Source organism: Lygodium microphyllum, chromosome 19 (assembly GCF_053477565.2).
Source record: "Lygodium microphyllum isolate KBCC chromosome 19, Lygodium_microphyllum_v1.1.10, whole genome shotgun sequence".
Taxonomy (NCBI): domain Eukaryota; kingdom Viridiplantae; phylum Streptophyta; class Polypodiopsida; order Schizaeales; family Lygodiaceae; genus Lygodium; species Lygodium microphyllum.
Genome location: NC_141153.1, coordinates 76,172,725 through 76,244,813, shown reverse-complemented (window position 1 = coordinate 76,244,813; position 72,089 = coordinate 76,172,725). Strand labels below are relative to the sequence as shown.

The 72,089-nt window shown below is 41.5% G+C and overlaps 1 protein-coding gene across 2 annotated transcripts; it reads left to right on the top strand.

Moving 5' to 3' along the window:
* Window positions 1–12,267: 12,267 nt before the first annotated feature.
* Window positions 12,268–66,413, top strand: LOC148020049 (histone-lysine N-methyltransferase SUVR5-like). Of its 2 annotated transcripts, XM_087700322.1 has the most exons (11): window positions 12,268–12,955; window positions 42,829–43,131; window positions 43,226–43,336; window positions 43,441–43,551; window positions 43,776–46,823; window positions 46,928–47,089; window positions 47,173–47,289; window positions 47,400–47,503; window positions 64,957–65,088; window positions 65,185–65,272; window positions 65,628–66,413. In XM_087700322.1, exons 1-11 carry the CDS (start codon window positions 12,557–12,559, stop codon window positions 65,733–65,735), a joined length of 4,683 nt encoding a protein of 1,560 aa, XP_087556448.1. In that variant the 5' UTR covers window positions 12,268–12,556; the 3' UTR covers window positions 65,736–66,413. The 2 variants fall into 2 exon arrangements, with proteins under 2 accessions (XP_087556448.1, XP_087556450.1); XM_087700324.1 differs by lacking the exon at window positions 12,268–12,955 and having other exon boundaries at window positions 43,001–43,131; window positions 43,236–43,336; window positions 65,628–66,409.
* The last annotated feature ends 5,676 nt before the right edge of the window (window positions 66,414–72,089 follow it).

Below are 72,089 nucleotides of genomic sequence, written 5' to 3'. Positions count from 1 at the left end.
AAGCAGCCTAGTCAGTCTCTTAGATGGTTGAATATACTAGTTTACCTTATTTTTACAAAAAAATGGTCTAATCAGATATTATTTCAAGTCCTTATTATCTCTCAAGCACCCTATCAATTGAATCCTAGTTGCAATCATTGTTATTTCCCTTAAAATGATTTATCCTTGTTGTCTTTACCAAGGCCTTATAAATCCACATTGAAATCCCCTAGAAAATTGAATATCAAGCATAGAAATATAAAGCAAGGCGCAATCACTCATGGTTTTGAAAACCATACATTGTGTTTGTCAAAGGTGGCAATCCGTGTTCTTTAGTCTCCTTCACTCTCCTATTTATAACTATGGTCTCTTCTTCTTCTCCTCCCTTATTCTTATAAGCTCTTGCACTACTCAACCTTTTTTGTAAAAAGCAAACATGAAAGGCACAAACGCAAACAAGCAACCCCAAAAGTAAAAAAGCAACTCAAAAATCCAATGTTAGATCCAAGAAAAGGCAAGTACTCTATTTTTTAGCAACTCACATACTCTTTTAAGCCCCTTGCACATAGAATCCCCCCGCTTATACTTTTTTGTTGAATACAAGAGGGCTAAGAAATTTATATCTCTTAAAATTTTTCTAAGGTTTTCTTCTATATTCCTACACTTCTCATGATAAATCCAATACACAACCACAACTAAAAATACCAATACTCAAGACTAAATCAATTACCTCTCAAATTTCCTTTTCTATGCTAATTCACACAGTGTTTCAGAGTACGAACTCCCATTCTGTCTCACGGCATAGAGAGTGTGTACCTAGTTGCTTGAATCTATATTCTAACAACGAAACCAAAATATTGTTACTCTTGCGAGCTAGACCATTGGGCTTACGAACCTCTTATTATTTCAAATTTATTATTTCAATTGTTTCAAGTAATGCAGCTATGGCTACCTCTCACTTAACCATTGCACCTCTCCCAATGAGTGTAGCGAACTCATCGATTTACCTTCTCTTTTTTGTCTATTTGTGGAAGGATCGTTAATGGCTCCACAATCCTTGCAATACATCTTAAGCAAACTCCACCTTCTTTGCCTCAATTGTTGTACAACCTCCATGAAGAAGAAGAAGAAGAAGAAGAAGAAGAAGAAGAAGAAGAAGGAGGAGGAGGAGGAGGAGGAGGAGGAGGAGGAGGAGGAGGAGGAGGAGGAGGAGGAGGAGGAGGAGGAGGAGGAGGAGGAGGAGGAGGAGGAGGAGGAGGAGGAGGAGGAGGAGGAGGAGGAGGAGGAGGAGGAGGAGGAGGAGGAGGAGAAGAAAAAGAAAAAGAAAAAGAGGAGGAAGAAAGAGCTTCTCCAACCAGTCCCTCACTCTACCTCAAACATGTATACACACACATACTTTCTCTCTCTCAATCTCTCCCTCTCTCATATGAGCAAGAAACAAGAAAGAGAGCTCCCAAGTTTGCACACCACTAGAATAAGCTTATCTATTTACTTTTCAATTTTTATATGTGGCCTCACTTTTTGGGCACCCTCCTTTTACATTCACTTAGACTAGCCTTCTCTCACTTGCATGCATCATGTACATTCTGCTACTTATTTACCAACTAACTTGATCGAGATTAGTTGTTATAATTTACATGGGAACAACCTTGGTGCTCTTGTACAAAAATAATTCAAAGTAAGTTTTGAGTTCAAAATTGCAGCATTAAAGTTGTTTTTCTATTCCGCTTTTGTGCCTCTATAAATTTTCATTCTTTCTTTTATCGTCTTTTGCATGATCCTTGCTTGCACATTCATAAAAGATGTTAACATCCTCAAAGTTTGAAAACTTGGGAAAATTTACAATGAAAATTCAAATGATAACTTGTTGAGATGTAGATCCATGCTAAAGTAAAAGTTCTCATGTTGAAGAATATCCCTTCAATTAGTGAAACATAAGTCTTTAGATAATGAATTTACTAAGAGATATAAGCATTTTATTGGTTAAAATGGTAGTTTTTTATTATAATTAGTGATCATTTAAAAATTAAGGATAAATTGAGGATGAAATATTAAAAATGAGTTTAAAGATGATTTGGGGGATTTATCTATGAATTTTAAAGCACTATGGATCTCTAGATTTGAAGGTATATAATTTCCAAGGGTTGAAACTGTAGTTTTTTTTTTTAGTGCATAATTAGTGAATATTAAAAGGAGATAATGTTATTTACTTATGAGAACTAGTTTTCAAGTTGCATTTGTTATGGAGAATCTCTCGTTAAGAAGGTTTGAAATTTTGTATCTAGGAGTAATTAATATAAATATTTTTATTTTTCTATACAAAAATTTAAAAGTTTTAACAAGTTGAGATAGGTAATGAATTTATCAAAAGTTTGAAAGGATACTATAGTATATAATTTGTTAGAGTATATTGTTAAAATTTTGTGACTAATGGAATTTATTAAAGGGTACTTGCTTTGTAAAATAATGTTTAGGATAAAAATAGTAATTAGTAAATATTAAGCATTCTATCATAGTGTTAATAAATTTTGAGGATACATTCAAAGTTTTATGATATAAGTCTTCTCTAATTTGAATATGGAGAAAATTGGACCTGAATTGTTAATAGTTTTAGTTCAAAATGGAAGAGTTACTACATGAAACTATAGAATCTTGAGAGATTAAAGTGGATATGTTGAGCTTAATTAGGATTGGACTATATATATGAAATTAGGCTATCATTTATATGATCAATTAGAGATTAGTAGGACCTCTTTAGTCCACCTTTTATTCTTAATTAGCATAATGGCTTTATACATAACCACTTTGTCTATTTATCTAGGGGTCTCTTAAGGGGCTGTCGTTTTGGTACATTTGTCGAGAAGGGCAAGTGTGTTAACTAATGAGAAGAGGGGGTGGTCTATGATATTTTTATTAATTTAAACATCATTAAATTCAATTAAATTGTTAATAGCAAAGAAGATACATTAAGAGGGAATAGAAATGGAGAAAGTCTATAAGATCTTCCAATTATCTTATCTAAACACATTCCAAAGTTCAATACCCTTGAAAGGGAACATGTAATAAACCGCCAAAAGAATGATGGGAGTAATATATGAGGAGTCTCCCTTGAGAGATGGGGAGAAGTTATAGAGCCTAAGATTAGAATCCTACACCTATTTGACCTACCTATAAGACTTTAGTTACTCTGGGAATTTGCAAAAAAAAAAAACCATCAATATAATACTTATATAATTTAACGGGAGAGAATTTGATGAGCCATTACAACGTAGATTTACTATTATCGTAAAATATCACTACAACTAGTTTTATAGAGAATCATACAAGCCTTTTAGGAGAATAGATCGGGTCCATGTGTCTCCCTTGGTGGTAGTGTCTAAGGCATGAAATTAATGTTTGATATACGAAGGAACCAAGGGAAGTGGCTGAAATATTAGGTTTAGTAGAAAAACTAGGTGATGATATACCCTATAGGACTAAAGATAAGGAACTACCTAACATTCTCTGAAAGTTGAGTTTACATAAACAGGAGCTCTTGTTGTAGAGGAAGATGGGGGATGTGCAAGATAGAGAAAGTTGCAAAGTATGAGAGTGAATGAGTGAAAGCTAGAAACTTGCACGGGGTAGGAGAGTAAGAAGAAGATTGGAAAAGAAAGCTAAAAGGATAGTGGAGGAGTTAGAGAGATTGAATGTTGAGTTGCAAGATACCTTTTAAGCTGGGGTTGGATTTGTCATTGGAAACCAAAAAAGTCACTAGAGAGACATCTTTTGTTGGGACTGAGTCAAATTATGATTGGGAGAGGCAAGCATGGAGCTTTCAGGGAACGAGTGTGGTACCAACAAGGGTAGCTCGAAGAAGGGGTCAACTACGAGAGAGAAAAAAAAGATATAAAAGAAAAGGATCAAAACAATGACAATTTTGTGTATTCTAATAATGCTTCCACTTAAACTATGGGACATCAAATAGAAAAACCCTCCACTGATCATACAACAAAGGATAACAACATAGATACCTTTATAGAGTATGGGGTGGGTTCTAATCTTTGAAGATTTAGAGGAAGTACTAAGAGTGTCATATATGGATGTGAGAGCACCTGTGTAACTTAGAGATCTCACATAGTATTCTAGTCATCAAGATGACGATCCCAATATGCCTATCCAATAGTTTGAAGTGACATGCATAGCAAATGAGATTATTGATGATGATAAAAAACTTTACATATTTTCAGCAAGTTTGAAGGATGAAGTAGCCTTATGGTATGGGAATCTTCGTGTTGTCAAAAGGGTGACTTATGTAGTGTTAAGATAGGCATTCTTAACTAAGTTTTGGCAGCAATGGTTTCATGACCATTTAGGATTGGAGTTCGACTATCTAGCACAAAACCCAAGAGAAACCATGGAACATTACATTGAAAAGATGGAGATACTAAATAGGAAGTGGGTGTCACTTTTGAGGATATGCAAAAATGCAATTTCATTGAGGGATTACACGAAACTATTAGGGAACATGTAAACCTTAAGCAACTAGTAAATTTGGCAAATGCAAAAACAGAAGCACAATGGTGGGAAGAAGCTCAATTAGGACAATTGAAGAGGAAGGGGTTATACATTAACCCTAGATTAGTTTCCTCAAGTATGTTGCCATCTATGGCGGCTAGCACGCCATATGTAAGGGCTCTACTAGCTCCTTAGGCTACGTACATGACAAGTGCAGGTGTAACACCATCATCAATGCCATACTTAGAATTAAATCTGTATCTGGTAGCCCCTATGTGTCCAACCACCATCAACATTTACTATATCCATAGGACGGAGTCTAGATGAGTTTAAGGTGGCCAAGCTAATAGCAAAATCTTTTCTAGTTATGAAGAAATAGATTTTAGCTTAGGTAAACCCCAATGTGAAGGGAGTTTATTATGTTAGCTAGCCTACTAATGCAATGGGACCAATCTCAATATCTAGTCAAAGAAATCCCACACCACCAAGGTCCAATACTTGGTGCGGAAAATGTCATTGTTTCAGTCATTTAGCAATAGAATTCCCCACACCAAGTAAAGTGGTTCGTGATTAGTCGTCGGTGAATTTGTTTTGTAGGTATTACTTAAGAAACAATCATGTGGAGGATCAATGCTGGGTTAAGCAAACTCATCTATGATAGCAAGCAACCTAAATGGAAATAAATTATAATTATATAGATAGTCAAAACGTGACTTATCCGATAGGACCTCCTAACAAGCCATTTATGCCAAGAGGTATGCTGACCCAGGGGACACCTCCAATGCCAAGGAATCAAGGACAAGGAGGATATTTTGGAAACAAGAGGCCTTCGCTATATAGAAACCCTAATTTTAGAAGCAATAATAATGAAAGAATAAGTGTAGTTTGTTGGAGGTGTGAGCAACCTAGACATGTGGCTAGATTTTTCCCGAATGAGCAAAAGAGATAGGATTTTGTCCCTTTGTGTGCCAAGGGTGGTTGTGAAGGCAATTATAACAAGGATTGTCCAGGGGTAGGTACATCTTCACAAAGCTAGGATATGGGTAAAGGCATTGCTAATTTTGCAACAAACTTAGTACAAATAGTAGAGGACTTGGAGGTAAAATAATTAAGAAAAAACATGTCATCTTCAACTCAGATGTAATGATTGGGGCAATCACACATTCACAATCAAATCCAACAATCATTTTAGAGAAGAAATAGGGTCCAAGCCTGAATGAACCTAACAATTCCAAGATTGGGACTCCAAAGCGAGAGAGACCCTTACCAAAACACTTGAAAGATCATGATATAGAAAAAGAAGCGCAATAGATTCACCACCTAATTCGAAAGATCTGTCCATTTTGCCATTCCTTTAAATTCTCTAAAGATTAAGGAGGGAGTGGCTCCATTTTCTCAAAGATTGAGAGGATAAAAAGCAGTAAAGATAATGACAATGTTAAAGGGAAAAATTTTGATGCAAGGAATGAATTGGAAAGTTGCCAATTATCTTTAATTTGTGACAGCTATTAGAAATTACCCCGACTTGTTATAGAAGAGAGTTATATCGTAGACTAGTGCGACAAAGGGCTAAAAGGAGCATAACTACGACTGTCTTACTAAATATAAAATTTGATCATATGAATAAAGGTGTCCAATCTATAAGAATCATTGATTTATTCTTAGATCTAGGGGCTCTAGTTGTATAATGGAAGTGATGAAGTACATGATATTTGGGGCTCATCTGGATGGCAAAGCAACATTGAATTTAATGACGAAAGAAACAATGCTTAAACTTGGGTTGGGTGATAAAAAGGAGATTACAATTATTGTTTTACGTTTAGTTGATCAAAGGAGAGTGACACTCTTAGGTCTCTTACGTCACATTCCAACTGTGATTACATGGTTAAACTTAAACATTAACTTTTTAAAGGTGCGACCTATTCACGAGCTTGATGTGATCAAAGATGGCACAAAACAATCATAAAAATAGGATCAAATGCACTTGGGATGGAGGATGAGTTCGATGAGAGCTCAAAGACTAAGCAAAACTATCATTGCGAGAACTTCTTCTTTGAGTTTATTTTTTGAGAGAGTATACAAGAAGAAGAATCAGAAGGAGAAATAGATGAGATGGAAAATAAAATGCACAATTAAAATTTACTATTAGTTTCGAAGGTTAGTGAAGTAGCAATATAGAATTTAGTTACCATAGCCATTCCTCTAGAAATGTGAGAATTTTCATTTGGATTTGATCAATTACCTTCTTTTGTTAAGAAGCTTTACTTCCATTATTGGAAAGAGAGAATACGAGAACACCACAGTAATAGTGGTTGTAGGTCTTCCCAATTTCTATCTCGTAGAAAAGATAAAGATGATCCTTCTAATGGTGGGGTTATCTCTTGCTATGTTACAATGATAGATCAGGAAGAGAAATGGGTGGACAAGCTTAGTTGCAAGAATGGAACCATGGAGATGCCTCAACACAATATATCTTACTCATTGGACACATTGGAGGATGCAATTTTACATAATAAAGATGAGATAGTCCATGAAAATGATCTCATTTACCCATTGCTAAATAAAATCACTAAACTTAAAATAGATAAAGTTGTTGTAGAGTGTGAAGCATTACAAAAAAAAGAAGTTAGCTCAATCTTTAAAATTATACTATAGTGAGGAGATGACTCATTTGGAAGATATTGTAAGTCAAAGTAAGGCCTTTGCTGAGCAAGTGTTACAGGAGAAGTGAAAACGAGTACAACTTTTTCTAAGATCTAGAATGGGAAATTCATCCATGTAATGTAGTGATGCGCATGGTAAGAAAAATGTCTTACCACATCCCGCTAAGAAAATTATAGATTTTACAATTTACGGCAATGGGGTGGAACTTTCATGGCATAAGCCAATGGATCCAACAAATCTTACAAAGCTTAAGTGAGTTATTCATTATTTCAATTGTTGCATACAAGAAGAATAAAATAAAAACCTTCACTTGTTAATACTTAAGCTAAAGTGTAAGAGATGGAAGTGAACTTCTCAAGATTAGCAATGCCTTGAGTGTCATAATCCAATTTTGAGACATTATCATTGAGACTTGCATGATCAAAACAAGAATAAGGACAGAGGTGAAGCACATTGTTTGAAGGAATCGCAAGCATAATTGGTAGAGCAAGATGTGTTAGATCATTATAAAGTTAAGATCACCAAGTTTTCTCCACCAAAAGAGTCTTTTAGTGCACTAATTGTATATCAAACATCTTGTAAGCCTCCACCTCAAGATCCACAATCTAAGATTAATGATGGGCAACCTACGGGATTGGATAATCTGTTATATCATGTACCCATGATGAAATCTATGGATGTGCAAGTTATTAAGCCTAATAGGGTTTAGATAGCTTATGTGTGTAACTCGAAAATTGAGACAACATGTTTTGAAGTGGTGCCTAATAAGTTTTTTATTATTAGGTAATCAATTACAAGGTGTTGCTTTGGAGAAGTTATAGAATGTTCTCATCTATTTGCATGGAGCTATGCATATTTGAAAGGCATGAAACCTGAATTGTGTTAGCATTACATTAATATTGAACTTGGTATCAAATCTATATGCCAGCATAAATGCCACACAAATCCCGATTATGTAGAAATACTAAAATTACTAAGATATTGGATGTGGGTTTTACCTGTCCCATTGCGTACAATGAATGGTATAGTTATTTTTCGTAAGATGAATTTTAATAAAATTTGTATATGTGTGGATTATCGAGCATTGAATTAGCATACTTGCAAATATCGTTTTTACTTGCTTTTCTCAAATTAACTATTAGATAGGGTGGCAAGACACTAATTATATTCTTTTATGGATGGATTTAGCAGCCATAATCAAATCCTAATAGATCCAAATGATCATTCAAAAATCAATTTTATCACAGAGTGGGAAACCTTTGCCCACAAGGTAATGCTATTTAGGTTATGTAATGCACCAGCCACTTTTCAAAGAGAAATTTTAAGATTTTCTAATTAAATGGATGGAGATATTCTTGGATGACTTCTGTGTGCATGGTGACGATGATAATATGGCCAATGATTTAGAAGAGTTGTTCCAATGTTGTGGAAATACATGGGTTTTATTAAATCCTAAGAACTATATATTTGGAGTACCACATGGTATATTATTAGGGCATGTAGTTTCTAGTGATGGCATTGCAATAGATATGGCCAAAGTTTAAAAAATTGTGGATCTTCCTCCACCCCAAACCTTGAAGCAATTACGCGGGTTTCTTGGTATTCTAAATTTTTATCAATGCTTTATTGAATCATTTGCAGTAGTAGCTTCACCTTTAATAGCCCTACTAAAAAAGAACCAAGCTTATGATTGGGATTCAACATATCAAATTGCATTTGAGAAACTGAAAGCCAAGTTGGTTGAAGGACCAATTTTGATTTCACCTGATTGGATTAAAGAGTTTCATATTCATGCCAATGCTTCAATGGATAATTAGGTGTTGTTCTATGCCAAGCAAATGATAAGAACATAGATCATACAATTTATTATGCTAGTCAAAATCTAAGTGATGCAGAGAAAAATTACACCACAATTGACAAAGAGTGCTTATCGATGGTGTTTGCAATGACTAAGTTTCAACATTATTTATTAGGCAACAAGTGTACATTCTATGTGATCATGAAGCGTTAAAGTACTTGTTAAATAAACTAAAACTTAATGGCCGAGTTATGAAATAAATGGTACTTTTTTAACAGTTTGATTTTGAAGTAATTACTGATGCTAGCCAATCGTATGTTCCTGCATATTATATATCTCGATTAATCACCGACACGATATAGAGAGGCTTGTAAATGATGAATTACTTGATGCTCAACTGTTTGAAGTTTCTATCATAATGCCATGGTACGCTAATGTTGCTAATTTTCTTAGTACAACTAAATACTCACCAACTACAAATAAGCATGAATGCCATCATATTTTATTGCAATCATGATCATATACTTTGATGTCAAGATATCTATATAAGTTTTTTCCTCGTAAGGATATTTATTGAAGGTGTGTTTGAGAAGATGAGGTACCACGAATCTTAATTGCTTTACATGATGAACCATGTGTGGCCATTTTGCAGGAGAATTGATAGCAAAGAAAGTTTTTTTTGTTGGTTATTGGTGACCTATGTTTATATAAGTATGCATATGAACATTGTAGGAAGCGTGATAAATTTCAATGTACTGTGAGACCAACTAAACACTCTAGAATGCCATTAACCCTTGTATTAATGCTTGTACCTTTTGAGAAGTGGGGTATACATCCACGTACACGATATCATTCTAATAAATACATTTTGGTTCTAACTAGATGGGTGAAGGCTAAAGCACTTAAGAGTGATTAGGGAAAATATGTTACTCTACTTCTTTATGAGAATATTATTACTCGCTTTGGCTCTCCATTGGAATTGGTTAGTGATTGTGGATCTTGTTTTTTGAATAATTTGATTTTGGATTTGATGGATCTCTAAAAGATTAAACAGTGAAAGTTTACATCCTATTATTTTGAGCAAACGATGTTATAGGAGTTACCAGTCATATTGTGGCCATTTTAACTAAAACAATACTAGAGAATAGGTGTGATTGGGATGAATGATTACCAGAGGCATTCTGGGCCTATCAAACCTCCTATAAGGTGATGACTAATAATACACCTTTTAATTTAGTGTATGGGACTAAGGCCATATTTCCTATTGAGTTGGAAGTTCTTACTTTGTGCATTGCATTATCTAATTGCCTCAGAGAGCAAGAATCTCTTGCTACTCGATTACGTAAACTAGTTAAACTTGACGAAGATAATACATTTGCCTTACAGCGTATAGAAGCATGTTATAAATGACAAAAAGCTTAGTATGATAGATGCTTGAAGTGTAGGGACTTCCAAAAGAATGATTTAGTTTTGTTGTATGATAGTCATTATTATGAATTCCAGGGAAACTTTGTATTCGATGGTTAGGTCCATTTCAAGTTAAAGAAGTTTACGATAATGGTTCATTGGATATTCAAGACTTAGAGGCAACACATGAAACCTTTCAAGTTAATGGTCTTCACTTGAAACCTTTTGTGACTTAATTGAGAAGTATGAGTCAAATAGTATAGGTAAATAGCTAGTATGTTTCTTTTTCTTGCTCATTTTGGTGTTTTATTTTGTTTTATTGGGGGGGGGGGGGATTCTTAATTGGATGAAAGTATGGAGATTCTACGAATGGATGCTCTTACCCCTCGCTAGACGTTGATAGTTCTAATCCTGCTCATGCCAAACCTTACAGTGTTCCACGATTTCAGATGCATGTCAAGTTTTTATATGCTCGGAGGGGTGAGGCATGTTGTGGTTCTTCTTTTATAGTCATTTCTTGTTTGCAGTACCATCCCCATCTTAGTTGTAGACCCTCTTAGCAACATCTTTATGTGTGCACACAATTGCTATGTTGGTAGTGCCATATTTATTTTCAATGTTATGGTAACACTACCATGCAACAAACTATTGGGTACACTTATTAGCACCATGACTATGATAGTGTATTTTTTCTTGATTGTGGCATTGCCCAGTATAGAATGGATTGAAAGCAGTAGGAGTTTGCTCAGTAATGGACACTCAACAAGATATAAAAGGTACTACTTTTTGAAGACAAAAAACTTATTTGACTAGTAGGGAAAAGATTGTACTTGCTCTATGGCACTCTTTTTGCGTTCATTTGCCAATTCAAGGACTAACAACAGTTAAAGTGCTATCCACACCCACGCATGAGAAAAACCATGAATATGTAATGCACCTAAATTGCTTGATAATATGATATAACTCTCTTTCATGAAGAATACAACTTAGGCCCATTACACACCTATCTAAATGGGTCAGCCTTTCCTAATAAAAATGAGCTATTTGGCTTTCATACTGTCTCGATAGCTACAAAATTTATTAAAAACATCATGCCAACATATCTATTAGTGATTGGTGAGATAATAATGCAACAATCTGCTACCATGAAGGTCTTGAGTTCAACCATTGGCTGAGGTAATTATTGCTTTTTTTTTTCAAGGTGGGGAGGTCAAGTCAAGTGAAAATAACTAATGTGGACAACATTCTTCTTTCTCTTGCAATCAAGTCAACATGATGCCCCTATGCCATTTGCCCGTTCGGGCGTGTGTGTAACTTGCCTTAATTAGACTTAATTGCATGTCTCCTAGGTGTATACAAACACTTAATTGCATTGCTTTGTGAAACCTCTCACATGGAACCACTCTTAGGCTGGTTACACACCAAATGGCAGACGCCCACTTTGTAACTATTAACCAATCAAAGTACTTCTTTAGGGGTTGGGCATCCATAATCCTTTACATATCGGAAAGTACATGACCTATTGTTTACCTCTTGAACAAGCGAACTCCGTGCCCCTTTGTAAAGTGATGGACAAGGGTGCACTTTTTGCATTTACAACCAATCAAAAAAACTATAAACATATTATATTTAACTCTTTTACACAGTGTGTCCTTTTGGTGCGTAAAGACTTTGTTCCCATGTCTGCACCCAATTTCAAAAATTGCGTGCCCACACTCTGGGGGCAAGGGTTGGACGTCCGTCATTGGTGTGTAACCAACCTTAGAAAGTGCAATGTGAATTTGTTTGGGAGGCTGCAAGTACGTTCACATGTGAAAAGGATGCGTTTTGGCTATGGTAGAAAACTAAATAGAAATATGCATATTTAATTACTTTAAGATTATTGGGAGAATTGGCTTAGGTACCGTCCCTAACCTTTGCGTCCATCGTTCACCATAGCCAAAGAAGCAGGACACCCCCCCTTAATGAGAGGCCATCTCCCCTTAATGAGAGGCCATCATCAATCCATCGTCTGAGAGAGGAAGTGAGTGATTCAATGTCTGCTTTACTCCAATTGATGATGACGGCAAAACCTCTCTCTAGGTAGGAAAGGGGTCTCTCTCTCTCTCTCTCTCTCTCTCTCTCTCATCCAAATTGCCATCTGCCATGCATTAATGCAAGTCATGCACCTTGAGCTTTCCTAAGGAGAAGTCCCCGCCTCACGTGTGGGCCATGGCAACAGACGCAGAGGAACATGCAGGGGAAGGAGGGGCCAAACAGGGGACTACCTTCTTGCCAGAATCAAAGGCGATCTCATCTAAGGAGGATTTGGGCACATCAAGGATTCATAGCAGGGACATGGGCTCTGAAGACAAGGCCCCGGATCAAGACCTTTTGGCGGCAAACAGAGCATGCTGGGAGAACAGAGCAGAACACCTAGTAAAGAAAGAAGAAGATGAAGGGACAGATGCAGAGGCAGGGGATGGTGATGGGGTGAAGAGCATCAGCCCTTCTCTCCCATTAATTAAGACAGAAGAAGGCCAGCTCTCAGGGAATTCCTCCTTTGCTGCTGATGGGTCGCCCTCCTCCTCACGTGCCATGGACGTTGGTCAAGTGCCTCTTTGGATCAAGGTATCGTCGTTTCTCTTTTGCTTGTTGGTTGCATAATCTGGCAAATGATCCAGGATTCCCTCAATTAAATTTCATGCCTTAATGTGTGAAATCTTTTAAATATATACAAAGGGGGTCCCTACCTGGAATATATTACAAAGTCCATGCGTCCCTGAAATAATTTGATTAGGGCATGGGTTGGTAGGTTAACAAGTGAATCCTTCATGAACGACCCAAAGAATCTTGTAAATCCTTTTGCAAAGCAAAACAAGCTTCAAAAGCCTAAAATTTCTCTGATAATGCATGATCGATATCATTGCTAGTAAATTGCATGGTATCGTTGATAGCTTTTAAGAACTAGGTCCTTCATTCCCTAGATTGCAACTCCAGTATGCCAAGAGCATTCCGTTAGTACCTTTATCTGTAACTTTTCATTGGTTTTCATGATGACTTGTAAGTACTATTCTCAATATTTTCAATGAAATGTTGGTGTCAAGCAGTAGGCATCTCTTTTCATCACCTAAAGTACACTACTTAATTAAATATTGAGGAAAGTTTAGTGAATGCATTAGCGTGCTTTCACTTTAATTATTTACTTTTCTTACATTACTTCGTTTGCCATCGCCACAAACTTTTTTCTAGCAGTGCCTTGTCCAGGTTCCTCTTATCCTCCTGCCACACTTGACATTTTGTTGGCAGATGGACATTGTTCATAATGTCCCACTCTTGTAGTAAGCTGGTCAAAAGAGTGCCATTTCATAAATACCTTATATGAGATGCAGTGCGGCTCATTAAGAATTATGATTGATTGCAAGCTGCCTAGAACATGCTGTAGGGTTTTATGTGCAAACCGTAGCATTACCCTGCCATAAAGCTTTGAAACCCCTTTTTTATTCCCTCCCTTGGGTTCTCCAGCGGAAAGTCACTCTTGTGCGCGTCTATGTAAGCATGCATGTGAAACTTGCCATGCTGGAAGCATATGCAATACAAGCCTTCAAACATTGTTGGCAAATTACCAATGATCATAAACACAAAGAACTAATGCAAAGTGCGAATACCAGCAAATTTAATGGAATCTTTGGGCAAACTGCAACATCTATAGCCAGTTTGATCACAATTGCAGATGGTTCTGATGTTTCTTTAGGTGTTATGATATGTGCCACATCAAATACCTAGATGGAGAATGCTCTAGAGAAGCTAATTCTGTGACATCAGACGAGGCATGCACATGCTGGAGGCTGTCATCATTTTAGGCTTTGGATTCTAACTCAGTAACTTAAAAAATCCTCCCTAAGTAGTCACGAACCATTGGTGTAATGCAATATGATGAGAGATGGAGACTGGTTTGTGCACTCTGGCAGAGACATCTTCATGAAAGCAGCTGTTCTTGTGAGAGTGCGCAATGGAAGAAGAAAATGAACATGGAGAGAGAAGGGAAGAGAGAGACTGAAATAAATGCAAAGATGGAAGGCAAAAACTGCATTTATCTGAAAATGGAACGTTGACCGTGTAAGTTTAGGGTTAAGGTTTGGGGTCATCCGTAGGTCTATAAAATAAGGCCCTAACTTGAAGTTCGCATATCACTCATCATTATCAATTTACACTCTGTTTTGTGTATGTGCAAGAATTCTTTTTTTTTGGTAATGTGATTGGTTTATTAAGATGCCAAGACCCCCTTTATGGGTGAGACAAGTCAAGATTGAGCTGTCCTAGGGAATCAAACTCAGGTTGAATGCATCCCCCCCCCCCTCCGAAAAAAAAAAAAAACCCTCCTTGGAGTTCCATTTGCCATAGCTTGCTGGTCTTCTTTCGAGCTCCTTATACCCAACATGATTGAAACACAATGAACACAGACACTAACTAAAAAACATAAACTTCAAGAACGAAGACAATTGAATGAATGAAACATACTGAATAATGAATGAATGTGTATAAAATACGCAAGAGGTAAGAGCTGTCCGACAGTTGTTGGCTCTTGTGGGAGCGGGTTGAGGGAGGTGTCGGAGTGTGTCATCCATTGGAGACTGATCACCACTAGTCACAGCTGAATCTGATGCAGCGGTGGGCAGGCAGCAAAAACACAACCTATTGGACTGTAGTTGGAGCAGGATGGCCATTAGGAGCAAGACAACAATAGTGAGACCTAAGCTGAACCAAGATGCAGCTGTCCTCCAAGTGGATATCAGCAGGGTGGTAGCTGGAGAGGATAGATTAGGTGCTGAAGATGTTGTTTGACAGATGCAATGAGCGACTAGAAATCAGCCGCTAGCTGGAACAGCAGAAACACAGACATAAAGTGGTTGTGATGATACTTGAACTGATGATGTTACACACTAGGAGTGCGTAAGGTAAATATCCCCAAGTTGACTTTGGCACAACATAACACGTCACGTCACAACTCGTCACAGCACGACACGGCGCGGCACGGCGCGGCACGGCACGGCACGGCACGGCACAACACGTCACGTCACGACATAACACATTTGCAAGAAAAGAGAGTGAGAGAGTTTTGAGAATGAAAGTGAGAAGATGTTTTAGATTGAGAAAGATTTACAAAGGAACGGGCAATTCGAAGATGGCGCAACACGCTACCAATATTCGTCTCAAAACCGTTTGGTAAGGAAGCAAGAGGATGCTCCCTTATACACTCCCCCCCAACGAGAAAGCTCAATGTCCTCATTGGGCGAGAGAGGGACTGGATTTTTGACTCAAAAAGATCGGGGGTCTTAATCCACTCCTAGAGAGCAGATCAGTGTCTTAGCCCGCTATTTACAATAGGTGTATGTACAAGCCATGTCTTATCCACGGAATTTTTACGTGTGAGATAAGACGGATAGTTAAAGACTGGAAGTAGTATGCCTTGCCCACTGACTCAATTACACTTGTGGAACAAAGGACTTTGCCAAAAAGATGAAGTAGATTTGTTCTGCCCACTTCTCACTGTACAATTCGTGAGACAGAAAATCACTCAGGAGGTAAAGATGGATGATAAAGATCGGGATTTTCTCTTTCATTGTAGAACTGAAGGAGTAAGTCACGGGCATGGTCGATGACTAAGGGTTCAATCACCCATGAAGCTTCTTTGATTGGGCGATTCTTCCATTTGATATGGAATTCGGGATGTTTGCCGGTGAAGCGAGTTGCTAGAATGATTTCAGGTTCGAAGGGTAGATGTTTAAGTTGATCTGGCAAAGGACGTTGGCGACCGAATCTGGTGTCGGCGTGGAATCTCCGAAGTAGTTGTACATGAAAGGCATCATGAATTAAAACATTGGGTGGCAACTGTAGTTTGTAGGTCACATCATTAATACTGGTCACCACCTTGTAGGGGCCATAATATCTGTTGTTGAACTTCGGAGTTAGGTTTTTGGGCAAATCTATATTTTTGGAACTGACCAACACCAAATCACCTGGAAAGAACTGTACATGTTTGCGGCGATTGATGTTGTATCTCTTGGCTACGAGAATCTTGTTTTGACGAAGAGTATCTTGAGCGACTTGCATGCGTTGTTTCCAATTGAGCAGAAACTCTTCAGCATCTGGATCTGAGATAAATTGCTTTCCTGTTGCTAAAGCCATGGGAGTTATGACTTCTTTACCAGTTGCCACCTCAAAAGGAGTAAACCCGGTAGAACTATGGAGTGTGGCGTTGTAATGGAATTCAAGGATATCAAGAAATTGAGCCCAATCTTTCTGATCTGCTCGAACATAGCTTCGAATGTAGTCTTGAATACCTTGATTGAGTCTCTCTGTCTGCCCATCGGTTTGCGGATGATATGCTGAAGAAAACCTTAATTGAGTATCCAATAACTTGAATAACTCCCTCCACATGTTGCTTAGAAATCGGGGATCCCGATCTGAGATGATAGCCAAAGGTAGACCATGATATTTGAAAACTCTTGAAAAGAACAATTTTGCCACCCTGGGAGCTGTAATGGGAGGTTCTGTTGGAATGAAATGAGCTTGCTTTGAAAAATAATCAACTACCACAAAGATCGCTGTACAACCATGAGACTTTGGAAGATCTGTGATGAAGTCCATACTGACCACGTCCCAAGGACGGGAAGGTACGGGCATCTCTTGCAGCTCTCCTGGTGGCTTCATGCGCTGTGCTTTGACCATTTGACAGGTAGGACATGTGTGAACATATTGTGTAACATCATCCCGCATCTTCGGCCAGTAGAAAAATCTTTTAAGCCGATCAAAGGTTCGGATCTGACCGGAATGGCCCCCAATAGGACTATCGTGACACTCCCAGAGTATTTGGTTGCGGAGAGCTGCCACCTTCGGAACATATAGTGCTGACTGATAATGAATGAGTCCATCTTTGATTTCATACATGCCCCATGGTGTGTTACCTAATTCTATGTCTTTGATTAGCTGCTCAGCTTCTTCATTTCCCCGCATGTGCTCTCTAACTTGAGCACCAAATCTACTTTCAGCCACTGTGATAGCTTGTAACTCAACTCTTCGACTAAGAGCATCTGGCATTTTATTAGAAGACCCAGGCTTGTGTAAAATCTCTATATCAAACTCTGCTAGGAAATCCTGCCATCTAGCTTGCTTGGGAGAGAGCTTCGGTTGGGTTTGGAAATATTTAAGAGATATTATCTGTGTAGACCTTTGTGGGTTTGTCTTGAACATAGTGTCTCCACTTCCTTAAGCAGTAGACCACTGCGAACATCTCTTGCTCATGGGTTGCCCACCTCCTTTCTGTAGCATCCAATTTCTTAGATTCATAACACACTGGGTGTCCATCTTGCATAAGGACGCCCCCAATGGCGTATGCTGAGGCATCAGTATGGACTTCGAATGGGCGGGAAAAATCTGCCATCTTGAGTACTGGTGCCTGTATCATCATCTGCTTGAGTTGGTCAAACACCTGCTGTTGCTTATCTGTCCACTGAAAAGTAGTTGCGGGGGATGTCAAATTTGTTAAGGGCGCTGTGAGCTTGCTGTAATCTTGAATAAAACGGCGACAGAACACTGTAAAACCCAAAAATTCTCTGAGTTGTGAAAGCTTAGTAGGGGGTTGCCACTTCATGACGGCTTGCACCTTCTTAGGGTCAATTGCAATACCATCCGGCTTGATCAAGAAGCCCAGAAAATCTACCTGCTCAACTGCAAACTCGCACTTCTCGGGCTTAACATATAGTTGATGGTGGCGGAGCCGGGAGAAAACTTTGTGCAAGTGCTCCAAATGCTCCTCCAGAGTTTTGCTGTAAATCAACACATCATCAATATAGATGATTACAAAATCATCTAGGAAATCAATAAAAACTTTATCCATTAGTTCACAAAAGGTTGCTGGTGCATTAGTGAGTCCCTTAGGCATCACCAGCCATTCATAACTGCCATAACGACTCCTAAAAGCTGTCTTTTCTTCATCCCCTTCTGCTATTCTGATCTGATGATATCCCGACCTCAAGTCGAGACGCGTGAAAAACCTGGCACCTTGAAGCCGATCCAATAAATCATCAACGACCGGTACGGGATATCGATTTCTAACTGTAAATTTGTTGAGGGCCCGGTAATCTGTACATAACCGGAGTGAGCCATCCTCCTTCTTAACAAAAAGTACTGGAGCTCCATAGGGGGATCTACTTGGCCGCATGTGCCCAGAGGCTTCCATTTGACCTATCTGCTTCTTGAGCTCCACTAGTTCCGTGCTTGTCATCCTGTAAATCGGCCCAGCTGGAGGTTGAGCTCCTGGCAAAAGATTAATCTTATGATCGACACTTCTGCGGGGCGGCAACCCCTGAGGCAAACTGTCAGGCATGACGTCTTGAAACTGATTAAGGAGCTCTTGCACCTTGTCATTGCCTATGGTCCAGATGATCTGCTGAATCACTGGCTCTTCTTCAATTACGTGGGTAATGCAGAGACGTAATTGCCCCCCATGTTTCAACTCTTTTTCTAGCTGCTTAGCCGTAATTTCTGAAATAGCTGAGATTTGAGTTTGATCCTGTTGATACTGATTGTGAGCAGACGTATCCCCTGTGAAGACTGGGATGGGAACGGGTTTGGGTTGAGGGCTGGATTGCTGATGTTGTTGAGAAACCGTATTCACTTTAAGATCTGGGAGCTGCACTGTTGCGTGAAGAACTTTTGATGAAGCTTGCTTAACTGGTGTGGGATGTTGCGGTGACTGTTTGGGAACCCATTTCTGTGTATAGTTAGTATGAAGAGCGAAGAAGGGGTCACTCACCGGCTTATTGTCGATATGAGTAGTCAGTGGATTTGGCGATGAAGATACAGCATGATCCTAAGATTTACTGCGAAAGTATGGAACCCAGACCACTGTGGTTGGGGTTTGAAGATAAATCTTGTTTCTTTGCATCCCCAAAATTTGCACCACATGATGATCTACCCAATCCATTCCTAAGATACCCTCAAACCCATCCATGGGCACAACAATGAAGTTTAACTTTGCTTGCCAGTGCCCTATTTGCACTAGAACATCCTTTGCCAATTCACAAGCTTTGTATTTTCCCTGCACGAATGAAACTTCGACAGCTGTTGCCTTCGAGGGCCTGACACCCAGTCGCGCTGCTACCTTCGGTGAAAGAAAATTATGTGTGGCACCAGTGTCCACCATTAAACTTTGCGAAATGTCTTCCACTGCTGCCTGCACATACATATTGTTGATGCTAGGAATAAAAGCAGGCATAGTAGGAGGGGTGTTAGCCCCAACAGCACCGACTTTGGCTTGATGGTCCCAATTCTTACTGTCTTCTTCAATTTCTGTGATATGAACTGCGGATGGGGGCAACGCGGTACCAGCTTGAACATAAGCTGCCCTAGACCCACCTGTTGATGACGTTGCCCCTTTGGAACAATCTCGAGCGAAGTGGGGGCCTCCACATAAATTACATGCTATGGGCCCTCCCCTTCCTCTATATCCACTAGAATAACCCCCTCGCGATGAAAAATTACTTCGACCGGCTCCTGCACCTGTAGATCTAAAGGTTGTAGATGTACTGGCAGGGCTTGAGTCGGTGCGTGTGCCTTCAGTATACTCAATGCGAAGGGGTTGTTGATTTGACCATCCAGTTTCTGCACTAGCATTGGTTTGATTGAACCCTTGACTTGTTCTTGGAGTCCATGAGGTACCACCCGAAGACGTATTGCGCATGGATCCGACCTGCCTACCTTCAAAATCCATGAGCCTTTCGGCCATATTCATAGCATCTGCAACTGTGGCTGGCTCCTGTTTTTCTATTTCTTGACGAGCCCAGCGTTGCAGACCATATAGAAAACCATGTAGTTTTGTCGTCGGATCCATGTCGTGAAGCTGAAGCATAAGAGATCGGTATTTTTGAATGTAATCCCTCATTCTTCCAGTATACTGCTTGAGAAAACGCCATTCGTCTCTGACTTTGAAGGGCTCATTCTTGGGAACAAAATAATCTATCATTGCTTTCTGTAGATCCTCCCAAGAAAGTTTGCCCCCCTGCTGTTCCTCCTCAAACATAAGCCACTTAGCCGCGTCTCCATCTAATAACTGAGCTGCTGCGAGACCTTTGCGGCGGCTTGAAATTTTCATTAATTTTAGGTACCCGTCCACCTCACGGATCCATCTATTTAAGCTGACGGAGTCTCTTTCTCCTTTGTATTTGTTGGGTGGTTGCGGTTTAAATTTTCCCATTTCATCCGAAGAAGAATCATCCCGATCTCTTCTGTCTTTCTTTCTGCGTCTTCTATGTGGTTCAACTTCATTATCTGTTTCAGCCTGAATTTTTCCCATAGCTTTGGGCAACATTGTGGCCAAAAGATCTTGCATCATACCCCGCATGGCATCAATAGAGTTGGGCTCCCTACGAAGCGCCACTCTTTCCTTCAGTGCTGCATCCAAATCATCCTCATGTTCCGTTGGGTACTCTTCCCCAACCTCCATTTGAGGTTTACTAGCCCCAATTCCGAGGGCTACCGAGATTTCATCTCGTTCCTCTCTAGCTGCACTTTTATTTTTGTTGCGTCCACCCATTTTTGATGACACAACTAGCTTTCCACTATGATCACTCCCACGCCCGTTGAAGGTCCTGCCTTCGCGTGAGGAGAGGCTCTGATACCAAGTGTTACACACTAGGAGTGCGTAAGGTAAATATCCCCAAGTTGACTTTGGCACAACATAACACGTCACGTCACAACTCGTCACAGCACGACACGGCGCGGCACGGCGCGGCACGGCACGGCACAACACGTCACGTCACGACATAACACATTTGCAAGAAAAGAGAGAGAGAGAGTTTTGAGAATGAAAGTGAGAAGATGTTTTAGATTGAGAAAGATTTACAAAGGAACGGGCAATTCGAAGATGGCGCAACACGCTACCAATATTCGTCTCAAAACCGTTTGGTAAGGAAGCAAGAGGATGCTCCCTTATAGATGATGACAGTAGCTAAGGCAAAACACAGCTAGTAGGCCCTTTAGAATGGCAGGTGATAGCTGAGGATGGCCATTGCAAGATCTGGAAACTGGTGATAGCTGGCTGATGAGGCATGTAATCCAGTAGCGTCGAAAGGGCAGCCGAAGGATGTGCATGGCAACAATTGAATATTATGAGGAATGAGTGGGCAGCAGCACATGGACATTGAAACACAGTGAGTACATTTGAGTTTTGGGGCTGTTTAATGAGCTAATGAAGGTCCAATGTGTAATGTAGCTTTTTTAGTTTAATGCCCCCATTGAGGCCCAAAACTGGAACCAAGAGGGACTACCAAGCAAAGCTCACCCCATTTTACCCCAAGAGGTCTTGTCTCAAAGCAGCCAGGGCATTGGTCAATGGGTAGATGTTGTTAGCAATCTAGTTAGCTCATGTGTGAGTGTGGGATGTGCCAGGGATTTTTGTATTATTTGTGTAATTTTTAGTGGTCTTTTAGGTGATTATTTTGGCATTTTATGCTGGCCGACCAGCATTAAATGCTGGCCAACCCGATCATATTTATAGCTCTATTTTGTCTTATTTAGTCTTGCTCCTCCTCCATACTCATTCATCCATCACTTGTAGATCTAGTGCATGCCTTGTGGAGAGAGGGAGTTGGTGCGAGTACCCATGTAGCCAATGACTCATTGTTGTACATGATTGTCTTGTATTTGGTATATGGATTCCATTTCCTGAGTGCATCTTCGAGTTCTCCTTTGCAGTTTTTGTGTGTTTTCTCTTTTCTCTCTCTTCTGTTTTTTGTTCAGCAGTCTATTTCAGCTTTTTTTCATACTTCCATTGCTGCATCCACTTTTGACATGGTATTAGATTTCAGGATTGATGCTCTTGTTGCTGTTTTTTGCTTTGTTACAAGTCTTCCATCACTGTTCTTTGCTGATCCTTGGTCTCTTTTTGTTTGCTGCTGATTGGGTGACTTAATACTACTCCAAATCGGCCTGCTTTCAACCATCTACAGCTTGCGTTTTGTTTCAAGCAATCTATGTTAGTATTTTCTGTATTATTTTATTCTGGTATTGCTGCATTTAATGCGTGTTTTGTCTGCTTTTTGGCTCCTATAGGCTGGTCAACTGTATTTTCAGGTTTTGCTGGCTGTAATCTTCACCTTTAGACTGTGTTTGATCAGCTTTTGTCCTTTTGCAGCCATTATTTTGTGATCAGCTCTCTCTACATGGTTGTAGTGTCTCTTTCCGCTTCTTTTCTTTATTTTCTCTTCTTATCCTCTCTAGATGGCTCCCCCTTGCTGTTCTATTGATGACAAATTTCATGCCCCTGATCACCTACACGGAGTGTTGTTATGAAACCATGGTTTGTGTAGAAGCGGTTATAGTGCATTGTTTCTGGAGCTTTTGAGTGACTTGAGTGCCCCACTCCCCTTCTAGTTGGTTTCAATGAAGACAGCTATGTATAAGTTGTGCTCACATGATATAATGATGAGGCATGCACATATTCTACTATTTTTCGATGGTCACCTCTTGTAGGATAGCTTTAGCGATATGGGTGAAGCTTCAGATGTTGTATAAGGCTCCCTTGACCATGCATGCAGTCATCATTTATGGACAGCTCTAGCAGATAAAGTTTGAGCCAAAGGATACTATCCATTCATTCTTGCTTCGTGTTACACAAGTACAAAACTAGCTTTGACACATGCAGTTCGCCCTTCCAAAGGGAGCTTGATGAAGTCATGAGTGGTCAATGCTTTGCGGTCCCAGGTGTCAATGAGCTTTATCCATATGACCTTAATGTTGCTTAAGCATGAGGCGTCTTTGCAGTTACAGGAGAGGCTTCCATCTCAGTATGGTGGCTCTAGTGAGACCTTTGTAGCTTTCAAGAGAGGTGACAAGAAAAAGAAGTCAAAGGTGCAGTGCTATCACTATGTTAAAAAGGGATATTTGTGTCAGGATTGCTGTTGGTTAGTAGCTTTGAGGAAGGAGGAGGAGAAGAAGAAGTAGGATATGGAGGACTCCGTCGAGTCATCCGCCTCCTTTGATTCCAACTCAGATTCTCTAGCCAAGGCAAAGGCCAAGGCACAGAAAGGGTCATCTTCTTCAAAGTGTAGGAAGGGCTTGGTATCCCCCCCTTCTTCTCCTTTCTAGTGTAGGTGATGCGGTCATCCTCGTGACTTTCGAGTGCCAAAGAGGGAGTGTGAGAGGGTGGTGAGGTGGGCTTGGTGAGCCTCATCTATATAGGTGTATGTGAGAGGTGAGAGGATACACAGAGATCGAAGCTTAGCTGAGAGTACAGTTGATAGTCAAGAGTGTATAAGAGTGAAGACACGACTCCCAATGTAATAATTAAAGAGTGTAATGTACAAGTACAAAGTACAATCCTTAAACCTTGGGGTTGCTAAAGTGTGTTTACACCCAAAAGGTGTAAAACATGATAAGTGCCCAAACTGTGTAACATAGACATATAAAATAAAAGAGAATAAATATGGGAAAAAAAACCTCTCGTAAAGGAGAGTAAAAAGTGACCCAGTGTCCTACTGAGGATCACATACACTCCTATGAGTGTAAGCGTGAGTCAAAGCCAACAACCCCCCCTAGAGTGAAGAAAGATCAATATACAAGGATTATCCACCAAAGGAGATCAAATCTATAGTATTGTAGAATGCTTCAAATTTGTCACGAGGAAGAGCTTTGGTGAAGATGTTTGTCACATTATTGGTGGTAGGACAATATGTCAGAAGTGGTGCAGCAATGGAAGCGTGAAGAATATGCTGAAATAAATGCTGAAACACAAGACAGAAGAAAGAATGAACACAGTAGACAGATGAGAACTCAGATGTATGCTCGGGAAATGGAATCCATATCGAACACGAAACAGCAGCATACAACGGTGAGTCACTGGCTGCGTGGGCTCCTCAGCACCGGCTCCTCTCTCCCAGAAGGATCTCCACTGATGGCTGAAGTACCGAAGACTGTGGAGGAGGAGCCCTATAAATAGCCACAAAAGTGGGGAGCATAAAATGTAGGTCGGCCAGCATTTAATGCTGGTCGGCCAGCAATAAATGCTACAAATACATCATAAATGGCCACAAAAATGTGCCATAAAATACTGCATAAAATGCTACATAAAATGCCCAGCCTCTGCACACAGACTCACACCATGAGCTGACTAATATCTGCTAACACCCTCTCTCAGATCATGTGTGATCGGATACAATAAAATAGTACAATGATGGAGAGTCATAAACTACACAACAAAGAAACACCAGAAGGACCATGGATGTCCAAGCGGTGAGTGGCCAGCTCACCACCAAGAAGCCTCGGAGAGTATCTGATGTCGATGTCGATCGTACCAACAACACCTGAAAATAGAGAAGAATCATAGCAGCTCTCTGTGTAATGTCACCTATGTCACTCAGGACATACAAAGCCAATCTGCCAAACATGTCTCTGAACATGTGACCATGGAGTTCCCTCCTTTGGCCAAACCACCAAAGTGTCCCCTCATGTGAGCTCCAGACGAAAGCCTCTCGCTCTCTGTCAAGAAGAACAGCTCATCATGAACCCAGAAATCAACTCCAGTCTCTAGGATTTCACTGCCAGATACCGTCGATGCGTCAGGGACGTCCCTCTCTGGAACCTGTGCACCTGTATCAAAATATAGATGAGGCACTGTAGCCCCACCAACACCCGCTCACACTCCCTCTCTGGCACAAGAGAGTCGTGAGGGATGACCTCATCACCACCACTAGAAAGCAGCCGAGGAAGGGGCCACCAAGCCCTTCCCACGATCCGAAGAAGAGGATCCCTTCCGCGCCTTGGACTTCTCCTTGGTCGGAGGATCGGAGTCGGAGTCTGATGAAGGAGAGGACTCATCGGTAGAGTCACCATCCCGCTTCGTCTTCTGCTCCTCCTTCCTGGAAGCCGCTAACTTCTTGCAGTCCTTCCGCAAATGTCCCTTCTTGCCACAGTGGTAACACTGGGCCTTTGACTTCTTCTTCCCATCACCCCTCTCTGAAGCTACATAAGCCTCACCTCCATAATGTGCCGGAAGCCGCCCCTGTAATCTCAAGGATGCCTCATGCTCAAGAAGCATCGAGGGCATATGTGTAAAACTGACAGGAGTCGATGATGTTTGCGCCCGCAAAGCATTGGCCACTCCATCAAACTCCGGGGGGAGCTTGTAGGAAGTGCACGGAGGAGCCATATGGAGAGGATAAGAAGAGAAGTAGAAGAAAAGAAGGTCGTTTGGAGAGTGAGCACAGCCAAAACGCAACCAAAAACACCAAAAATAGTGAGTTCACATGCAATATAACCCAAAGGCTGACCAAAATAAGCCAAAAGCTGCTGCACAAAGTCAAAAAAACAGTCAAAAACTGCCAAAAACAGCAAAAACGGCCTGAATAATCAGAAAAACAGACAAAAATAATGCTGTAAACAGCAAAACGCAGGCTGCAAACTGAAGAAACAGGGGCTAAAGACTGTTGCCAGCAGGTTGATGAAGGAAACACGGGCAGCAAAGAGTGGAACAGCAGTAAACGCAAATCTGTCCAGAAAAACGCAAAACGCAAATGCTGAAACACTGTCGCCAGCAGCAAATCAGCAGTCGCCAACAGGAAGGACAGCTGGCTGATCAGCAAGAAGGGTGGAAATCCTGAAATCAGCAAGAAAACACAGCACAAATAGGTTGCAGCCTGAAATCTGATACCATGTCAGAAGTGGTGCAGCAATGGAAGCGTGAAGAATATGCTGAAATAAATGCTGAAACACAAGACAGAAGAAAGAATGAACACAGTAGACAGATGAGAACTCAGATGTATGCTCGGGAAATGGAATCCATATCGAACACGAAACAGCAGCATACAACGGTGAGTCACTGGCTGCGTGGGCTCCTCAGCACCGGCTCCTCTCTCCCAGAAGGATCTCCACTGATGGCTGAAGTACCGAAGACTGTGGAGGAGGAGCCCTATAAATAGCCACAAAAGTGGGGAGCATAAAATGTAGGTCGGCCAGCAATAAATGCTACAAATACATCATAAATGGCCACAAAAATGTGCCATAAAATACTGCATAAAATGCCCAGCCTCTGCACACAGACTCACACCATGAGTTGACTAATATCTGCTAACACAATAGACAAGGTTGATGTCTCTTGTGGCCTCTCTTTGACAAAGTAATAGTGGATCTCTATGTGTTTTGTACGTACGTGAAACACTGGGTTCCGTGCCATTGCAATGGCACTCTAATTGTCAGTAAACAAAGAAGTAGGCTCCATGACAGATAATCTAAATTAGCCAACAAACATCGTAGCCATACATATTCAATTGTGGTAGTGATGGCTGCCTTGTATTCAGCTTCACATGACGATGTAGCAATAGTGGATTGTTTCTTGCTAAGCGAAGAGATACAAGATGAGCCAAGAAAGAAACAATTACCACTCGTAGAATGACATGAATCAAAATCACCACCCCAATTTGAATCACTGTAAGCATGTAGTTGCAGTGGTCCTCCTTTTTGCATAAAGCAATCCAAGAGTCCTAGTACCTTGCAAGTAACGAAAAACACACTTCACATCTTGCCAATGTGACATACGTGGCTAGTGCATATATTTGCTTAGGGTTGAATGAAACCAGCCTTCCTTCCGTGAGATGGGTGGTAATTCCCTAATTACAACTTAGTTACAGCAGTAACATTTATTACAAAACTAAGAAATGCAAATTAACTTACAATCTTGGACAATGGACACCCTGTTGGTCCCAAAACTGGGGCCCCTTTCAGTATTTATTTAACTTAATTGAAGAAGTTGATGTACAATGGGATTCTCCCAATCCCTTTTGGTATTCCAACTCCTCTTGCTGTCCAAAATGACTAGCAAGTCTTTAATCTGATTTGCCCCTTGATTCGAGCAGGCAATTGGCCTTTACTTGCTATGATAGAGATGGAAAATGCCCCAAATTCATTGATTTGCTAGTTCCTCCACTTGAATTTGACTAAAAAAGGCTTTAGCCTTGTTGAATCCAAGTCTTGGAGCTTCCATTTTTTTGCATGCTTCTTGAGGCTACTACTAAACCTTGATTTCAAATGCAGATTAGGGTTTACAACAGAGAAATCTGAAATTTTTTAGCCTTTCGTGATCTCAATGCTGTAATCTTCGGAGCAAGGTTGTAGAAAGGTTGGGAGATGAGAGAGAATGCTGAGGAGAGAGAAAATTCAGACTTTCTTTGCAAAGAACTGAAGAAAATCAGTCATTTACTGCCGTTCCCTATCTCAATAGCTTGTAGATGCAAAGAACTGAAGAAAACTAGTCATTTATTGCTGCTGCCATGTCTCAACAACGTGTAGATGTTGTCGCTTGCTTGTGATTGGTCTTCTCCTACCCCTGGCTACCTTAGAAGGTCCTCCAATGGCTAGGAATCAGAACAGTAGCATCTCTTCCCTCTCTCTTGCAGGCTCAATATACTAAAATGTCTCTCTCAAGCCTCTAAAGACGTTTTTCAGCTTGCATGGGCATTTTTGACAAGTGGCAACCTTCCCAAATGGTTTTTCTAGTATTATCCATAATTAAATATTAATTTTCAGTCTTTAAATAAAAAAATGCTCCACTGCCTTAACCGTAGCATCAATACCTTTGTGTCTTGCATAGGAAGGAGCATGACTTTCAGTGATAACTCTAGGCCGTAACTGCTTTGTGACACATATAATTGTCCACGCATCATTAGAAATCCATCTCTTAGCATAAAGTATTCATGCCTTTGGCCATTGCAAAGCTGATCATAAACATTAGCAAAGTCCGAATCAGCAACATATTGCTCTTTCATGGCATGCAACTCAATGTGATAAACTTTTTAGAGATCATAGCCAGGCTGGGCAGGAGTGCAGTGTGCAGTCGGACAGGCAGTCGGAGTGCACAGTCGGACTGTCACGTGGCAGTTCGACCAGTGCAGTCAGTCGGCTGCATTTAATGCAGCCGACAGGATATTTTTCTGCGCCCTGTTTTTTGGCAGATTCTGGCTATAAATAGCCGACATCTCCAGCAGTCTCCTACACTTCTCTGCACGCAGATTACAGACCGGTGACACACGCAGATTCCGTCTCTGTTCGTAGATTTCAGACAGGAGGTAGTGCAGACTGCAGCGGACTTCAAGGTGAACAGCAGGTTGCATCGTCGAGGTGGAGACACGCAGTCCAGCGCACTGCGCCCGTGTACATATCTGCATATCTTTGTATTCAGCACACTTTATACAGCAGATCTTCATCTTCCACTGTCTCTTTCTCTCTCTTCTCTCTCTGCGTTCTCTCTCTCTCTCTCAGTCCTACGCTTCCGCACCGCTGCACTCTGACATGGTATTAGAGCAGTGTTAGAGGGCTGACTGAGCGTAGAATCAACCTGAAGAGGAGTTTCCATCGCGACACAAATTTGCGTTTTTTGCGTTTGAGGGCAGACAGGAGGGCTGCGCCTTGGAACAAGGCTGAAGCGAGTGCGGGCGCGCAGGAAAGGAGTCCAGGTGGTGGATTTGCTGCTGTTTACTGTTGTTTGACGCAGAGGAAGGTTGAGTTTTCAGCCTACAAGTGCAAGTTTTGCTTTTTCATCGCCTCCGGCGGGTGAAGAAGGTTCAGGACGCGGAAGAGCCTTAGCAGGCTGAGTTTTCACAGTCAGAGGGGGCTGCTTTTGGGTTCGTGAAGGCATTACAGGTGAAGATGTCTACAGAGATTGACTTGGAGTTCCAGTCGATTATGGACCGAAAGGTGCCTGTCTTACCGGCTCTTCCTGCAGATCAGAAGCTCGACCGCGACAACTACCGCATTTGGCGCGTCATGATGTTGGCCATCCTTGAGTCCTATGATTTGACGGAGCTGGTACAGGAGGAGATCGACCGGCCCTCGGTAAGAGATGAGTCCAAACTCTCTTCCGATACTCGTGCGGAGTTGGCCAAGGCTCAGTCTCATTGGGACAAACTGAATGCCAGGATTCGTTCCTTTCTCTTTCTATCATGTACTATAGCCGTGATCGCTCACATCGAGCACTTGACATTGGCTCGGGAGATATGGCTGGAGCTTGATCAGATGTACAATCGGATGACCCTTATGAAGCGGGTTTCTTTGGAGGTACAGATGCGGACCTTGTCCGTAAACAAGTTTTCTTCGCTGCAGGAGCACATTAACAAGCTAAGGCAGCTTCAGATGCAGGTTCAGAATGCGGGGAAGCCGATTTCCTCCGAAGACATGGCGATCACACTATTGTCCCAGTTGCCGCCACGATTTGGTATATTTTACTCTGCCCTTATTGCTTCAGGGCGAGAGTCTACTCTTCGGTGGGAAGAGTTGGTTTCTATGGTCTTGGACCAAGAGAAATAGTTAAAGGGACAGAATGCTTCCAAGTCGGAGGCGCTGACAGGTCAAGCCTCTCAGAAGAAGGGGAAGGACCAAAAGAAGAAGAAGGGGGATAACAAGTCCAAGAAGGACAAGGAGAAGGACAAGGACAAAGACTCCACATGCCATATTTGTGGAAAGACTGGCCATTGGAAGAAGGATTGCCCTGACAAAGACAAAAAGGATACCAACAAGAAGGATACAAAGGATTCTGGAGCGGTGGCTGCACCCTCATCAGCTGCATTTCTTCATCTAGCTGTCATTGAGGACGCTTCACCGAATGCTTCTGATGCTGCGATGACGGCTCCCCAGGCTCGAGAGTGGATCGTTGATAGTGGTGCCTCCTAGCACATGACTCCTTCATCAGATGGTGTTGCCTAGTTACGACCCTCGCGTGGGCGGATTCTCATTGGAGACAGCTCTTCAGTATCTATTGCAGGTTGGGGTAAGATGCAGCTTATTCCAGATGGACGAGGTGGTACCCATACCTCAGAGGTTTTGCATGTACCAGGCTTAGGGTACCATCTCCTGTCAGTTCATAAGATTTGCTCCCTTGGCCTTTTGGTGGAGTTTGACAGTACTACGGTGCGAGTCCTTGATCGTGGATCGAGGAAGGTTCTATCATCCGGATATGAGGAGAACGACATTTATAAATTGAAGTCTTCCACCGCCCTCTCTACTCTTCTTCTTATCTCTCAGTCACAGTCAGAGTTATGGCATGCTCGGTTTGGTCACCTGAACTATGATTATCTTCGGAGGGCGTCACGTGGACAGCTTGTTCGAGGGTTGCCGGATATAGTGGTGAGCCAGCAGCCATGTGTCTCCTGCATTCGGGGGAAGCAGCAGCATAGGGATGCCATTCCCCACACAGCTTTGCGGCGGTCTACTTCACCGATGGAGCTTGTATCTACGGATCTATGTGGCCCTATGAGGAATGAGTCCTTACGTGGGAGCTCATACTTCATGATGATCGTGGATGACTACAGCAGGATGACATGGGCCTACTTTTTGGCATTAAAGTCAGAAGCTTTCTCCCACTTCAAGGATTGGCTTCTCTTTGAGGAGAACCGATCGGGCCGGAAGTTGAAGACCTTGCGATCCGACAAGGGCGGTGAATTTGTTTCTAATGAGTTTGCTCGGTTTTGTGCAGGTAAAGGAATTCACTAGGAGTTTGCCAATACCAACACTCCTTAAGTAAATGGCATTCTTGAACGGAAGAACCGCAGTGTGATCGAGATGGCGCGCACCATGATGGAGCACCGACAAGACCCCTCAGGTTCTGTGGGCCGAGGCTGTGGCTACTGCAGTCCACATCCTTAATCGATCCCCTACTTCGGCCGTGGAAGGGATGACCCCGTTTGAGGCTTACTTTGGGACAAAGCCAGATGTTTCTTACTTTCGGGTCTTTGGGTGTGATGCCTATGTTCACATTCCCAAGGCTCACCGTGATAAATTTGAAGCAGCTTCCCGCAGACAGGTATTTGTTGGCTACAGCTCCCATTCCCAAGGCTATCGACTGTATGATCCCGTCAAGCGGGATGTGTACACTAGCCGCGATGTGCGGTTTGTGGAGGTTCCGGCTATCTCAACGGGTGAGGAGCATCCCGTTCCTGGAGATCCAGGGGAGAGTTGGGCTCCTTCTACAGTTCCACTGGAGCCCGTGCCTTTTGATTATGATTCTGTTTCTGACACAGAGTCTACTGTTCCACCGGTCGCCCTTGAGGAGTTACCACCGGTGGATATTCCAGAGTCTTCGGCTGATGGAGAGAGACGAGGGGAGGTTCGACCTCCTCCTCGCTAGGCCCGTGACACACTCCGTGATTCAGGGATCGAGGGGGTTCCTGAGGAGTGGGGACCGCAGGATGGTCCGCGGCGGTCACGGCGGCACCAGGCACATTCTACGGAGCTTGTTTGCTCTAACTATTGTTTGATGACCCGTGTTATGCAGGATCGAGAGCCCACCTCTGTGCAGGAGGCTTTACAGTCCGCACTATGGAAGAAAGCTATGGAAGCCAAGTTGGAAGCTATTGAGAGGAATGGCACTTGGTCACTCGTGCCCCGCCCCCCGAATAAGAAGGTGATTGGCGTCAAGTGGGTCTTCAAGACCAAATACCTTAGCGATGGTTCTTTGGATAAGCACAAGGCTCGCCTTGTTGCTAAAGGTTTTGCACAGCGCCCAGGGATTGATTGTCATGATACTTTTGCCCCCACAGCTCGTATGGTGACCATTAGAGCTGTTCTTGCCTTGGCTGGCCATAGGAGATGGCCTGTTTACCAGTTGGATGTGAAGTCAGCCTTCCTCAATGGTGATTTGAAGGAGGAGATCTATGTTGAGCAGCCTCCTGGCTTTGGATCTTCAAATGGGAAAGTCTACAGGTTGAAGAAGGCCTTGTATGGCCTCAAGCAGGCTCCACGTGCATGGAACGAGAAGATTGATTGTGCCTCCAGTCTCAGTTGGGATATCGGCGTTCCAAGGCCGATCCGCAGCTTTATGTTCACACTTCCGAGGATGGTTGTGTGCTTTTTGTATTATATGTTGATGATTTGATTGTCACAGGTGATGATGCACAGCAGGTCCAAGAGACGAAGTCAGCTTTACATCGGACATTCGAGATGACGGACTTGGGTCTACTCCATTTCTTTTTGGGCCATGAGATTTATCAGTCTCAGAGGGGGATCTTCATCTCTCAACAGAGATATGTACAGGAGCTCTTGGTGTCTTTTGAGATGGAGGATTGTCGGGCCCTTTCTACTCCTATGGATCCAAACTGGAAGGCCACTTCCCATTCAGCTTCTCCTTTGGCGGATGCTTCCCGCTATCGTCAGTTGATTGGGTCCTTGATTTGGCTTCTCAACACTAGGGTTGATCTTTGTTTTGCTGTTGGGCTCTTGGCAGGGTTCATGAGTGAACCTAAGACGGTGCATTGGCAGGCTGCTCGGAGGATACTTCGGTATTTAAGGGGGATGTCTGATTTAGGGATTCATTACCCCGCAGGGACAGATGGTTCAGATCTTGTACTTGCAGGTTGGAGTGACTCGGATTGGACCGGTGATGTGGACCACAGGCGGTCTACTACAGGTTACTGTTTTACCTTGGGTGCAGGTGTTATCTCATGGAGTAGCAAGAAGCAGCCCACGGTAGCCCTTTCGTCTACTGAGGCGGAGTATCGGGCCGCATCTTCCACCACATGTGAGGCTGTGTGGCTTCAGAGATTATTGGAGGAGCTTGGGTGCCCCCAGACTCGTCCTACTTTGCTGCAATGTGACAATGAGAGTTGCATTGCCTTGGCACGGAACCCTGTTTTTCATGCCCGGACGAAGCACATAGAGATCCAGTACCACTTCATCAGAGAGAAGCTTCTGGATGAGACCATCACTGTGGAGTACTGCAAGACGGAGGACAATCTTGCGGATTTGTTTACGAAGGCACTTCCCCAAGCTCTACTTCGGAGACATTCCAGATCCCTCAGGCTTCTGCCCTGCCTCGGCTCTGAGAGGGGGTGTTAGAGATCATAGCCAGGCTGGGCAGGAGTGCAGTGTGCAGTCGGACAGGCAGTCGGACTGCACAGTAGGACTGCCACGTGGTAGTCCGACCAGTGCAGTCAGTCGGCTGCATTTAATGCAACCGACAGGATATTTTTCTGCGCCCTGTTTTTTGGCAGATTCTGGCTATAAATAGCCGACATCCCCAGCAGTCTCCTACACTTCTCTGCTCGCAGATTACAAACCGGTGACACACGCAGATTCCGTCTCTGCTCGCAGATTTCAGACAGGAGACAGTGCAGACTGCAGGGACTTCGAGGTGAACAGCAGGTTGCATCGTCGAGGTGGAGACACGCAGTCCAGCGCACTGCGCCCGTGTACATATCTGCATATCTTTGTATTCAGCACACTTTATACAGCAGATCTTCATCTTCCACTGTCTCTTTCTCTCTCTTCTCTCTCTGCGTTCTCTCTCTCTCAGTCCTACGCTTCTGCACCGCTGCACTCTGACAAATTTATACTGATGGTTGAAATTTGTGGCTTACGTGACAGTGTATCAGCCACAACATTCTTTTTACCATCAATATGTACAATCTGAAAATGAAACATAGAGAGAAAATTTGTCCATCTCATATGCTTCTCTGACAACTTTGTCTGCGTCAAAAAGTATCTCAAAGTTTGATGGTCTGTTTGCACTGTAAAATCAGCCCCCAACAAATAATGTTTCCACGTAGATAGTGCATGAATTACAGCCAAGAGCTCTTTCTCATAGACTTGCAAATTCTTTTTTGCACCATGGCGAATTTGGCTCTCATAAGCCACAACTCGGCCATCCTGCATAAGAACAGCCCCAATGCTGTTACCACATTCATCACATTGAACTATGAATGACTTCTTTAGATCGGGAAACACAAGCACTGGATTTGAAGTCATCTTTTTCTTCAACTTTTCAAATGCTGAAATTTCCATTGCTGCCCATCTAAATGACACATCCTTCTTACATTCCTTAGCATTCAGCTTATACCAAGCTGTCCTTGTCAATCAATTTGATGCAAACATTTGCTTGAATTGTATCCATGTTGCTCTACCTTGCATCAAAAGAGTGGACCACCACTGTAATGTATTCCATTTCAAGAAAGTGGCTGCCTTTCAAATCTTTGAGGACTTTGTGAAGTTCCCCACTGAATAGGTTGCATCAAATTATTGAATGAATGTCAAAGCCTTCAGCCTATCTTGTACACCACTGAAGGACTCAAACTTCACTACTTTTCCACCCTTATTATAGTCTTTTGTTACCCCTTTGGATGTCACACTAGCTGCTGCAAAAAGGGTGCATTTGCTGAATTTACATCAAAACCAATCCTAAACGGAGCATTTACATGACCAACATTTATTCCTTGAGCCCCATAAGCATTCGGGGGTGCAGATGTAGTACCAAACATGTTACTTTGTGTCCGAGGTATCATGCCAATGTTGCTTTACATAGGGTTTTGCATATTTTTAGCCATACCCGAATACATTGGGCCTTGCACACCATGCATTGGTTGCTGCATATCATAGGGATTTGTGCCATACATTTCCGTATGCGGTCCTTGTCCAACCATAAAATGAAAAATCATGCTTCCACCAAAATATCCTGGTTGTCCCATCATAGCATGCATGCTTGGCTGTCCAAAATCCATTGGATTGGCACTTTTGTGATGGCGTTGCATTTGCATTCCTTGCGTTGTAGGAACCAACTCTTTTATTTCATTAGCATATTTGGGAGTTTCAAATGCATGGTTTGGCATTATCTTCTATGCATCATGCTGTCCGAAAGGTGTAAAAGATGTCTTCTTTTTCTTGCCTTTGCTTTCCTTCTTTGGAGCATTCAAAAATTGGGTAAATTGAGATCCTTTGTCAATTTAGCAAAGAGATTTGCTGCTGTCCTCATCGGATTCTTGAATTGGCCATCAAATTCCTCTTTGCTTTGCTGGTCATCAGCCTCCTTATGCCTTGAAATCCGTGCATCTTACCCAACAGCAACATTTTCAGCTTGGTGTCTATGGTTTGAGCCTTGTCCAAGGTCAGGCAGTGCATTTCCTTCATTGAAGAGGAGGAACACTTACGGAAGGCAGAAGAATCCAAAGGATGGAGGAAGAATGAAGGAAGAAGCGACAAGAGGAGGAGAAAAGGCTAAGGAGAGAAGAGGATGATCCAGAAGGAGCCTAGATAATGCGCATAGAACGAGCTCTGCAGAAGCAAAAGTGGCCAGAGGACGCATGGTAGAAGGCAAAGGGAAGGCCCCATTGGAACCTCCCTCGCCCATCATGGTCGCCACTGCTACTATCATCCAAGAAACCATGGATGCCACAGTGGACCAAAGCAAAGATGACGGCTCTGATGCAATGCCTAGTCAACATGGTGCAACATCTTGGGCCAGTACCTAGTGGAGGAGCCCCCATACTAGGAACCAAGAGGCTTACCGCTGTGGATGCTGAGTCTAAGAGACCTCGAGGAGGCCAAGGTGGAAGCCTCAACCATATCGTACCCTTGGCCATGCCAATGTTGGTGTAGTACGATGAGTACGTCAAGGAACTACTAGGCTAGTTGGAAAGAATAAAAGAAGAGAGGAAGTCGGCACTGGCTGAGTTGGAAACAAAAAAGGAAACGTTCTCAGCTTGCCAACTTGAAAAAACACGCCAAATAGCCATCTGATAAAGACAAATAAGTGACTTGAGGAAAGAGTTGGAAGCCAGATAGGCAATAGAAGGGAAAACGGAGGAGAAAGTTGCAAAAGAGCCCCATGGCGAGGAAGAAGGAGAATAGGTGATTTTGGAGGGGGACTTCTTGGTCCTCTTGCAGCAGAACGAGTAGATACAAGAGTACCTCGACTAGCTAAAGAGAATTGAAGACGAGCTCACTGAGAAGTTAGAAAGCGTTAGGACCCAAGCCCTATGCAAAGTGGAGAAAGGAGAAACAACAAAAGGAAGAGTTGCTCAAGGAATTGCATGAGGCGAAGGCACAAAGAGACAAAGTGGCAGCCAAAAAACTAATAGAGATGGAAAACCAACTTCAGGTGGCCCTCTTAAAACGAGAACGGCTGGCAGAGCAGCTGAACCACCTCAAACAACAGAAAGAGGAAATGCTCGGAATCTGGAAGGAGCAAGAGCAGACGGTCATGATGTTGTCTTAGTACCAGAATTAGGGTGTAGAGAGGACGAACGAAAAGGCCAAGGCGTGGGAGTAACAGATCATTGGAAGACTTAGAGATCTCGCTGAATGCCTCGCCTTGGCAAAAAGCGAACGAATCATGGCGCTGGCAAGGGTAGAAGCAGTGGAGGCAGGTCTTGAGATCCAATAGCAAGCCTTTCTGAACACAATCTTGCATGTGACCCAAGCCAAGGGTGAAGATACCATGGAAGAGCTGTGGAGAAAGCTAGAACTTACAAGACGAGCCCTAAGATACAACCTCCATGAAAGAATAGTGAAAGAGAGCACCGGCCTAAGCTTGGAGCAACAACGACAATACCTGAAGTAGGCTGGGCTCTTGATGAAGGAGCTAGAGGAGTTAGGGTTTGGAGAACTAGAACAACCAGCTCAACCACCCATTGCAGCTCCAACGGAACCACGAAGAGAAGAAGGTCTAGATTTCGAACAAGGCCAAGACGAATAAGAAGAACCGCAAGTGCCAAGCCCAGCATAACAGGTGCAAGTACACACGGAAGAGCAAGGTGAGGAAGTTGCCCCTGGGAGGATTGTGGAAAGAAAGCGCAGGTAGAAAGAGCAAGTAGAGCTGGCACAAAGGAGACTCCAAGAAGCAAGGCCGCAACAAGTTCTTGAGGTCCAAGTCCCACAAAGAGACGAATGCTACCTTGTAAACTGGGCCCAAGAAGTGGCTGTTTGGGAGTAATGGGAAAGCCAAAGCCGACTCTTTTGAGTTCTCCTTCCACTACCCTCATTCTTTAGACAGAGTTCTCTTTAAGGGTGGTGGAGCAGGTGATCAGGCCCGTGCAACGGTTGGACAGAGGAGAAGAAGACACGCCACAAGGTGGCTGTCATGAGGACATGTATTTTTGAAACCTCACTTAACGTGTGGATTAATTTTTAATCACATGATTAAGTAAATGTTGCACATGTAAGGTGCAATTGGGATTAGAGTAAATTTACGAGCCTAGGACCCGAGGAAATCATGGAATGTCAAAGGCAAAAGTTGTTATAAGTTATGCTGCAAGGGTATTTGGTGGTATCTGGTGCCAGTTGTTGACCTAGGTCATTTATTTGGCCATAAGTGTCAGTTTGGCGACACTAGAGAAGTGGCGTTTAATGGTACCTAACGCTAATCTAATGGTCAAAGATGGTGCAGAGACACTCTGAAATGGAAGTCAATTTAATTATTGGCCAGTCAGATTATTTTTCAAGGCACCAAAATAATTATTAGATTAGTTTTCAGTATTTAAAGATTGAAAATTAATATTTAATCATGGATAATGCTGGAAAAACCATTTGGAAAGGTTGCCACTTGTCAAATGCCCATGCAAGACCGAAAAACGACTTTAGAGATTGGAGAGAGGCATTTTTAGTGTATTCAGCTTGCTAGAGAGAGGGAGGAGAGGTTGCTGGTCTGATTTGCAGCGATTGGAGGATCTTCTGAGGCATAATGTAAATAGAATGGGAATAGGAAAAGAGGACCTAGGCTAAAATGGCTTGGCATGTAAAAAAGAGATGGGTGTCCAAAGGGGATCAGGGTTTTGTATAAAAGGCAAAAAGTGAACAAAGAAGCTCATTCTTGTGGGTGGCCAAAAAACTAGCTCTCTTCTTTTCTTCTGCTTCTTGTTCTTGCTTGCTTGAGCTCGAGCTTGAGTGTGTGTGTGTGAGGGAGTGAAAAAGTGAGTGTGTGAGGGTGAGGGACTGTGGTGGAGAAGCTCTCTATCTTTTTCTCTTTTCTTTTTCTTTTTTTTCTCTTCTCTTGTCTCGCGTGTGGCAATGGAGTGTGGAGTTTGAGGATCGAGCTTGCTTAAGCTTGCAACTTGGATTGTGGAGCTATTGGAGTGCTTGAGGGAGGAGGCAACTCTATCGAGCATGGAGGTAAGCTCACCACACTCGTAGGTATAAGAGCGCGTATGGCTATGTGAGAGGTAGCCATTGCACTTGGCTTGAAATGATTGAAACAATAAGTGGTCCATGGGTCTTGGCAGTTGAGTGAGAAGCTTCCACAATGTGGATGAAAATGATGAAACATCAAGGATAGAAGTCATTGCCATGATAGCATCAAGAGAGATGCTGCATGATCCTCTGCGGGAGGGGAAGCCTCCATGCTAGTAGAAGAGCAAAACTCCAAGTAGATGGAACCATGAAAGGAATGGCGCGCATCTCTTGTCTCCAGCTCGGAAAGGACTGGTGTAAGCTTGCATGTTAGCCCTATACTAATATACAAAACCTTGCAAAAGAGATCAAAATCTACAAGTACAAATGTGAGTAGTGAGATGTTTCAAAACATAAAACTCAAAATAAAATAAAAGAAAGCAAAGCTAAGTGCAATGCAATGAGTATATAAGTATGCAGCAGAAGTCTAAAAAGAGAAAGGCTAAGTGTGTGGCTACCATCACGTATGGCGAGGTGGGAAAATAGTTGTAGAAGGTGCAGTGGATGTCCTAGAAATGGATGTGTAAAGTGCAATAGGTGAGTTACTAGTAGACCAATTGGCCAATCCTTCAAAAGTAGTGAGGGAGATAAGTTGTTGAGGTTGTGCGCATGGCACAAATTCAGTAGCCGCTAGGGCAGATGGAGTAGATGATGCAACAGCGGGAGGTGTAGCTCCACTGGACTGGCCAGTTGGAGTGGAGGCAGTTGTATCAGTTTGTTGTGGTTTTCTAGGAGGAAGACCTTGGACCTTGGTACGACACTCCTCGTCCACATGGCTCGACCTCTGGCAGTGTATGCAAAACTTATATTTCTTAGGAATTTGCTATCAAAGGGATCATGTTTCTTTGTTTCTGTTGGAGGAAGTGGTCTCACCCTTGTTTTGGCTTGCCTTCGCATCTTGCGAGTTCTTGCCATTGTTGATTTTCCCTCCCGAAGAAGAGGCAACCAACCCTCGTCCCTCTGAATGGATGTGTGTGGAGTTCTTGTGGACTTGATCATGTAGCCTTGGGTAGTGCAAGAACTGACACTCAAACTCGTAGAAGGTTGGTAATCTTGATAGCGGGATAATTTGCTGGGTAAAATAGAAGTATTTGTCGAGCAACTTGTTCAAGAAGAACGTGACGTGATCGTCGTCTGACTTTGGGGAGCCAGTAGTAGTAAACTCAGCGAGTTACTGTTGATATTCAGCCAACTTGACTTTTAAATCATCCCCTTCCTTAATGGAAAACTCCTGAAGCTCAAAATCGAGATTGATACGTTGAGTGCGATCTCAAGCCGCATAGTGGTTAATGAGATGACTCCAACACTCAGATGTGAGGTAAAAATGTTGTACTTGAGAGTGAAACTCAGGAAGCAGCCCTTGCATTAACTCAACATTGGCTCTAGCATGGCAAACTCTCCATTGATGGATGTGATGTGAGTGAGCTAATCGAGGATTTCAGTACCAACGATGAGGTCCCAAAGTCCTTGAGATTCGAGCACTTGTTGCATGAAGTGGTGAATTTTGACCCATTAAAATGAGTCTTATTTGTGAAGGCATTCTTGGCTGTTGCAAAAGGAGTGGTAGTGCTAGAAGATGGAGGTGTGTAATGGGGGTAGGATGGATAGGGAGATGGAGTGGAGTACTCTTGGGAAGAAATTCTAGGGTGTGCACCATGCATACGAGAAGTGTGCATAGCAGATCCACATGTAGGCAAGGGCGGATTGGGTATGGGCATGGTAACCACGTGTGGAGATTGTGTGGGGGTTTGTGTGTGTCTGGGGGTAGTGAGGGGAATGCCCATCACAGCCATCCTAGAGTGAAAGGATGGAGTAAAGTGGGGGTAGGTGGAAGGTACAGTGCTAAAGAATGGTGTTTCCCCTAATGATACACCAAGAGGTGTAGTGAATGGCGGATAGGTAGATGGTGGGATGGAGAAAGAGAAACTGCTAGGAGTGGAGATGGAAGTACCAACCCCTAGTGTGCTGAGCTGAAGTGGAATGTAATGCCAAATTTTGGAATGAAGATGTGAGTAGATCAGAATGTGGAGAAGATAGTGATGGGATGGGAGGGAGTTGAGAAGTGTGGTTTACTTGCTCAAATGAAATAGATGGTAGAGATATACTTGATGAAGGGTATTTGCTTCGAGAGCCTCCTCTATTTAAGTTAACATACTGAAAATCATCCAGCCCTTACACACCAAAAGGAGAAACAAGAGAGGGTTTTGGCTCATATGACTCAAAAGAGTTATATGAACTTGACATAAGGCTTGGTTGAGATAAAGGAGATGGATCGTGAGATGCACCAAATGTCGTAGTCCCTCCAAGATCAGAGAAATGGCTAGTCTCACTAGTTGGTCTAGACAGAGTAGTAGCACTCATTGGAGGAGTGTAAACCGAACTATACATGATGCATAAGTACTCCTCAAACTCTTCATTTATAAGATGACCAAAACAAGAAGAAGAAGATGGTAAAGGTGTGTCTATCTTCTCCTTAAGACCATAATGTCTTCTCAGAGCCTCCAAGGATGGAGAAGCTTGACAGGGCATTGTAGGATTTGAAGAAGAAGGTGCCTGAGACATTATGAGTCAAAATTGAGTCGTGTGTGTCTCTTGCACAAAGAATAGCCTCGACAATCACCGTAGGATACTCTTTAGAAGAGCACCGGCTTTGATACCATGTGAAGATATGCTAGGGTTTGCACTGAGAAAACACAACATGTACGACCAAGATTGAAACACAAAGACTCAGACAAAGTAAAACTCAAACCTTAAATGCAAAACGCAAAACTCAAATACAAAGACAAACATAGAGAGAAGAAACTCTAAAGTGAATGAATGCTGTAAACAAATGTAAGACTGTATAGAATGCCCAAGGGCAGAGCAATGCAATGTTGGAGAGCGACATCCACAGAAGACGGATCCCAAGTGTAGTGACCACCAGTCGAAGTGTCGGAGTGCGGGAAACACCAAATGCTGATCACTAGAGTGTCAAGGAACGGAGGCAACAATAGGAGAGGTGTTTGCTGAAGTAGACGGCTTATAAGGATGCAAAAACGCTGGTATTGTAGTAGTTGCCTGGTGGGAGAGATGGCAACAGCCTATCACCTAGCACTAGATGCTGAAAACGTAGGTTGATCAGGTGCTATAATGACGTAGTAGATGGAGACCTCCAAACAGCAAGGTGATGGCTGAAAACAGGCCACCTAGGGCTGGATAGTGATGGGCTGCAGTCAATGATGGCTGGACAGCAAATGGTAGGTGGCTGACAGCTGAAATCTGCATGGTAGAGTGGGAAATCTGCACAAAGGATGAGGCTGAATGGTGGGCAGCCTGTCTATTTATAGATGTTGAAGGGTGTCCCAAAAAATTAGGGTTTTTGGGGGATTATTGAAACTCTCTTGAACTGCACACCAAATTTGCATTTTTTATTAATTAAGCTCGTTTTGGGGCTGTTTAAGAATGCCAATCGGCTGTAAAGCGTGTTTTAGCTCAACATTGATCACACACTTGGGTGGTGTGGGCTGGTAGTAAGATACGCTAGCCTTTGCAATGTGAACTTGGCTATTATGTTATTGATCCCGCAATTTGCGGGTAGGTCTACTCCAATTTTGAATAGGTTATGGATATTACTAGCAAGAGAACTAGGCACAGGGGACACATGTAAATAGGAGGTTAGTATGGTGAGTCATGGTAGTTGAGTGGGTTGTGCGCCAAAGCCTCTCAGTTGCGTGTGAAGGTGGCTTTGGGGAGTCGTTGCTTGAATGCCATTGGCAAATTCTTCACCTGATTTGATATGCAGCAGCATGCACTAATAGGACCATTTTTGTTTGTCTTTGTTCTCACACCCCTTTGTGTGCAGATTGCTAGTGGGAGGAGGAGGAAGGGGTCTATGAGACTTCTATAGAAATGGCATTCTTTGGCTTGTGGGATCTTCTTGGAGATTATTCTCCCAGATTTTGCTCCAAATTAGGGCTTTGTGCTCAGATTTGAGAGGGATAGTATATCCTGAGTACTTATCTTCAGCCCGTGAGCACCATGCTGAGCTAACGGAGGACGTAGGGCTTAGGATAGTTTTGGGTTTGCCACTTTGTGCCCACTGCCTCTATAAGTTGTGCATGTGTGTCCTACTTATAGCTATGTACAGGCAGTGGTAGTGCCAAGACATCTTAGCTGTCGTTCCTCTTGGATGAGTTTCTCTCTCTCATTACCCTCATCCTTGTGCCATTGCCCTCATAATTCGTTACTGTATGGATTCATTCATTGCCTTCAGAGCTTTCCCATCACAGGACCCACACATTTTTACACATGCCATTGTTCTTATGATTCATATCCATGTGGATGCATTTATTATCTTCAGAGCTTTCCCTTCATTACATACTTCCGGATGCACACATTTTGACACATACTTACTGCTCATTATTCCAAGTTATCTGATTAATGTTTCCATGTTCAATTCAATGGCAAGAGGGAGGGAGATGCTTTGGAATTTTTCATTCATTGTTTATTGATTTCTTAAGATGTTTACTTTCTTGAAATTGCTGCAGTGGCGTGGAAAGTGGCAGGCAGGTCTCCAGTGTAGCCTGGAAGACTGTCCTGCTGCAACTATCAAAGCTATGCCAACTTATGGTAAAAAGATGTATATTGTGGTATTTTTCCCAAGCAATCGCTCCTTTGCATGGACAGATTGGCAATTGGTTTGTTCCATATCAGAAACTCCAGAGCCATTGGCATTTGGCTCTCATGAGAGTGGTCAGAATTCTGTGGCTGACTTAAATGCTGCGAGACATTATATGTTGAAAAGAATCTCTACAGCTATGCTTGATATAAGTGATCGACTTCCTGTTCAGGTTTGAAAACTTTCAAACATAACTTGCTTTGCTGCTCTTTTCACGACTGGAACAATTTGATAACTTAAGAATTAGTATGCAATCACTTGTTTAGGCTGTTGTAGAGTGTGCTCGAGATGTGGGGTTCTGGAAGGAGTTTGCCAAGGAAGCAGCAAAAGCTTCCAAATATAGTGAACTTGGAACCATGCTTGTGACACTGAAAAATGTAAGCGTATTGTTACTTGAGTGCTTTAAATGTTCAGGGAAAATTCTTGACTTCTCTATGAACTTGAATGTTTTATCATTTTTAATAACTTTACTTGCGTGCAGATGATTGTTTCTGATTTCCTTCATGCAACTTGGATGCAAAGTCGCTTTAATGAGTGGAAGCATCAATGTGAGACTGCTGAGAAAGCTGGCTCGATGGAGAAGCTTGTCAAGGTAGTATCTAGTGTGGTCCTTACAATTACTTAGTGATTTTAGTTTTCTTACTCATACTTTTACAAGTTGATTATTGGCCTTGTTTTAGTTCGTCAAGTCATATCTGCTGTGGATTGTGATATCTCGATGCTCAAGTGCAATATGCAGATGCAGATAGAACTCAATAAATTTTCTTTTGCACTAACAACGAGTTTGATGGGATGATACCCTGTTTATATCAATAGGAGTTAAGGAATGCAGTATTGTGGGATGAAGTAGGCAAACTCTGGGATCAACTGGAGCAAATGAATCTGGACTCTGAGTGGAAAACTTGGAAGGAATCTGGTCATTCTGACAGCTCCAAATCCCAGGCCTCAATGTTACGTACTAAATGTTCCCCTGTGAGTGTTACTGGTCGCCGGAGGACATTTGAGGCAATGGATCGTGAGTGGGATGGGACTGCAGGGTCCTTTGATGCAGGCGATTTGGACTCTGAGCAAGCTTCTAAACGTCTTAAAGGTGAGGAGCAAGACAAATTGATGGACTTATGTGATGGGAGCTCTGCTGATCAGACCAGAATTAAGCATACCAACACTCAATCTGCGGTCAAACCAAATGGCTCCCTGTCAACACAAAAGCTTCCAGCAAAACATGGGGAAGCAAGGTTTAATAGCACTATTGTCCGCTGCTCTGCCTTTTCTGTAAAGAAGGGGAGGCAATGCAACAAGTATGCTAGTGGTGGGTCAACATTCTGCTTCAAGCATGAGCCGGGCAGTCACACTGATCTGCCAAAAAAGGCCAAAGTGTTAGTTTCTCATACTATTACAGATGATTCAAATACAGTAATCTGTAGTGGAACAACCATTTATGGAAGGAGGTGCACTCATAAAGCAAAAGATGGTTCTCAATTCTGTTTAAAGCACATGCTGCAAGATGCTGCTGATCCAAACAAAAGGACTGCTGTAGAAACCTCTGCATCAAGGGCCTCATTAAGTGGTGTGGATTCCAGATCACGTTTACACAGTTCAATGTCTAGCCGCAAGAGAAAACGTGATCGGATGAATGCAGGTCCATCTACTTCAAGAGATTCACGGTTATTAAAAGCTTCACTGCAGGCAAGGTCTCTCGCGAGGATGGCATCTCGAAATGTAGCATGGAAACGTTGCATTGGGTTATGTAGGGGTAGTGGTGGTCAATGCTCTCACCGTGCAAAACCAGGGTACTCACATTGTGAGAAACACTTACCAAGTCCTCGCCCAGATAAAAATTCTGCAGGAACATCCAAAACTTTGAATGGTGAAGTTGAGAAGGTTGTCATGAGATTGAAAAGGTTGGTTGATGAGTATTTGAAGGCGCGCTTGCTTAATGAAGCAGCTCAAGATGGTCAGTGCCAAACAAGCTGGCAAAAGCTCAAAGACCGCATTTTGTCAGAAGCTGCCAAGGATTTGGTGGTCTCAGAGTCACTGTATGATGTGCTAACAGCAGACATGGAAAGTTTAAAAAAGGTTTTCGATGAAAATAATGATTCAGAAGCTATGAGAGCTCTGGTTCCTTTTGTTCCTGGTCCTATAGTCAGTTCAGAAGCTACTGGGTCCTCCATCACTGGTGCAGAAACTCTTAAGTGCTCCATGGTTTCAGCAGATCCTGCTAGGTCCTTGAACACTGCAGTGGATGTTGCTGGGCCTTCTAAGCTTGTTGCAGATGCTACTGGGTCCTCTCTTGTTGGGGCAGATGCCACTGGGTCCTCTCTTGTTGTGGCAGATGCTACTGTATCACCTATTGCTTTTGGAATGAAATCAATGGAACAACCCACATCCAATCTTGAACTATTGAAACAGGTAATTTCAACAGCTAGTGCACAGATTCCAAGGTTTAAATGTAAGCTTTGTGCCCAAGAATTTGTTGAACTAGTAGTTCTAGGTCAACACTGGCGAGCTTGTCACAAAAAGGAGTCACAACAATACTTCAGAGGTTATATATGCCATCACTGCAGTCTTCCTTTCACAAATAAGAAGGGCCTTTACAGGCATCGCAATGCCCACCATCCAGGCACTGCATCTCAGTCGAAAACACCACTAATAGCTTTGTGTATTAGCTGTAGTGGACAATTTCCAACTTTTGAAGACCTCTGGCAGCACATAGTGCATTCTCATCCTGCACAGTTATGTGCTATCTGGCCCGTCATAGATCAAGGTGCAGCCACGGGGGCTCCTCCTGATCTCTTTTACCCAGGGAGTGGAGTGGATGAATCAAATAAATGCTCCCATTGTGAGCGTAGGTTTGTATCACCCTCAGAACTCCAGAGACATGTTGCTGTTTCCCATAGCACTCACCTGAGCTCTGCCATGACTTTGACTTTGGAAACCACAAAGAAACCAGTTGACAATACAAGTGAGTATAGGTACAAATGCAAAATTTGTGGTCTTCCATTTCGACTTCTGCCAGACTTGGGACGACATCATCAAGCTCAACACAAGCCTGTCCAGGCTATGCGAATAAAGAATGCAAAGGAGGATGTATCAGGGCAGGTTCAGGAGCTAGGAATCCAGAAGGAGAGAAAAAAACTTCAGAAGCTTGATGTGCGACGGGCTCCATCTGGACAGATGAAGGAGGAAATACGCTATGGGGATCAGATTGCTACTCTTGCACTTCGAGATCCAGCTATTGCAGAGATAGAGAGTTACAGGGGACCAAAAGTTGCAGGTTTCCCAAGTAATAAAGACATTCTTGCTGCTGCAAGGATTTCCTGCTGCAAGAATAAGCTTAATATCATCTTACAGAGCAAATATTCTTCATTGCCTGATCGCTTGGCAGTAAAAGCTGCGAAGCTTTGTAGTGAAGCAAATGTTCGTATTCAGTTTCACCGTGAAGGTTATATATGCCCTAATGGGTGCAAGGAGTTGCCTTCTTCATTTGATATAAAGCCTAGCCTTGAAGTATCATCTACGAGTGGTAGTTTTGGTGGACTTCAGGTGCAAAATCCAACAAATCCTTGTAAAGAGAACTACTCAAACAAGGACATTGTTATAGATGATAACCATGTGGTGCTTACCTCTTTCTCTCGTATAGATGATAATAAACAAAGCAATAAAACCGTGCTTTGTGAGGATCTAAGCTTTGGGAAAGAAACTATTCCAATTCCATGTGTGATTGACAAAGATACCATGGGTCCATGCAGCTGTTCAACGTGTACTGATAATCAAAGCAATGACTCTGACATGCTCACACCTTGGGTCAATTTTTGCTACGTTACAAAAAGAATGCTGGATCCTTCTCTGGGGCTTGACACTGAGGTATGTTGCATTTTTCTGAAATTCGGTTTGGACTTTTTGGGCAATGATGATTGAAGAGTGCTCTGTGTTTTTTAGTTATTCATGCTTTGGCTTGATGCACGCAGAGCTCACAATTGGGGTGCAGCTGTCAAGGTGCATGCTGTTCTGCTGAGAAATGTGAACATGTATATCTGTTCGACAATGATAATACTGATGCACGGGATATTTATGGAAAGCCGATGACTGGAAGGTTCCCCTATGACAGTCATGGCTGCATTATTCTGGAGGTGAGGTCTGGATGCTTGTTGCTTGTGTTGATTGCAAGTTACTCATCATTTACACTTCTCTAAGGCCTTTATTTATTCGACAGGAAGGCTATCTAGTATACGAGTGTAATTCTAGCTGCCGTTGCCATGAGGATTGCCAGAATCGAGTATTACAGAAGGGTGTGCAAGTAAAACTGGAGGTTTATAAGACTCAACATAAGGTATATGAAGTGGTGAATGATGTTGCTGTGCTATTTTTCTGTGAGGATAGATGGGAATTCAGTAGAGCATTGGGATGCATATTGAATATGCTATTTAAAAATGATTTCAGGGTTGGGCAGTTAGAGCTGCACAGAAAATAGCTCGTGGAACTTTTGTTTGTGAGTACATAGGTGAGGTCCTTGATGATTGCGAGGCAAACAGACGTGGTGAAAGGTAATTTTTTTAAAGAAAAAGTTGTAACACTTTAGATATTTTACAAGATTGAAATGTTTCAAAGGCCCTTTTATTTACATTATTGCAATATTAATCCTTATTGTGGAATTGTGAGGAGCTACATGAGTAAACATGTTATCGATGGTGGGACTGTTTATCAAGGGAACAAGTTTTGACCCCTTCTTGCCTCTTAAGAAAGGATAAGAGCCAAGTATTGGGTAACAAGAAGCAATTCTGGACCTAGCAGTATTGGCTAACCATTACTTCCAATTGAGGGATGTGATAAGGCTCCCTTTTAGAATTTGAAGGAACATCTAGTATAAAGGATCTGGTGAATGAAAATGAATGAATGAGAATATGGATGATACAATCAGGGGTTCTTGAACCTTGGTGTCTTTGGGACCAGGCAGAGGTGTGAGAATGATGTTGGACTGTTGTCCTCGAGACGGATCTGGAAACAGAGCAGCAGGATTCCACAAGGATTCGGATGATGATTATGGTAGCAATGTACACAGATCTAGGAGGCTGAAAGCGCAGATGTGGCTGAGTTGATGATCATAACAGTCCTCCAAAAGGTGGCAGCATACTAGCAACTGCAGGGTGGCCTGCCAGATGGTCAAAACACAGTGTAAACTGATGTTGCCTGTTGTAGAAGACCACAAATCAGCAAAATAAAGATGTTGTATGTAGATGACAGGCTAAATGGGTTTGAGAACAGTTGGGAGGCCACCGGAATGTCAAGACACAGCAGCCAGAGTGATGGAGACTAGGTTGCTTGCTGGTAGATAGTTCATCAGGCTGTTAAAGAGCTCCAGAACAGGTTGTGGACGTGTGACTGTTAGCAAATATGTCAGTTCATGGCTCAATCTGTGCATGTCAGTGGGCTAGGGCACCAGGATATTATCCTGATTATTTAGGCATTTTTCTTGGCATTTTATGATGGCCATTTTAGCATTTATTGCCGGCCAACCAGCATTAAATGCTAGCCGACCTTACATGATTTATGGCATTATTTTTGCCTATTTATTCAGGCTTCTCCTCCACATTCATCATTATGATCATTCATCACTTGAGTGGTTCTGGTGGAGGGAGAGGAGCAGGTGCCAATGCCTTCACAGCCAATGACTCACATTGGTTATTTATTGTCTCATGTCTTGGTATATGGATTCCATTTCCCAAGTATCTCTTTGCTTTTGGGTTTCTTGTGCAGTGTTCTTTTCTTTTGTAGTATTTCTCTTTCACTTTCCTTGGTCTCTTGTGTACAACCCTACCTTCTTGTCTGCCATAGCCAGCTTGCACCTATCCTACTTGGAGCTCTCATATCTCTCTCTATAGGAAAAATCTCCCCGAGCTTCCTTTTGGAGACTTCTTACTGGACTCGTGGCGCACCATCCTACCACCTTACAACTCGACATTGCGTGCTGTAGGAGCTGGCATTATAGAAATTCATCATCGCTGCCTGTTTTGCGTGTGCGTCCATTCATACGGCTTGCTCTCCCTACATGTGAAACTACCTTGCAATCATAGGGACCAATCAGCCTGTCAACCCTAAAACATGGCAGCCATAACCATTGACCTTCAAGCTCATAGTACACTTTATTTTCTCATTCCTCTTAGCTCACTCAAGTGTTTGTCACTCTAATCTAGTGCTCCACTTAGTTCCTAGCACTTCAAATTAGTAAGGAGGGGAGAAATCATCCAACAACATCAAGCTCAACATCAAGTTTTTCAAAGCATAGTATCCTTTGATACTCATTTTAGTGCTTCTTGGCACTTGTGTTTCTTGATACATCCAAGAACAACTCAGTTGATGGTTTTACTTCAGTTATTGCAATGAAAAACATGAAGCTTTTTAATGTGGAATATCCAATTGATTAAATCCCTTATCTCATTGTAAAAGGGTAGACACTGCTCGAGTATTCTCGTGGTAAGACCTCCTTCAAAATGTCTGAACTTGAGCAAATAGCCAAATTCAATGGTGAAGGCTTTCACGCCTGGAAAGAAAAGACAATGTACCATCTCATGAGAAAATACCTCTGGATCTATTTGAGGATGATACATGAGATGCAGATGGCAAGAAGGAAGATGATGAAGATGGGTTCATTGAAGAAGTCTCGCTCAAGACAAAAGAGTGGAAAAAGATTAACAACAAGGCTCTAGGTATCATTGCATGGGGACTATTTGATGATGTATTGCACCATTCTTTGGCATCAAAGATGCAAAAAAGGCATGGGATGAGCTTGACAGGATCTTTGGAACTCAAGCTAAAAACTCAAAAGTAAAATTACTCATGCAGTTCTATAAGCTAGATGTAAAAGATAGTTCTTCTATGACCATGCATATTAACAAGTTTAAGAGCCTAAAAAATCAACTTGCAACTTTAATGAAGAACATAGATGAGGATGAAGCCATAGCAGTGCTACTAGCAAATGTAAATCAAGAGCCATATGAGAACCTTGTGTTTACCCTAAGTAATGTTCCTAATCTCTCACTCAAAGACATTGAGCATTCTCTACTTGATGGAGAAAGTAAACTTCAAAATAAGGATGCAAAAGAAATCATCTCAAAGGACAACCCCTTGTACACGAAGGAAACTTATGGAGCAAAAGGACGTGGACAAGGATTCAACACCAACACCAAGGATCGGGTCACATGTCATTATTGTGGTAAGATTGGATACATGGCCAGTGAATGTTTCCATAGGAAAAGAGCACAACAGGTACAGAATGGTAACCATCAAAATCAGTTTATGAATGAAGAAGATGCTTTCGCTATTGACAACAACTCTGACAGATTGTTTTGAAGAAATTTTCATTGTATCTTTCCCATAGTGGATCTTGTGTTTTCCCATAGTGGAATTTGTTTCTCGTAATGAATTTGCTTTGTAAAAAACCCTTGTCAAAGATGTAAAGTTTTAAGCTTTAACTTGACTAGGCTGCCTATGAGCTAGTCTCCCAGGCCATGTTATCATGTAGGGGGGGCAAAAGCTAGCAAGTGTAGAAACTCATAATTTGAGGGGGGGCGTTGAAAGATATGACAAATGATGTATGCTTTAGGAAGAGATATTCTGTATCCCATAAGCATAGTGAGGAGAGTGGAACAACCCAAAGGCTACATAAGTATGTATTTGGTTCTTATTTCAATGCAATGCTATTGTACTTTGTACTTCCAATATGTGTCCTTGTCATGTCCTACTCAAGATTGTGTTTATGAGTCCAAGCACTTAATCTTGGAACCTAATTCACTTAAGTAACAATCATTGTCTCTTGTTTATGTCATCATGGTTTTAGTCTTGCCTTTCGACCTCCATAACCAACCATGCTCAAGATCCATGTTTTTCAACAGTGTTTTGATCTTGGTTAGTGTGACCAAACCATCTTCTAGAACTTGTCTGATAAAGTGGTACCACACGTCAATATGTTTGGTGCGGAAATGAAAGATGGTATTCTTAGCTAGGTACACAACACTTTGGCTATCACATCCCAACACTAGAGTACTCATAGACATGCTGAAATCTTTGGCAAGTTTGCTCAACCAAATAGTTTCCTTGAAAGCTTCAATAGCTGAAATATATTCAACTTTAGTAGTACTCAATGCTACGATTTTCTGCAATTTGGAGCATCAAGAAATTGCTCCTCCGGCGATTGTAAAGACATATCCTCTAGTGGACTTGCGAGTATCCAAGTCACCTGCCATGTTTGCATCACAATATCCCTACAAACTCAATGCACCCTGCCAATAGGATATACACTTTCTTTGTGTACCCTTAAGATATCTGAAGATACACTTGGTAGCCTCCCAATGTGCTTTGCAAGGATTAGACATATAGCAACTAACAACTCCCACCGCATGAGAAATATCTGGACGAGTAGCAACCATAGCATACATAAGAGAGCCACAAACTAACGCATAAGGACCTTCCTTCATTGTACTTGCTTCCATCTCATCCTTGGGGCAGTCTACTTTGTTTAGTTTAACGTATGAAGGCAAAGGGACTGCAAGAGACTTAGCTTCAACCATGTTAAACCTGTCAAGTACCTTTTCAATGTACTTTTCTTGTGATAAGAACAACGATTTTTGCTTTGTATCTTTGCTGATCCTCATGCCCAAAATGTGCTCTGCATTTCTCAAATCCTTCATAGAGAAGGCTGATTTCAGCTAATCCTTGAAATCATCAAGACTAGTTTTTGTCTTCCTAGCTAGCAACATATCATCTACATAGAGAACAAGTATAATAGGGCTGCCATCAGTATCCTTCTTCGTATACAAACAGTGCTTTGCATGGCTGCGATTAAACCCATGAAAGAGCATAAAGGTATCAAACTTCTTGTACCATTGTCGTGGTGCTTGCTTTAGTCCATATAGGCTGTGTTCCAGTTTGCATACCGACTGCTCTTTGTTAGGAACTACAAAGCCCTTAGGTTGTTTCATGTAGATCTCTTCATTTATATCACCATGCAGAAAAGCTATCTTCACATCCATCTGGTACAGCTCCAAGTCAAGCACTGTAGTGAGAGCAAATAGCACATGTAGAGTGGTCATCTTCACAACAGGAGAGAAGACCTCTTGGAAGTCAATACCTTCCTTCTATGCATAACCCTTGGCAACTAATCTTGCCTTGTACTTGGGCTTCCCATAAACTATTTTTTACCTAATGCATCCACTTATTTGGAAGAGCTTTCTTTCCTTTGGGTAGAGGCACAAGATCCCAAGTATCATTTGCATACATAGATTTCATTTCTTCCTACATTGCAAGCTCCCACTTACTACTGAATTTACATGACTTTGCCTCTCTATAAGCAAGAGGCTCACCCTCATTTGACAGCATAACATAATGCAAAGAGGGGTCAAATCTTAGTGGTTGCCTTCTAAGGCAAGTGGACCTGCATATCCAATGATTTACATTCTCTAGCACTGGCTCTACATTAGGAGGCACATAAAATTCAGAATTTTTTGGCTGTTGCAAACCATGTTCAGCATGCTGTTCATGTTGTTCAGTACCTCATCTTGTGGAGCAGCACCTACATCTTGCTGTCCAGCACCCTCATAAGCATCTCTTTGCTGTCCAACTTCCTCTGGCTCAAAGATAACCGGCTGATCATCAATTTTAGCCTGTAGTAAAGCATCATGAGGCTCCTTTTCTGACACAGTGGGTGGATGTACATGCTAAAATTTGACTCTCTTAAGAGTCTTCATTAGAGGCCAAAGCATTTTCAGCAACTTTGCTTCATTAAACACTACATCTTGGCTGCGAACAATTTTCTTGGATTGAGGTAACCATATCCTATAGCCCATTTCACCTTCATCACCATAGCCCATAAAGGTACCCTTGGTGGACTTAGCATCAAGCTTACTTATCAGTTCATTCCTGACATGTACAAATGCATCACAACCGAAGACACGTAGATGGTCATATGAGGTCGGTTTGCCAGACCAAACCTCCTTAGGGATGCCATTCTTTAAGGACTTGTTAGGAGAACTGTTGCAAATGTGTACCGCGGTTTCTAATACCTCTCCCCAAAATTCACAAGGGAGATTAGCAGTGGATAGCATGCACCGCACTCTCTCACACAATGTTTTGTTATATCTTTTTGCCACACCATTCGAAGAAGGGCTGTATGGAGCTGTAAGCTCCCTTTTGATACCATGGAAATCACAAAAGGACTTAAATTCAGCAAATGTGAACTCACCCCCATTATTTGTTCTGTGGCATTTTATCTTTTCTCTGTTTGAGTGGTCACAAATGTATGAAATGACTTCAATGCAACGAATACATCACTTTTCTTTTTCAACAAAATACACCCAAATCTTTTTGGAACAGCCATCAATGAATAAAACAAAATATGCAACACCTCCCATAGATTTTACAGGCATGCAACACATTAGAATGCACCAAATCCAAAACATTTTGTTTGTGAGAGATACCAGAATAATAAGAATTTCTCACTTGCTTACCAAATTGACAATCATTATAAAAGTTGAGCTTTGAGCCCTTAGCATAAAGTCTTTTCAAAGAGGAAAGAACTTCAAGTTCTTTTTGGCTCATGTGACTCAATCTCTTATGCCAAAGCTCTAAATGAGAGCCAATTTCAGCAATAGAAAGGATTTTTCCAGGTAAGGCTTTGTACTGTAAGCAACATAGTGTGCCCTTTTTGCAACCCTTTACAACAAGCATAGAGTCCTTCTTAAGTTTCCATAAACCACCACCAAACATTGTGGTGTAACTATGTAGATTTTTTTGTCCCACAAATAGCAAAATTTTCTTGATGCCAGGTACATATCTAACATCTTGGAGCACAAGCTCTTGACTATTTTCCAAAGACAAATGTATGGTGCCAATCCCAACAATACTGCAAGCATGATTATTACCAAGTAAACCTTGCCATAGCTGTCTGCATCAAAGGTAGCAAAGCACCCCAAGCATGGAGTCGCATGAAATGAAGCACTAGAGTCTACTATCCGTATGTGTGTTAGTCCATCATTGACTGTTGGTAATGCATCAATAACATCTACTTTGGTAATGTGCATGTCTGGAACATGGAGTGCAAGGGCATCATTGATAGCACAAAGTACATCACCATCTCTATTAGACAGTTCTTCAATGATAACATTGGAGGTCACATTGACCTTCTCTTTGTCCTTCGAAGCCTCAAATGCATCAGCCTTGTTCTCTTTCTTTGTCTCTTGCACTCTTCTTTCTTTCCTATTCCTTCTTAAAGTACCTACAAGTAGGCTCCTTGTGACCTTTACGGCCACATTGATAACATGTGACATCTTGCTGCTTTTCTTTCCCTCTACTCTTACGCTTCTTTGTCTTGCATTTGCATTCTTCTTATCAACTCTGCCTTTGACATTGTATGCTGAACTATTGCCTTCCCCATTGGATTTTAGTCTAATCTCTTCATCCAGAATAGATTCTCTCACACCATCATATGTGAGGCTAGGATTGTTGCTCAAAGAAACCACAAGTGTTTCCCATGAGTTTGGCAGTGTCATGATCAAGAAAATAGTTCTCAGCTTATCATCAAAATCAAGATTTGCATCCTTCAACTGATTCAGAATACCTGTAAATGCACTCAAGTGCTCAGAAGCCGGCTTGGACTCATCTAGCCACATATTCACCAACTTTCGCATCAGATGCACTTGCTTGACAGGTGTGGTGATCTCATATGTGGTCTTCAACTTGTGCCATATAGAATAACCTGTATTCAAGACTTTGATATCTGTAAGGATATCATCAGTGACACCCATTTTGATATAGGCCACGACTTTCTTGTTCACCTTGGCCCAATCTTCATCAGACATCGGTACATGCTTGTTTTGTTGCAAAGCATCTTCACAATCTTTCAAGAAAAGAATACCCTGCATACAATCTTTCCAAAGATTGAAACCCCGACCATCTAATCGTTTGATTTCCATCAAACCTTCTGTGTCAGAATTGGAAGAAGTTGTAACCATTTTGCCAAAATCACAGATATCAGCCAAAGTAATTGCAAATACCCAAGCTTAACCCCCAAATACACTTGCTGTCCTTGCTCTATCAGCAATAAACCAGTGCTGGTTATGCACAACCACCCAATACAAAGGCTGAACCAGCAAGTACACAGCTGTAGCTACCAAATACACAGCTGTAAACAGCAATACACAGCTGTAGCCGATCAGTGTGCTCAGTCAGAGTACCCAAAACTCAAGAAATTATTGTATTCCAGACAGTGTATAGCTTGGGAAGAAAAATTTCTGTGACTTGCCTGTCATTTGAGTTTGGTGGGCCACTGGTGATGAATTCAGCAAGTAAATGCCAATACTTAGCCAACTTGATCGTGAAGTCTTCCTTCTTAGTGATTCTGTACTCTTGGAATTCATAGTTGAGTTTGACATGTCAAGTAGGATCATGAGTGCGGTTGACTAAATGTGCCGAACCCTTAAAATGCAAGGTTGGATTGTTGTAATTGTGAGTAAAACTCAGATATGGGTTTTTGCATTAGCTCAACAATAGCTATGGGATCTTTGATCTTCCAACAACAGACTTCTTTATATGGGGATCCAACGAAGTTCAAGAATGAAATGGTATTGTATCTCAATGTGCTTTGACCGAGTATGGAATACGGGATTTTGTGCCAAAGCAATGCAACTCACTGTCGCAATGTAGTATAGTAGGACCTGTCTTAGGACAACCAAGCTCTTCTATCAACTGCCGAAGCCACACTGTCTCACATGTGGTAGAAGATGTCACTCGATACTTTGCCTTTGTAGATGATAGGGCAATAGTGGGCTGCTTGGGCTGCTTGGGCTGCTTCTTACTACTCCAAGAGACAGCACTTGCACTCAAAGTGAAGCAATATCATGTTGTTGATCTATTGTGGTCAACATCTCCAGTCTAATTGAAATCTGTCCAGCCCTACAGAACCAAGGTTGAATCTCGTGAACCTGTTGGATAATAAATACCTAGGTCAAGGCTTCCCCTGAGGAACCACAAAATCCTCATAGTAGCCTACGAATGGATCGGCTTGGGTTTAGGAGTGAATCTTGCAAGTAAACCTATAGGAAAACATAAAACAACTCGAGTATTAACAAGCCATATCAACGACCCAATCTATTGCCTATAGCGGGTAATATCCGTTGTTGGTGAATTTGTATGGGCCATAGCCTTCCAATTTAGGTCCATGGGAGTAGAAATAGCCTCACACCCCTCCATCTCAAAAGTCATTAAAAGATCTTGCACATATTGTTGGGAGATGAAAATTGCCCTTGGAGTTTGCCAAATCTCATGACCTAGAAAAAAGTAAAGAAGGACCATATTTGTCATCTTGAACATCTCGTATAGTGTCTTGTTGTCTGCTTGACCTTCTTGATATTGTACCTGCCAAAATGAGATCATCAACATAAAGTAAGAATAATGTGTGCCTTCCAGCTGAGGTGTGGACATACAACCGGGGATCGGCAAAAGAATGTAGATACCCTAAATTCCCTTTGGAGGAACAAGTCTATCTTCTCATTACAAGCATGAGAAGCTTGTTTGAGGCCGTAAAAGGGCCTTCTTCAACTTGTACACTTTGCCATTGGGATGAGGGAAAGCCAGGAAGTTGCTCAACCTAGATCTTCTCCTTCAAATCTCCATTAATAACTGTAGACTTCACATCAAGCTGATAAACTAGACGTCTCCTATCGTTGGCTAAGGTAAGAATAGCCTTAATGGTAGCCATCCAAACTGTAGGTGTAAATGTATTATGGAAATCCACCCTTGGTTGTTGTGTGAATCCTTTAGTAATGAGTCATGCCTTGTGCTTATTTAGAGTGCCATGACTATGGTATTGGATCTTAAAAAGCCACCTGCCTCCAATTACCTTGATCACAATGCGATTCTTTTGCTTCAATATGTCATTCTCACGAGGTTGGTTTGTGTTGACAAACTCTTGGTGAGTGCCATAATCTACACAATATTTGGCTAGCTTGTTGGAGACAAACTCCCCTCCTTTTTGGAACGTAGGGTCTTGAGTTTCTTGCCAAATCTATTCTTCTCGAAGACCAACCAATCCTTCAAGTGTGAGAATGCTTTAGACTTAAGCTCCAAGAAATATGCCCAAGTCATTGGTGTGAAAATCAACAATAATTAGCATAAAGTATAAACTTTGTTGAAGGGACTTTGTCCTTATCGATCCACGTAAGTCGGATCGAAACAACTCCAAGGGCACTTTAGCCCTACGCGAAGCCGTGTTGGGAATTACATTTGTATGCTGCTTGCTACGAATGCAAGACACACATGGCGGGTAGGCCATCCCAATCTTCGGTAATCCATGCACAGGTTGACTGCAAGCTGCCTTCTTAAGGTACTTGTGGTTGAGGTGGCCAAACCGAGCATGCCATAGCTCGCGTGAAGAAAGAAGAGGAGAAGTAAAGGTTGATGAAGATCACATATTGTAGACTCCATTTTCCTTGTGACTTGCACAAAGAACCTATTGAGAATTGCCATAAAAAACTCAACTTGTTAAACTCAATCATGAGACCAAGAGCACAAATCTCACTTGTTGAAAGAAGATGATGACCCAAACTTGGCACATAGAGAATCTCTGATGTGTGAGAACCACCTTGCCCATGTGAAATCAACCGCATATCACCCTTGCCATTGATAGGGACTGCAAAGCTGTCATCTATGAGAATTTGCCCATGTGTCCAACTAATATAGGCAATATAATTTGTAGGAGTCGTGGCGGGAAGTGCCACTGTCCACAATCCACTCATAAGGTTGGGGGGACTAACATTGGGGCATTAGAGGCCATCGGAGAAGCATTCTCAATCACCTCGAAATGGAGGAAGGTGGCTGATGAAGGAGCAGCCATAGCTCCCGAGTCCTTGGTAGTTTTCTTCTCCTTGTCCTCGTTGGGATAATTCTTCTTCTTGTTGTCTTCCCCTTTTATTTGCAAGACTCTCCTTTCAACGCCTTCGACTTGGGAGTGTCTGACCTTTGAGTTGTTCCTCTAAATCCATGACCATCGGGACCAACTCCTCCCACTAAAAGGTATGTGTCCGCCTTGAAGCAATCAAGGCGGAGTAGAATGCACTAAATTGGGGCGGTAATTGCGAAAGAAGAGTTATCGCCATGTTCTTTGAGATAATTGTCTTCTTTATATTCTGGACCTACATTTAGAATTGTCAAAGTGAGTTTAAAAACCCATTTTGTGCCAATGGCCTTCTTGTCAAGTGGTAAATCCACAAGATCCCATATAGAGTTAGTGGCAATAGAGTCTAACTCATCCTACATGGCTTGCATCCAATGTACATCCTGTTGAGCTTCGTCCAAAGGAAGTAGGCTCATCATCATCCAAGAGTGAACTCATAAATACATGCTCGTCACAATCATCTACTTTCGTAAAATCAAACAAATGGGCTTCCCCTGCATTATGTGCTGTGTGTCTAGCAACGCTTCTAGTGCGTTGAGCTAAAGGAGCATCCATTTTACTCTTCTGGAGAGGTTGTAATAGCCAACTTGGGACTGTTTTTACTGCATTTACAGCAGCCCTTTCATTCTATACTGCATCTTCCACTGCATGTGGCGAACCATCATCAATACCCTATCGTTTAGGCGTATATGGTGCAGCAATAGCTTGCTGTATTATGTTTGTCCAGCCATTTACAGCAGGCATGGACTCCAAAGAAAGTGGCAAGAGACCCTCAAAGACATCACCAATGTCATGGGTGGCTAGCATTTCAAACTAATCATGTGAAAATATAACATTTTCAGCAAATATGACATCCCTACTGACAAAATTTTTCTTTGTGCATGGATCATAGAGGCAGTGGCCCTTGCTTTCCAAATCGTAGCCAATAAATATGCATTTTACAGCCTTTTCATCAAGCTTCCCATGAAGCTCTTTCGGAACATGTGCATAGGCTATGTAACCAAACATTCGAAAGTAGTCAACCTTGGGTTTCTTGCCATGCCAAGCTTCAAACGGGGTGATCGTCTTTAGTCTCTTAGTGGGTGGACGATTCAACACATGATTTGCACACACTGAAGGCCTTCTAACCAAAATTTATGAGGCAGCCCCTTGCTTTTGAGCATATAATGAGTCTTCTCCATAAGAGCACGATCCTTCCTTTTAGCAACACCATTCTGTTGAGGAGTCATTCTAATAGTAGCTTGATGCGTAATGCCATGATCAAGCAAATATGTCTCAAAAGCACGAGACACGTATTCCCCCCCTCTATCTGTGCAAAGTGTTTGCACTTTCAAGCAAGTTTCAGCCTCAAGCTTTGCAACAAGATGTTTAAAATGCATAAATAGATTAGATTTTACTTTCAGCCCATACATCTTTGTATAGGGAGAGTAGTCATCAATAAATGTAACAAAGTAAAGATGACATCCAAGTGCACGTGTCCTCATGGGACCACAGACATCAGAGTGAATAAGTTGTAATTTCCGGACAGCATGCGTTGCACCATCCTTTTTGAAGGCAAATCTGTGCATCTTGTCCAAAATACATTCCTTGCATACATGAGGAGGTGGAGTCTCCACTGGAGGCAATGCACCTACCATACGGCACCTATGAAGGGTTATCAAACTCTCAAAACTCATATGTCCATAGCGGGCATGTCATAGCTCCGCATTTTGTATAGCATGATATAGAGTAGTGATTGCCAGAGCACCATGAGATTGTGTATCATAGGTATCCAATAAAAACAAACCCTTATACAGGGTCCCAAATAGTCTAAGTCCATAATCCATCTCCCTGTCTTTGACAATGCATTTGTCATCCTCAAAGATGACTTGAAAGCCATGCTTGTTAAAAGCAGAGAAAGACAACAAGTTCTTTGCAATGCCAAGCACAAACAAGACATCTAGAAGCATGAAGTCAGAACCATTTGCAACAGTAATAGTGACTGTCCCAATGCCACAAACATCATAATTGCTGCTGTTTGCACATGTAAAACGCTTCCCAGCAAGGTCTGAATGCAAGGAGGAAAGCAAACACTTCCTAGAAGTGAGGTGCTTTGAAGCTCCGCTGTTAAAACACCATGTTTGTTGCATTTTAGCAACATTAAATGTTGAATCAGCCATTGAATAATCATAACTGTAAGTTAGAAATGCATAGTCCTTCTGCACAAAGTTGGCTGAAGCATCACCATTAGTAGAATTGCTGGCTGATGTCTCTTGGATAGTCAAATTGGAGTCTTTTTTAATCTCTTTGGCTAATCTCTTACGGCATTTATTAATATAGTGACATGGCTTCTTGCAATAATGACATTTTCCCTTCTTTTTAGACTTTTCTATGTCTTGGACAACCTTATTTGATGGCTGTCTAGCATCACTCTTTTGCTGATTTTTTGCATTTTGCTTGACTTTTCCTTTGCCTTTGAACTTGGAAAGCATAGCCACATCTGGTGAACGCAATGCAATATTCTTCCAAGTCAGTTTGTCTTGCAACAAGAGGCCTTCCAACTCCACAAATATAAGGGGCCATTGCTCTTTCTACCTATCCCCCCCCCCAGCATCAAAGAGGTGTGGAAACCAAGATACAACTCTAGAAGAGTTCAATGTGATGTTACCAATTCAACATCTTGAATGATTTAATCCACATTGAGCAACTGCTTGTGCAAATCCTGTATGTGAGTAAGGTGATTTGTTATGCTATCGCCCTTATCCATATTCACATTGGCCAACTCTCTACAGAGATAAGATATTTTGGTCTCGTTACGTATTGCAAAGATATGCTCAAGTACAACCCATGTTGATTTTGAGGTCTTACAAGATCAAATGTATGGAATGATGGATCTTTTCACTGATAAGGCAATCAAAGAATGTGCCTGTGCATCTTTTGAGTCCCATCTCCTTTGATCCTCGGTAGGAGGGGGAGGAGGGGTAGCAGCACTAGCAGCCTGCCCTCTAGCGTTACGCTGAGGTGTTTGAGGTGGAAGACATCCTAGTTGCTACAAATCACTCGTAAGATAGTCCCACAAGTCCTTCACCACAAGAAGGTCATGGACCATAAAACTCCACAACGAGTAGTTTGATCCATCAAGTTTGTTCTCTTGAGTGAGGACACCAAGGATGTTCCTTTGATCATTAGTCCCTTGACATGCCATGTTGTTAGTAATGGACAAAAATCTATAGCTAAGAAGTATACATTGTACTCCTTAGAGTACCAAAAATTCTCTTGGGATTATGCAACAAGTACCAAATTGTCACATAAATGTCAAAGTGTGCCCAATTTGACTCAAATTAATACCCAACCAAGAAAAAACAGCAATGCACTGCTGTACCACACTTGCCTTGGAATGTGTGCCCTCAAAAGTACAAAATACAACTTAATGTCGATTCTTACCAAAAATTTCAATTTTTTTTTGCTCAATCTGATTGTAACATCAATTAAATGGTGCTGTACCACTTGGTTACGGCCTTGGAATGCCTGCCAAGCAAAAGCCCTAAAAATTTTCCTAAAATATTAAAAAAATTTGTACCTTACACCTTAAAATTCTGCAGCAACATCACCTCGGGGTGCGTATCAACAACAAACAACAACTGGAATCTACCTTGTGATACGTGTTGAAGCCTCTAGGACAAAAAGACCCAAATTTCTTGCACAAATGTTGATGAAATTGTGCAAGGTCAGTGTTTCCAATGAAGGTTCGCATGTGGGACTGCAAATTGGGCAAAAGCCCCAAAATTTTTGGTGGGGGAATGTCAAAGAAATTGTGAAATTTCTTCGAATTGGTTGTCAATTTGAACTTTGGCAGTGAAAATTGACAAAAACCCCAAATTTTAGGCAGCATGAGCTGAGATTCAGAAAGAGATGGCCAAAATGGATAGGAAATTGCAGAAATTTCGAAAATACCCCAAATTTGAAAATTGGGGTTTTTTCACTTTTTAGGGTTTGCAAAAAGTCACAGGCAGGACCGAGAATATGGCGGACATAGGTGAGAAAATAAGAGGCAGAGCTGAAAACAGTAGTAGCTCCTTGGGTTGTGTATGGGATTGTGTGTAGGATTGCGCGCAGGCTGAAAATAGTAGCAGCTTGTCCTTCTCTACCTTGGGCAAAGAGCTGGCTGACAGCAACAGGACCTTAGGTGGGGCAGTACCTATTGACAATGGCTGAACTGAATTCGCGCATAGAACCTTGCTTTGATGCCAAATGTTGCAAAATGACAACTAGCTGTGAAGGAGAGAAAATAGAGACAATGAGAGTGTGCTGAAGCAAAAGTATAGAGTGTAGTTGCTAAATTGAAAGAATGAGAATGAAAGGTACAAGATAGGTCTTAAGATAGACCTAGCTCTAACTCAACTAGAGTTAATTGACTCTAACTCTAACTCTAACTCTTAAGAGTGGTGTTATAAAGACTAAAACATTGGGCACTACCCATAGAATTGACAAATTCTAACAGGGTCAATAGAGGTTGGGAACCACTCTAGGTTGCAAATGGCCTAGCCAACTTAATTTTGGATGGGCACATTTCATTTTGGGTAGGGTTAGAAGGGCCAAAAATTAATTTTCGAGATTATTCAATTCTGAAAATAAATTAAATGGTTGGATAATGCTAGAAAATGGGTTTAGAAGGTTAGATCTCATCACTTGTCAGCCATTCTCAATAGATCTCAGCGAGATGTGGTGGATAACAAGAGGATTTCTGCTGTAAGCCCTAAATTTTTGCAAAAATTAGGGTTTGACAGCCACCTTGAGACTTGTGCCAATAGGAGAAGGCATCATACACTGAAATCAGCACTTGAAATTCATGGAATTGATAGGGATTTCAGATGCCAGCCCATCCATTGTAAATTGGGGCAGCATTTGACCAATTGGTGGTTCCATTTGTGGAAGTCTTGGGTGAAAATCAAGGGGCAATTGGCCCAAATTGCTTGCTGATTGTATGTACAACAAGGGGCTTTTAGATCAGCAAAGAAGATTGTAGAATCTCAACTTATACACTGTCCATTAGCAATCAAAGTTAAAGAAATACCAAAAGGGGCGCTAGTTTTGGGGCGAAGTGTGTGTCTATTGTCCAACATTGTTCAGGTGATGTGTGCATTTCAGTTTATGCTCAGTTATTAATTGTTGTAATTAAGTGCTTGATTAGGTTTTACCACCCTATCCGAAGAGGAAGGCTGGTTTCAATGGTACTAATTAGACTAATAAATCTTGGACCTAAGTTTGATGCTACATCCGGTGAAGAAAAATTGTACATATAATTTTAATATTTATGCTTAATGTTGCGACTCAAAATAATATACTTTAAACATTTAGAGACTTTATGCCAAGAGTTTACATATTTAGAGCTTGAGGATAGAGAGGATGGTCAACAGAGAGCTTGAAAGTGGAGGTAGGGTGGAGATATGGCGAAGGAGAGCTTGAGGGAGTGGGGTTAGAGAGCGTGAGGAGATAGTGTTTGAGAATAGAGAGCTTGAAAGTTGAGCTTGAAATTTGAATTTGAAGAGAGAAAGAGAGAGAGAGAGAGAGAGAGAGAGAGAGAGAGAGAGAGGGGGGGGGGGTGGGTAAATGTACGAGTGTATTGTGGAGAGGAAGCCTAAACAGCAGCTACAAATTACCCCAAAAGTAACCCCAACCGGTACAAATAGGCACTTTGAAATAGTTGGACAGTTTCCATCGGACATGATCGGACGTCTTGTATTGGACAGGACAGATCGGACGATTTGGCCCTTTTGTCAGACGTGGACAACTGGGGTGACACGTCACGTGATGCTCTCAGAATCCTGAGAGTGCTGGGTCTCAATCTTTGGATATTTCATTGATTTTGTTGACCGAGGACTCCAAGATTGGGTATACCGTATGTTGATTGCAAGGTACATCTGTGTGAAGGCATCATGCTGGTTGAATGAAGAGATGAAGGAAATGACAAAGCTATCACAATGTGAGTTAGGCAATAGAGACATGTCACATGATGCTATCAGGATCCTGAGGTGTTATGATCTTAGTCTTTGGACATCTTATCGATTTTTGGCGACGGAGGACTACAAGACTGGGTGCCTTTATTGGACACGTGCTTATATTTGTGAGTGTTTGAATATATGGCTAATATCTACTCTCTTCATACTTCAAGTTTCCGTCTTACAATGCAGCATTCCCTTACTCCCACTATCTTGTGCTTCTGGTTCTGCTGCTACCTTTCTTTGACTTAAACACAGAAGTATTGCACTAGAGAGACTAAAGCCTAACTACATCCTTCCTAGTTGCTTATAACTCAGCATAGTGACTGCCTATTTAGATGTTTCCTTCTCAAGTTTTGTGATGTGTGCAATAGAAATTTAATTAGGTGTTTTTATTATACGAAAAGTGTAGAGGCCTATAGAGAGATGCTAGAGAGCACGGAAGGAAGGCTTACAAGTTGAGGGTGTAAAGGCAGCTCAGAGGGTAGGCAGAAGCAAGATGCTGATGTTCATTGAAATCTATTTGATTTTGCAAAAGTCATCCCCTGCCCTGATAGAGCTATGAGATTCCTCTGGCTGTGCGTTGCAGCTTCCACCTTCAGGCATGCACTCCCATAGATGCCACACTTGGCTATCTATTCTTGGAGCAGCTATGCATCCCAATGATTTAAATTTATTGATTTTGCAAAGTCGTCTGCCGACCTAATAGAGCTACAAGATTCCTCTGGCTGTGCATTCGCAGCTTCTGCCTTTGGTTTGGCTCTCCCATAGATGCTGTAATTGGCAAACTATTCTTGGAGCACTTACACTTCCCAATGATTTCAGAACAAGTTATGCATTCTTCTAGTATTTCAGATCCTGATAATATTGATATTGTTGTTTCATGTTTAATAGGCACAAAGGGTTTCCATTACGTTCAAATCATAGAAAAGACTAGTTCTACAGCGTCGTTCTGTACCAACAGTGGTGCAAATTTACGCACATAAAAATTTTACTTGCATAGTCCTAGGTGAACGATTTTTGTGACGTTGGATGGTAGTTTGCTGAGATATTGACTGACATATGTGACCTGAATCAGGTATGACAAGGAAGGATGTAGCTATCTATATGATATTGATGCACACATAGACACAGGACGACGCAGAAGAACAAAACCCTTTGTCATTGATGCCACACGGTTTGGCAATGTTGCAAGATTTATCAACCACAGGTAAAATGGGTGCGAGTATGCACTTCTTTAATTGTGATGCTGACAGCTGGGTAAATGCGAGTTTGTATGGCTAAGTCTCGTCATGTTCTTCTCCAGTTGCTCTCCAAATCTGGTGAATTACCAAGTGTTGGTGGAGAGTATGGATTGCCAACTTGCCCACATCGGTTTATATGCAACTCGAGATGTGAGTATGAGAAACTGATCTTATTAGTTAGAATTGTCTTTGGAAAGTTTCTGCTAATATAGAGGACCTAGGCTTTTGGAAGGATACACAAATACAGGAGTTGAACTGGAATCAGACAAGCTGTAGAGACTTGTTTCTTATATGCACCGTAACTTATATGCGCATATATGTGCTCATCTATATCAACTTTGAATCATGCAAGTTGAAGAGAGATGTTTGCTTATAAGCACCATAACGTATAAGCACATGTGTGCACTCATCTATATCATCTATTACAAGTTTTCATGATAATACGAGAGCCTAAAATACCCACCCAACTCCATGTTTGCACTAAACTTGTTTACTGCATTTGCAGATTGAAGTTGGAGAAGAGTTAGCATATGATTATAGATATAAATTGCTACCTGGAAAGGGATGCCCTTGCCATTGTGGTGCAAAGGATTGCAGAGGAAGACTCTACTAATCATTTGCCATGTATAGGTGGAGTTGACAGTGCGAGGCAGGACTGCTAGACAAGGGGTAAGTGCTCTAATGCTTTTTGTCAAAAACTTGCTATCACTGCTTGTGACAGTGCCAACTGTATTGGGTCTGGTTCAATTGCTCTGCTAGAGCTTGTGCTGGGGGAAAGGTCAAACAGATATCAACAGGGTGTAATGTGTTGTAAATCATGCGAGACACGTCTTCGTCACCTGGGTTGTGGTTGCATTCTGTGCATGTGAGCTATGTTTTGTATATCATTTTTTTTGCATTCTGCACATGCGAGCAAAGGGTACAGAAATTATGGAGTCAACTCAACAATGCCAGTGTCTGCCATTTATAAGTGACACACTGGAGTTTGTACTAATTATGTAATATTTGCTGCATAGCAAGATTAGATCCTTGGATATAAAGGAGAAAGCAAACATTTATAGCCTGACCATATATAATGATGTCTCTGTTCGTTGTGTGTGACATGTCAAGTGTCAGTTTTTTTAAAGCTACGTCACAACAATTGTGTGATGAGGAATAGCATCCTGTAATTCGGTGCGTGCAGATTTGGATTCTTCTAGTATGTGCAACGATGCTTGCCAACTTGCTTCATACTCTTTTAGTTGTTCCAAGTAGCTGTCTCAATTCAATGGGCCAAGCATTGTGTACTTGATTTAACAATGACCACTTGTAATATTTAACAGTGCTTGATTAGATATGTACTTGTGCCGCTAAGCTTCATCCAATCATGGTGACTTATTTAGTATTTTACTATTAGTTTTGTATTTTCCTTGCTTTTTATGGAGTTTTAGGTGGTGTATTAAGGGGCTTGATTTATCCATATGTGCAAGGGGGGAGTCATTTTTCTATTCAAGTTTTAATGTGTTTATTTCATCTTGAGGCGTCTTTTGTAAGGATGGTGGCCTCTATGTCCTAGTTCATCATAATTCCTCTTGCCGCTATCATATCCAGGTTACCATGAGGTTCAAAACTAGCTTATTGACAGCAATAGGTGATTCCATGTTTCATTCACTGTTATATGTGGTGTGTGCATCTCGAATTAGTAGCTATGTCCTAGAGAAAGTTGAAAATTGAGTAGGATACTTAGCTTAAAAATCTATTTATATTGAATTTCTACTTTTACAAGCAATTCACGAAAGACTCTACAAGCTATCACCAATATACATGCACAAATGGAAAAAAAAAGGTAGAAGATGAGCAATTGCCAAAATACAATGTGCACAAAGATAATAACAAATGGTAGAAGTTCTTGACATTCCTAGAGAGAAAATTGCAACCACTTAAATAAGAGTCGAGAACCAAAAAAAGTTAAAGCAATCAAACTATATACAAATTTGACAATTTGCAAAACCATGTTGAATGGCACAAGTACTTCCTCAATTAAGGAGAAGTGATACCTAGAGGTCCCTTAAAGTTTGAAACAACATAAAAGACATTGAATTTCAAGGTTGATCAACTTCCCACGAATGCTCTCTTGTATCACACTAGATCTCTAGTAGGAAGATTAGATATGCTATTTCTTCATGTTTATAGTAACAATTGACAAATCCCATTATGCAAAGCTAGTTTATACCAATGATTGGGTTAATGAGTTGATTCGATCTGTCTATCACTTTTTCGAATAATCGAGTAGAAATAAACACTTTAGAATACTTGTATCCTGTTATTTGTATGGGCTTGTCACTTTTTTGGAATGTATCATGTCACTTGCTGCTGTAGGAGATGAGATTGGAATCATCTTGAAGGCATGTCATGATGAGCTATGTGGTGGATATTTTGAGGGAGAAACAATAGCCATGAAAGCTTTACTTGTAGGATACTTGTGGAAAATTCTCCACAAAGATATATATATATGATTATTGTAAGCATTATGTTGCTTGTCAACAGTGGGAAAGCCCACAAAAACCAATGCCATGCCATTACAACCTATTCTTCTCTTAAAGCCATTTAAGAAATGGGACATTGACTTTGTGGGTTCAATTGACCCTCTAACCAAAAGAAAGAGAATAAATATTCTAGTATATAATGGTTATGTGACGAAGCTTTGTGAAGCCAAAGCTCTCAAGTGAGATGATAGCAACAACATGGCTCTGTTTTTGCATAAGAATATTATCACTCGCTTTGGTAGTACCTTGGAGTTGGTAAGTGATTGTGGCACTCACTTCTTGAATAAGATAATGGAAGACCTAACAGAGATTTACAAGATCTGTCATCATAAGTCCACACTCTACTATCCCAAAGTTAATAATCAAGTTAAAGTCACCAATCACATCCTCTGTTCGATCTTGATCAGGACAGTTGTCACACATCGTTGTGATTGGGATGATAGACTTGTAGAAGCTCTCTACATGTACAATCTTCCATGCCACAACAAGATAGATACCTTTCTAGTTGGTCTAGGGTATAGATGTCATCTTTCTTATTAAGTTGAAATTACCTTCTCTGTGAGTGGCCATCAGAGAGTGCATAGAAGATACCAAGTCCTTGTAATACTATCTCTTGCACTTAGAATGTTTGGATGAGACTCGAAGGTTGGCCTTACAATGCATGGAAGCCACATATGCTAAGTGTAAAGCTTACCATGCTTTGATATGTTTCTTGGAAAGCTTCAACAATGTTGGATGGGCTCTTACAAGGTACTTGCAATCAATCATAATGGCTTTGTGTGCAGATACAAGCCACAGACGTCTCTGATGGTCCTTTCCTGATTAATAGCTATTTCTTAAAAAAATATTATCCCCTTTGTAAATCTCGATAATCACAAAAAATAGCACATATTCCTCTTTGGTATCGCTTAATTTTTCTCATGTGGATTCTGTTGACAAAGCGGATGATTTTTACTATGCCTTCTATTGTAGCTTCTATTCCTATTAGGTTTCTTTTCCTTCCAATCCAATAGATGGGAGTGGCTATTCTTGAACATGGGTATTCTTGCATTTGAAAAAAAAAAACAGAGAACAAATATAGATATGGGAGCCGATCTATTTTTTGAGAAAAGGTGACAATACCCTCGAGAGTAGAGAGAAAAAAGAGAAATTTAAATAAACAATCTGTTGTGGGAGAAAATGAAGAATTTATCTATCGAAACACAAGCAAATGTGCGAAACACCCTTGCATGAGAAGTTAGTAGTGGAAAAGATGACGACACTTTGTGGTCTAGATATCTTACCTCTCTTGATGATCTTTCCAAGATACACTTTTGAAGCCACCTCCCTTGGTGCATTGTATCCCTATTACTTTAGCACACGTCTGACTCCTACAATAGACAGAAGATATTTCTGTAACCCACATTTCTAATTTATCAGCTATCTCTTTGGGTACGCCTCTTCTTTAGCAAATATTTGATATTCTCGACAAGATCTTCATCAACAATCATTGAGAGTGATGTGAGATTTCATTTTAATAGCATGGGGATGTGAGTATGGGCTGATCTGTATATTCATCAACAAAGAGTGAGATAAAGGGTAGGCCAAGCGACTAGTCTTTTTCTCTTAAATTTAAATGAGAGGTGAGTGGTGTGAATGGAGTGTTGCATGCATAGGTTGGGCCTCCCAATGCATATATCACAATATGTCATGTGATGGCACTATAAGGCTCCATGGCTTTCCTTTTTGCAATGTATACACGTCGTAAGGTGGGATGCACGACTGTACCATCAATTGTATACAAGGCATATACCCTTCACTTAAGTGATCGTGAGGATAATATTAATGTGTGTTAGAAATTGGGCTATCCTATATCTATCAATGGAGTGTGAGATAGAGGGGGGAAAAGTGAGTGACTCACCTTCTGTTTCCACCAAAACAGAGAGGAGAGGATTGGTAGATGTTACAATTGGCGAATAGGTACATTTTTGTTTTCTTCTACACACATGGGACGAGCTTGTGCTACCACAATAGAATACGTTACTTTGTTCTATGCACTGCACTACTACAAGGCTACTTGGTTTTCCTTCTCACACCTTCTAGTCGAGTTGGGCTGCATTGATGCACCGTTGATTATCATGCTGGCATAATCTCTCCTGTCTATTTTTAAATCAGGTGTATGTTATGGCTTTTTCAACTCCTCTTCGAGTGATGTGAGCCATGGGGCGAGAGACTAATCTATCATTCCAACATGAGTGATTGTTGATGAGCGGAGTGCTATATTCTTTGTCCACGATAAACGGATGATCTTCATCGATAATGCTGCCTCCCTATGTGCTGCTCAATGGTTCTTGCCATGATTGGAGTATGTTGTGCCAAGCCATGGAACCTCTTGCCATTGACTCTAACCATTCGGTGCAAGCCAACAATCATTTTCGACAATTAACAAAATGGATTAAGTGTTCCTAACCTTACTCTGGCGTATGTGTGTATGTTATGTCTTAAGTGTAGGGACGTAAGGCTCCAATCGTCTATCTATGCATAGGCCTTCTTGGTCATCTTTATCTGATCTGGTAAGGTCATAACTATAGGGATGCATCCTTGCACGTCCATCTTGCATAAGTCCATGTGAACATCCTTTCTACTTGCCCGATTGATAACATTTCTTTTCTAAATTCTATTGGGGTTCCTAGCTTCCCCATCTATGATGTTACACTTGGCACATGAGGGTCTTCCCCTTTCTCTTTTATTCTTTTCTTATTTTGTACGTTTCCCAAGTGAATGCTCCTTATGTTCACTCGAAATGAAATCTAATGTCACAGTCCTGTTTGGCCCTTTGAACCGGCTGCTTATCCCTTTTATAGCTCTTTCTTCCAAGCAATGGTTCATAAGTTATTAAGTTTTACAGAATTTTATATGAATTAGATGTATTTTCATGAGAATGTGCTTTTTTTGCATCCAACAGAGATTTGACATGACATCCTTGCCCTTTCCATTTCCTTGACCTTTTTTTTTTTGAATTGTCCATTATTCTAGTGCACGGATTCTTTTGGCGTATTTGAGAAAGAAAATTTAACGTATTTTTTGCTCTTTTTCCATGTGAATATCCTCTTTTCTCATTGAAATTGTGTTTTAACTTAATAGCTCTCTACAACACATCAAACTAGATCTTTTTCCTTTTTTTTGCCCTTGCTTCAACACAAGGATTTCTTATTATCACTTTTTGATTGTGTTTTTACTATTTTTTTCATGTTAACATGTGCCTTGTCCACCAGAATTGCGTTGTGATTTGACAGCGTGTCAATCAGTTCTACCTTGATATCTTTCCTTTTCATTGCATTCTGTTCTGACTCACAGATTCCCTCGAATTAGTTTTTGATAGTCGTGTGGCTTATCACCTTGGCTATTTTTTCTTTTTACCGCCCTTTGTTTCGACAAACAAATCTCTAGATATTAGTTTTTATGCACTTGTTTGTGTGCATTTTTTACCTATTTTCCATGGAAATGTCCCTTTTTGATATCGAATACCTCGTTTGATCGATAATTGTGTTCTCGCTCTTGCCTTGCCCACTTTTCCTTTTTTTTTTGCATCTTCATCAGATAGTTGGATTTTTTGGAATTACTTTTTTGGTGCTTTCTCATGATTCGATCTCTCCATGTGTCCATGTGAATGCCATTTTTTGTCTCTTGCCATGCGCCATCGTGTTAGCAACATGTTGTGTTTGCTTGTTCGTGCTCCCACGCATCCAGTTTGCTTTCATCAGTGCAAATGTTTTTACCACGTCTCACGTGCGTGTTTGCGATGTAGGGGTGCACATCCATTTCTCTATTTTATTTATTTATTTATTAAAAAAAGTAACTATCCTCTTCCCTTCTCTCATCTTTTTACTTTTCTTTTTTATTTAAAAATTGAAAATGTTTTTCTAAATTTTTTCTTACCACCCTCTCTCTCTCTCTCTCTCTCTCTCTCTCTCTCTCTCTCTTCCCACCTCCCTCCCTTCTTCTTCTTCCCCTCCCTTTCTCCTCCCTCCTCCTTGTCCCCTTCCAAATAGACTACTATTGATCAATTGTAAAAGAAACCCACACCATTGCACGAGGACATTGCACTCTAACTCCACTTAATTATAAAAAAAATTAAAATAAACCCTCATAGTCACATGTGCATCGCATATGTGCTACATACACATTAACCAGTAATAAAATAAACCTCTGTTGTCACACATGCATGCGCCTTGGATCAAACATAATCTAATTGTAAAAAGAAATTGCATTTGTAGAGACCTCTGTTGAGTCAAAGTCAGAGTGGGGTTGGATTGTGAAACTCACTTTACCTTGTATTAATGGGCTTAATTAAAATTAACTATTATATAAATTTGTAACTCATAAAAGGAACACGAACAACAATCACCCACTTATCTCACCACACCATAGGTTGACGAAATACATTTACAAGAATGGGGTTA

What these genes read in the sequence shown, in the direction of transcription:
- LOC148020049 (XM_087700322.1), top strand. Translation starts at nt 12,557, where the DNA reads ATGGCAACAGACGCAGAGGAACATGCAGGGGAAGGAGGGGCCAAACAG. An exon ending in CTCTGGGGCTTGACACTGAG is followed by an intron (nt 46,824 to 46,927) that starts GTATGTTGCATT and finishes TGATGCACGCAG; the next exon opens with AGCTCACAATTGGGGTGCAG. An exon ending in TTTATAAGACTCAACATAAG is followed by an intron (nt 47,290 to 47,399) that starts GTATATGAAGTG and finishes AAATGATTTCAG; the next exon opens with GGTTGGGCAGTTAGAGCTGC.